General features: G+C 46.5%; 1 long non-coding RNA gene and 1 other non-coding gene across 3 annotated transcripts; one reads left to right on the top strand and one right to left on the bottom strand.

The window, feature by feature from the left end:
- The first annotated feature begins 16,143 nt into the window (after nt 1–16,143).
- On the top strand, nt 16,144–33,896 carry LOC116967612. 2 transcript variants are annotated; one of them, XR_004410274.1, is made up of 4 exons: nt 23,501–23,511; nt 23,742–23,746; nt 28,719–28,812; nt 33,722–33,896. It is a non-coding gene; the product is annotated as an uncharacterized LOC116967612 (long non-coding RNA). The 2 variants fall into 2 exon arrangements; XR_004410273.1 differs by lacking the exons at nt 23,501–23,511; nt 23,742–23,746 and adding an exon at nt 16,144–16,212.
- Nucleotides 33,897–53,046: 19,150 nt separating this feature from the next.
- LOC116967654 lies at nt 53,047–53,228 on the bottom strand. The gene has a single exon (XR_004410300.1). It is a non-coding gene; the product is annotated as a U2 spliceosomal RNA (small nuclear RNA).
- Between the last annotated feature and the right edge of the window lie 18,861 nt (nt 53,229–72,089).

Here is a 72,089-nt window from a genome sequence, read left to right as displayed (position 1 = left end):
ATGAATTCCACAGATTTACCACCTCCTGACCAAAGATTGTTCTTGTTCAGAACCAAACTGCATCCATATTGTTAAAAAAAAAAACCATTTACAATTTTTTTCCAAATGTACATAGTCATATCTATTAGCAAACTGTGATCCTTATGTTGGTACTGCTCATTTCTATTTCTTTGCAGATTCATTGCATGTTACTGGATGATCATTTACACTGGACATAATGTCACATCCTGACTCTTCACAGAAATACTTTCCGTTGTACCTTCATGAACCATCATGGGATTCACTTTAGGGAGATTTAACATCTCATGATCTTTTTTACCCAACGCTGGTCCACGTGGATTTACCTGACTTCTCATCAACTTCCATGTGATTCACACAAAGGGTGGGACATAGGTTTAAGGTGCCGGTGGAGGAAAGATTTAATAGGAACCTGAGGGGTAACTTTCCACACAAAGGGTGATGGGTGTAAGGAGGTAGTTTATCTAGGTACTATCGCAATGTGTTAAGAAACATACAGACAGGTACGTGGATAGCACAGATTTAGAGGGATATGGGCCAAGCGCAGGCATGTGGGACTAGGGTAGAGGCGACATAATGGTTTGGTATGGGCAAGTTGGGCTTAAGGGCCATGCTGTATGACTCTATAATCCTATACTCTTAGATGCATTTACCTCCACCATTTCCTGGATACCCCGCATCATCTCAATTCTAATCTATTAGGTCTCAACGAACTAATCCTGTAAACAGTATTTCTCTTTGGTGGCTCCTGTCACGAGACTTTACTGATTGTTCTGCTATTCAAACCATCCTTCTGTCTAGATTGGGCTAAACGTGACTCAACAGTCCCTTGACAGTTCTGTGCATCTGTATTTCTGCCTGAGTGTGTCTAACTGTGGAGTGTGGCACTGACATATAGTTTAAGTGAAATGATGTGTCATGTTTCATGGAGATTTTCGAATAAACGGTCCTGATCTGTTTCTTCAGTGCCTCCTCTACCATGCAAACAGACATTCTACATCCCCATGGTGGAGTTGGCTGGTCGAAAAACAGAAGAGTGGCTTCAGTCCATTACCCTTCAGCACTAGACACAAGATGCTGGAGTAACTCAGCGGATCAGGCAGCAATTCTGGAGATTAGGTGACGTTTCGGGTCGGAGACCTTCTTCAGACTGAGAGGTGGTGGTGGGATGATGTGGGGTGGGGGGTGGGGGGGGGGTGGGGGGGGGGGAAGATAAACGAGATGAGAAAAGCTCAGAAGAATTGGCCCTGATTCGCAGGAAGGGGTGGAACCCCTAATGGCCTCTGTTGGCTGGAGGAAGGTGTGATAATAAGAGGGATACAAGGATGCGACACTGGGACAGGTAGGACGACTGGAGGCTTTTCCTCCAAAGATGCTGCCTGACTTGCTGAGTTCTCTAGCATTTTGTGTTTATACTTCAGTATTAACCAGATTCTGCCGTTCCTTTCTACCACCCTCAGAAACTTTTCAAACTAAAATCCTCTAATCTGTGGACACTGTTCTGACGCAACTTATTTCAGAAGATTTTTTTCTCTATTATATTTTATGAAATATCACTTTGCTTCTCACAATTGCAAATGATTGAAAAATAAAATTGGATGCTGATAATTTGAATTAAAGTCAGAAAATGTTGGAAAGGTCAGCAGATAAGGTGAATGTCCAAGGTGTCCTCGTACACAAATCACTGAAGCCAACATTTAATCGGATCTTTCTTAAGGGCCTGTCGAACTTGGGCGACCTAATCCGCGAGTTCGCCCTCGACTCATACTCGCAGCATGGTCGACACAAGGTCATAGGAGGTCTTCGTAACTCTCCTTCATGCTCGAGCGTGGTCTCCGCGTACTCGAGGCCTCAGCTAGGTCGCGGCTTTTTTTCAAATGTTAAAAAATGCCCGTGAGTAAAAAAAGATCGCCGTGGAAAAAATCGATACTTTTTTACTCATAGGTTTAGCCATAGTAGGTCGGCATGTTAGTCGAAGGTAATCGATGGTAGTCGAATGTGGTCGAAGATAGTCATAGATAGTCTTCATCATAGTCGAAGGGAGGTCGAAGGAGGTTGTCTTCACTCTCCACTATTCCGTGTCCAATTGTCCCAAAATTAGTCGTAGCTAGTCGAAGCTGGTCTTCAACATAGTCGAAGGAGGTGGAAGGAGGTCTTCTACATAGTCGAAGGAGGTGGAAGGAGGTCTTCTACATAGTCGAAGGGAGGTCTTCAACATGTCATTTTTTCAAACTCTTCTAAACTCGTCAATTAGGTCGCCCAAGTGGGACAGGCCCCTTTACTGTTGTATCAGGACTGGGCCATTTTTGCCTGCAATTCCTCTGTTCCCTTTCCATTTATTTCTATATTCTGGCCTGCCGGGTACATTCAGTAGGGCAAGACTAAGCAAACATTGCACAAACATCAGCAGCAGAATGAGATTCAACCACCAGTCCTTCCTGTACCCATCCCTTTCAGCTTTCTGCAGAGGACTACTTTCCCGTGACTCCTCAGATCATTATCCCTCCTCATCCATCCCTCCCTTTTCCCCGGCAAAAGAAGGAGATGCAACACCTGTCCCTATACCCCCACTCCTTCATTTATATCAGGGGCCCCAGCAACCCTTCCAGGTGAGACAGAGGTTTACATGCACCTCCACCAGTCCTCTTCTATTACAATTAATGCTCTCTTAAAAGTACCTTAAAAGAACAATTCCTGTGCTTTGTCATATTACAAAGATTACCAATGCATGTAGACATTCCAGAAGAAGTCTGTGTTGAACCTTGTATAAACTACACACAGTGGTTTGAGATTGATCTTTCAGGACAGCGCAGTGGCACAACGGTAGAGTTGCTGACTTACAAGGCTAGAGACCCGGGCTATGGCGATCCTGACTATTGTGCTGTCTGTACAAAGTTTATACGTTCTCCCTGTGAATGCGTGGTTGCTTCGGATTCCTCCACATTCCAAAGATGTACAGGTTTGCTGATTAATTGGTTAAATTATCCCTAGTGTGTAGGATGTGAAACTGGGATAACTTAAAACTCATGTATATCTCTAAAACTAAAAACCTAAAAATAATTTTCTATGCTATTCCACTTTCAACAGCTCAAAAGCTGTGCCCATTTATTCACAACAAATGTTGCTGTAATTTATTTTTCCTCCTTTGCTCATGTCTGCATTTTGGATTTCCAAAGAATAATGGTTAGTTGTTCAGAGCCTGTCAGCCCATTTGTGGCCTCACCCAACATCCTTTATGATGTTATTAGTTTTTATGGTTACTATCCCATCCCTTGCTGCCTGTACAAAGTATGAACACTCAACCTCTAACACATTCCATCGTTTAGTGTGCTGGTCAATCTGTCTGAGACACAAGGAGTGTGTAGTTTACGCAAAGGTTTATCACAGACTTCTTCTGGGAATGTACATGCATTATTGCAAGTGACATTGTAGTTCTTTACACAACATGATCCTTAATTAAATTAAAGCAATAATTATTGTTTGTAACTTTACTACTTGTTTGCACCTCAACCCAAAGGTTTCCACTGGTGGGAGAGTCTAGGACCAGAGGACATAGCCTCAGAATTAAAGGGCGCTCTTTAGAAAGGAGGTGAGAAGGAACTTCTTTAGTCAGAGGGTAGTTAATCTATGGAACTCATTGCTACACAGGGCTGTGGAGGCCAATCAGTGGATGTTTTTAAGTCCATGATAGACAGATTCTTGATTAGAATGGGTGTTAAGGGTTATGAGGAGACGGCAGGATTAGGAGGCAGAGATCAGCCATGGTTGAATGGCGGAGTGGACTCAATGGGCGGATAGGCCCGGTTCTGCTCCTATAACTTGTGAACATGAAAAGCCAAGGGCTGATGTAGTTTCAACACCTGCTGGCAATTTGCTTATCTCCATCATTTTGTGTCTGACTTGTGTCCTTAATGATATTGACTGCCTTTCCTGTTGATCCCTTCGATGGTGGGCAGGCCATTGATATATGGAAGTAACTACCCATGGTAAATAATCAAGTTCTATACATAAGCAAACTGTGCTAATGATGTGAACCCACTGTGTGAGATTGGTGTCACAGTTATTTAAATTAGCCAGGTACTTCAATGTGTTACTCATGATGAGGATGGATGGGTGATTCAGATCGGAACATCCTCTGCAAGTGGACAGAATTTTCCCACAGCACTCACTGAATTAAGATTTCTCATTATTTAATTTTTAACACTATTTTCAACAACTCTGAACTTGAAGGGTACAGATGTCCTGAAACATGCACTTCGTGTAAACTACCTCAGTGTAAACCACTACCATATAACCATATATAACCATATAACAATTACAGCACGGAAACAGGCCATCTCGACCCCTCTAGTCCGTGCCGAACACATAATCTCCCCTAGTCCCATATACCTGCGCTCAGACCATAACCCTCCATTTCTTTCCCATCCCACTACCTTACACCCTTGCACTTACAGTGCATTGAGAAAGTATTCAGACCCCTTCACTTTTTCCACATTTTGTTACATTACAGCCTTATTCTAAAATTGGTTAGTCATTTGTTTTATCATCAATCTATGCACAATACCTCATAATATAAAGCAAAAACAGGTGTTTAGTAATTATTGCAAATAATTAAAAATAAATAACTGAAATATCACATTGACGCAAGTATTCAGACCCTTTCCTGTGACTCTCAAATTGAGCTTTGGTGCATCGTGTTTCCATAGATTATCCTTGAGATGTTTCTACAACTTGATAGGAGTCTACAAGTGGTAAATTAAATTGATTGTACATGGTTTGGAAAGGCACACACCTGTCTATATAAGGTCCTACCGTGGACGGTGCATGTCAGAGCAAAAAACAAGCCATGAAGACGAAGGAATTGTCTGTAGACCTCCGAGACAGGATTGTGTTGAGACACAGATCTGGGAAAACATTTTTTGGAGGCATTGCAGGTCCCGAAGAGCACAGTGGCCTCCGTCATTCTTAAATAGAACTTTGAAACCACCAGGAGTCTTCATAAAGCCTGGCCAAACTGAGCAATCAGGGGAGAAGGGCCTTAGGATAGAGACTTACTAACATATTCAGGGAGGTGACCAAGAACCCTATGGCCACTCTGACAGAGCTCCAGAGTTCCTCTGTGGAGATGGGAGAAACTTCCAAAAGGACAACTATATCTGCAGCACTCCACAATCAGGCCTTTATTGTAGAATGGCCAGACAGAAGCCACTCCTCAGTTAAAGGCACATGGCAGCCCGCTTGGAGTTTGCAAAAAGGCACCTAAACAGATTCCCTGGCCTGATGAAACCAAGATTGAACTCTTTGGCCTGAATGCCAAGTGTCACGTCTGGAGGAAACCAGGCACCGCTCATCACCTGGCAAATACCATATCCACGGTGAAGCATTGTGGTGGCAGCTTCATGCTGTAGGGATGTTTTTCAGTGGTAGGAACTGGGAGACCAGTCAGGATCGAGGTAAAGATGAACGGAGCAAAGTATAGAGAGATCCTTGATGAAAACCTGCTCCAGAGCGTTCAGGACCGTCGTACTGGGGCAGACGTTCACCTTCCAACAGGACAACGACTCTAAGCACACAGCCAAGACAACACAAGAGTGGCTTTGTGACAAGTCTGTGAATGTCCGTAAGTGGCCCGGCCAGAGCCCGGACTTGAACCCGATCGAACATCTCTGGAGGGATCTGAAAATAGCTGTGCATCGACACTCCCCATCCACCTGACAGAGCTTGAGAGGATCTGCAGAGAAGAATGGGATAAATTACCCAAATACAGGTGTGCCAAGCTTGTAGCATGATACCCAAGAAGACTGAGGTTGTAATCACTGCAAAGGTGCCTCAATAAAATACTGAGTAAAGGGTCTGAATACTTATGTAAATGTGATATTTCAGTTATTTATTTTTAATTATTTTGCAAACATTTCTAAACACCTGTGTTCACTTTTTATTGTGGGCTATTGTGTGTAGATTGCTGATTAAAAAAAAAGAATTTAATTCCATTTTAGAATAAGGCTGTACGTAACAAAATGTGGAAAAAGTGAAGGGGGTCTTAATACTTTCTGAATGCACTGTAAGTATGATTGAGTCTAATGTATCGTGAGATTGTTACTGAACTGTACGCAAAAATAATTTCACTGTACCTACGTATGTGACAATAAAATACCATTGAAAACCATCCCCAATTTCTTGGCATGTTCTCGCTAACCTCTTCCTAAATAAAAGAGTCTGAAGTTTTTTCCTACTCCAAAGCTGAGAGTAACCCCAGTGTGAGAGTGCAAGTGAGAGAAGAATATGAGATGGAGGAGATTGAGGCGAAGGAGTTTGTGAGTGGTCAACGTTGGCCATGTTGAGAACCAGGACTTAAGGGAGCGCTTGACTTTCCCTCATAGCTTGCCTGCTGTTAAATATTTACATGTTACTGTCCATGAGGACACTCACACTTCTGCTGTTGTTCCTTCACCCCTTCCTTCTTTTCACAGTAAAAGAGACTGTAACCTGAAATTGAAGAGACATAATCCCCTTCAGAAAATGGAAACTGAATAATATGTATGATTGTCATAAGTTCATATGTCATTGGAGCAGAATTGTCCCATTGAGTCTACTCTGCCATTCAATCATGGCTGATCTATCATTCCCTCTCAACCCCATTCAACTGCCTGCTCCCCATAACCCCTGACCCCCCTTACTAATTAAATCTCCATTAAAAAATAACCATAGACTTAACCTCCACAACCATCTGTGACAATGAATTCCCCAAATTCATTTAACTGCAATTTTGATGGTGAAAGAGATAATAATGTCTACAAAAGACAGAAAGTGCTGAAGTATACTCAGCAGGTCAAGCAACATCTCTGGAGAACATAAATAGGCGATCTTCCTATCCAGTCTGTAGAAGTGTCCCAACCCAAATTGTTGTCTATCTATGTTCTCTCTGGAGATACTGCCTGATCCACTGAGTTACTTCCAATATTTCATGTCTTTTTTTTGTCAACCAGTATCTGCAATTGCTTGTGCCACATACATCCTTATGATCTACAGTTCACAACCATCCTTAACTCAGGCTTGTCCCAAACATCCCTCAGGCCTGCAAACATTAGCATGCCAGAGATGTTTTACCTTTCTGCTGATCAATTTTGGCCTTGGAATTCAAAAATAATTAGTACTGCAGGAATGCCTCTTCTAATGCATTAACCATAGCAACCTTCCTAAGTCACTTCTAGTAGTTCATGCCAGATCATACAAACGGTTTGCCTACATATGCATTAAGCAAATGAAAGACATCTACTTTGAAATTGAGAACTCAATATTTCGATTCATTGATTGATTGAAAGATGCAGCATGGAAACAGGCCCTTTGCCCATCGAGTCCATGCCGACCATCAATCACCCAATCACACTAGTTCGGTGTTATCCCATTTCCACAACCTCTCCCTACACACCAGAGGTAATTTACAGAGGCCAGTTGACCAACAAACTCGCACATCTTTAGAATGTGGGAGGAAACCAGGGCACCCGGAGGAAACCCTTAGAGTCACAGCGAGAATGTGTAAATTCCACACAGATAGCAGCCGAGATCAGGATGGAAACCGGGTCTCTGGCGCTGTGACGCAGCAACTCAACCGGCTGTGTCACTGTGGGGCCAAATTATATTGTGCCGCCATCTTATTTTGGAATATGAACAGAGTTTCCCTGACTCACACGGCAGAGTTAATACTTGCATTTTTTGCCAACCAGGGACTCGGTCCTATTGCTCTTTGCAACATTTACCTTTAGATGATACAATGAATTGTCTGTAGCAACCTGCAAGGGTCACTTTTTGATGGATTCCACTGTTTTATGGCTCTTATCTCCTTTAAACGAATGTTGAAAATAAATATGGAAAAAAAAATCTCCAGCTGCCTGATAAATGGGGCTATTGAGCATAGCCAAGGAAGTTACACATAGTCTACGCACAGAAATAGGAGCAGAGTTTCCTCATCTGTTTTGTAAATGACTCTGTTCTCTCTTCAACACTGTTCTCTCGCTTTCTCATCCCACAGAGTAACTCACTTCTGTCTATTGATATTACTTCTCTTAATTCTTACTCTTCTTTTTCACACTGGCCACAGATCTTATGAAGAACATTAAAACACGGAGCATCCAAGCTGTGCATCACTGTGGTAACAAAGAACTGATTTATACAAAATCTGGACCAAATCTTTAAACCATATCTGTTTTTTAACAAGGATTGACAACAAAATGCTGGAGCAACTCAGGTGGCCAGGTAGCATCCAGAAAGAACATGGATACGCGCCTTTTCAGGCCTGAAGAAGAGTTCAGACCCGAACCATCATCTATCTATGTTCTCCAGGGATTCTGCCTGACCTATTGGGAATTTACTCCAGTATTTTGTGTCAATCTCTGCCCATCACTCTTATCATTATATAAACTTATGCATATCACTTATGATCAGCCATGATCATATTGAATGGCGGTGCAGGCTCGAAGGGCCGAATGGCCTACTGCTGCACCTATTTTCTATGTTTCTACTCTAATTGGAATTGTTGAGTTTTAATCATTTACTAAGTGATAAGTGGCAGACATCCCATATATATCGGTGCGCAATGCTGATATTTTGGACGTTCTATATCAGATGATGTTGCACCTGCCACTTCCTACTTTGAAGAGGTTCTCCTCCTCTCTCTGACAATTCTGCAACATCCTCTCTCACTGCTCCCCCCTCTGCGCCATATATCTGGACTCCTTCTACACTGATTCTCAGCCTGAAGAAGGGTCTCGAACCGAAACATCACCCATGTCTTCTCTCCAGAGATGCTGCCTGTCCTGCTGAGTTACTCCAGCATGTTGTGTCTATTGTCAGTGTAAACCAGCTTCTGCAGCTCCTTCCTACACTGTTCTTCATTGCTGGGTGCAATGCAGGGGCCCAGTCTTGCAGGGAGATCCTGACGAATTGTTGGGAAATTACAGACTTGGTTGCTTGCCTTATGTTCCAGCAGCAGAAACTAATGACTACATGGTATGCTGTTCTGCAAATGGTAAATGCTTAGCAACAGCAAATTGGGTTGTGTGAAAAGACTGACGGATTACAAATGGAAAACAATTATATTTTTGCACTCTGAAGCATTGAAGGCCAGTCTCGGCAGATTGACTGGATTATTTCATTGCTGGATATCATGTGGGGCCCAGCTCTGCTGGGAGAGCCCGGCAAAATGCTGCAAAAATGTTTCTCAGACCCTAATCCAGGTCAGTTGTTACACAGGATCTGACACTCCCTATGTTTCTGTGGTATTCTAGGCTTGTTGATTCAGTGGCAAAGGATAAATACTAGTGGGAGAGTCCAGGACAGAAACCATCGCCTCAGAATAAAAGGACCTACCTTTAGAAAGGAGATGAGGAGGAATTATTTTGCGAGATCTTGGTGAATCTGTGGAATTCATTGCCACAGAAGGCTGCAAAGGCCAAATCATTGGGTATTTTTAAGGTAGATTCTTGATTTGTAAGGGTATCGGGGGTTATAGGGAGAAGGCAGGAGAAAGAGGTTGAGAGGGAAAGTTAGATCAGCCATGATTGAATGGTGGAGTAGACTTGATGGGCCGAATGGCCTATTTCTACTCCTATAACATGAACTTTTGTAAGATATCTTTTTTAAACATTTCCTTTTGTTTAATATTTGTAATAATTCCTATGTATCCATATGTGTTTTAATTATCTCTTTGTTAAATTATTTTTTTAATTGTTTATTAGGATTATAATAGTTGCACAGCAGAGGCATTTAAACACAGTCAACATTTCCAATTGCTTTGATAGAAGGGAAGGTGCCTCTGTCATCAGTCATCGCTTGTCGGACACCTTCCCCAGAGCACGGCCTGTGGACTATGTTGCTCAAGGCCTGTTCACCACTCAGACCACACTTGCCAACTCCATGGAGAGCCAATAGAATCAGTACCCCACACCTGGTCCTAGTGAGTTGTGAGCATAAGGGGGAAGATCAAGTCCAGCAAGATTTAATAATATCCTTCCAATGATTAAATAACCAGAACTATGTAGGATACCCCTGCTGAGTCTGGCCTTCAATACTTCAGTCCAAATATATAATTGTTTTTTCCTGTTGCAATCTTCCAGTCTGTTTACACCACTCAATTTGCCTTTGCTCAGCATTTCCTACTTGCAAGACAGCATACCATGTTCAGAACCAGATTCCCAGCCCCCAAAAATGCACTTATTTCTCTATAATGCGATTTCAAAAAAGTTTAATCATTGTTTTTTGCTGCTGAGAAATCTCATAAAACAAGTAAAACTTGCCCCAGTCTGCAACAAAAACATTTTAAAGAAATGAGTCAATCAAACACTCCTATCTTCTAATAATTTGGTTATTTACTTTTACTGCCAAGTATCAATTGTAAAATATGCGCATTTGATTTCAAGGTCTGATCAGCAACATTTTTCTGAAAGGATCATAAAATTATTCTGTCATTCCTTTTAATTTGTGCACTGGAACCAAACTGTTTTCCAATTAAGAATAGGTGACGTTTCAGGTTGAGATCCTTCATCAGACTTCTCCTGCAGATGGGTCTCAAACCAAAACGTGGCCTTTTCATTTTCTCCAGATATGTCGCCCAACCCGCTGAGCCACTCCAGCTTTTTGAATCTATCATCGGTTTAAACTAGTTCCTTCCTACACTGTTTTCCAATTAGTTGGATCAATTCGACGATCTTCTAATCTAATAGCATTGACCAAAATTGAGCATAGTGGAACAGTGTGGAAACAAGTCCTTCAGCCCAACTAGCCCATATCAACCAACATGGCCCATCGACACTAATCCCACTTGCCTACGTTTGGCCCATATCACGTTTGGCCCTAAATCTGACCTATCCATGTATCTGTCTAAATGTTTCTAAAACATTGCAATAGTACCTGCCTCAACTACCTCCTCTGGCAGCTCATTCCATACACCCATCACCCTATGGTTTCCCTTCAGGATCCTATTCAATCTTTCCTCCCTCACCTTAAACCTATGTCTGGTTCTCGATCTAACCTTCCAGAGCACCCTACCATGCAGAACCTTGTCGAATGCCTTGCTGAAATCCTTATATACAATGGAGCCATATGTACAATACAAGCATCTCCCTCAGGATACTCTCTAGTAACTTTCTGCCAACAGATGTTAAGTGCATAAACTGTTTATTTTCAACCTTTTTTTAAAGATCAACATCTTTTTTATAAAGCAATATAGAATTTAAAAGTAAACAATGATTAAACAGTATGCCGGTCTATTGAAATAGCAGATTACAGCACTGTGATGATTACGGTGGCATAGTGGCACACGGTGGATTATGGTGGCATAGAGTCGCTGCCTTACAGTGCCAAAGATCGATCACGACCATGGGTTCTCGTCCGTACGGAATTTGTACGTTCTCCCCATGACCTGCGTGGGTTTTCTCTGAGATCTTTGGTTTCCTCCCACAATCCAAACACGTACAGGTTTGTAGGCTAATTGGCTTGGCAAATGTAAAATTGTCCCTAGTGTGTGGACTGGAGAGTTAATGTGCGGGGATCGCTGGTTAGTGCGGACACGGTGGGCCGAAGGGCCTGTTTCTGCACTGTAGCTAAATAAATGTAACCCACAGAGCAGGAGTAACTATCCATGGGTAAGTAAGTTCAAATGTCACCACGGGAGTTGCAGAATTTAAATTCAATGGAAAAAAAATAGAATTTAAGGAAGAAGAATTAGGTTTTTATCGATGAGCACAAATTATTAGATTGTTGTGAAAACTCATCTAGTTCAATAATGTTCTTCAACAGAGTAATATTTGTCAAGTCATAGTCATGGAGAGACACCGTGTGGAATCAGGCCCTTAAGCCCAACTTGCCCACACCGGCCAAAATGTCCCAGCTACACTAGTCCCGCCTGCCCACGTTTGGTCCATATCCCTCCAAACCTGTCCTATCAATGTACCTGTCTAACTGTTTCTTAAATGTTGGGATAGTCCCTGCCTCAACTACCTCCTCTGGCAGATTGTTCTTGCCAATGTGATAGACTTTTAACTGTCCTCTGACGTGGTCTGGCAAACTACTCACTTGTAACATAAGCACCACATTAATGGACCGTAGAGGTTGAAGAACATGCCTCACCAGCACCACCACATTCCCAAAGGTAATTAATGTTAAACAATAGGCTGTGAGATGTCAGCGGCCCTTGCATCCCACAAAATGAAGATATTGCGCATTTTTCAAACAAATATCAATACTTCTGTTGATTTTGTCCATCAATATTTCTGGAGTCGTCTTTACCAACTGTTTCAGGGATGTTTTCAGTCACTACTCACCTGTACATGGGAGCTCCTTTTAAGCACGTTTTTAACAGTGAAACTGTTCTCCTTGCTTTCAAAGCCATACTAAAAATAGATTGAAATTCCTCAGTGTCTCTTGTTCAGCTGCCCTAACTTTAGCAGAAACCCCCTCGTTCACACATAAATGATAAATGAGGCAAAATTTACCTTCAGTTGCATGCTGTGGTAGAGGAGAATTGACCCAAAAGACCCTACATTTTCTGGTACTGTGTTTGTTTGTGCCTGCACAGTCTAAATTAATACAGCAAGAAAAAATGAGTTTATTGTCATAAGGTCAAAAGGAATAGGAGTAGAATTAGGCCATTCGGCCCTTCAAGACCACACCGCCATTCAATCATGGCTGATCTATCTCTCCCTCCTAACCCCGTTCTCTTGCCTTCTCCTCATAACCTCTGACACCTGTACCTGTCAAGAATTTATCAATCTCTGCCTTAAAAATATCCACTGACGGCCTCCACAGCCTCCTGTGGCCAATAATTCCACAGATTCACCACCCTCTGACTAAATACATTTCTCCTCATCTCCTTCCTAAAACAACATCCTTTAATTCTGAGGCTATGACATCTGGTCCTAGATCTCCCTCTAGTGGAAACATCATCTCCACATCCACTCCATCCAAGCCTTTCACTATTCTTTATGTTTCAATTAGGTCCCCCCTCATTCTTCTAAACCCCAGCGAGTACAGGCCCTGTACTGACAAATGATCATCCTAGGTTCAACAGAGTAATTACTCATTCCTAAGATCATTCTTATAAACCTCCCCTGGACCCTCTCCAGCCAGCACATCCTTCCACAGATATTGTGCCCAAAATTGTTCACAATTTTATCTTTTTTATTGTTTTGTCAGGCTGCATTTGGAGTACTGTGAGCAAATTTGTCATATGCACAAATATGGTGAGGTACAGGTAAAATGAAAATTGTGCTTGTAGAACTATCACAGGCAGGTAGTCTCAGACAAGCACAGAAACATAAATATACATGTTATGCATATGTAGAATGAGGATCTGAAGAAGGGTCTCATCCCGAAGCATCACCTATTTCTTTTCACCAGAGATTTTGCCTGACCCTCTGAGTTACTCCAGCATTTTGTATCTAACTGCAATTCCTTCCTACACAATAAGTTATTCATTTATTATGTAGAAAATTCAGTAAGACAGGAAACAGATAAAGGACTGATGACGAAGGTAAGCTACTTTTCCTACAAAAAGCTGGAGTAACTCAGCGGGTCAGGCAGCACCTCTGGTGAAAAGGAATAGTGACATTTTGGGTTGAGACGCTTCTTACTCTCAGTCTGAAGAAAGGTCTCGACCCAAAACATCACCCATTCCTTTTCTCCAGAGATGCTGCCTGACCTGTTAAGGTACCCCAGCATTTTGTGTCTAACCTGATGTATTTGTTCCTGTTATCCAGACAGTCCTCGGCAGAGTGGAGAGCCAGTGAGATAGTGTCTACGGATGGCCTTGTTGTTGAAGCAGTTCCAGGTCATTTCTGAGGCTACATAACATTAACAGTGGATACCAGCGTTGCCAGGGAGAAGCCATTGAGGCCGCCACCAACTCTACAACATCGTGTTCAAAAGGGAACTGCAGATGCTGGAATATCGAAGGTACACAAAATTGCTGGGGGAACTCAGCGGGTGCAGCAGCATCTATGGAGCGAAGGAAATAGGCGACGTTTCGGGCCGAAACCCTTCTTCAGACTGATAGGGGGTGGGGAAAGAAAGAAGGACAAAGGGAGGAGGAGGAGGAGCCCGAGGGCGGGCGGATGGGAGGAGACTGCTAGAGGGTGAAGGAAGGGGAGGGGAGGGGGGGAGGGGACAGCACGGGCTAGCCAAATTGGGAGAATTCAATGTTGATGCCAAGGGGACGCAAGGACCCCAGACGGAATATGAGGTGCTGTTCCTCCAATTTCCGCTGGTGCTCACTCTGGCAATGGAGGAGACCCAGGACAGAGAGGTCGGATTGGGAATGGGAGGGGGAGTTGAAGTGCTGAGCCACCGGGAGATCAGGTAGGTTATTGCGGACTGAGCGGAGGTGTTCGGCGAAACGGTCGCCCAACCTACGCTTGGTCTCACCGATGTAAATCAGCTGACATCTAGAGCAGCGGATGCAGTAGATGAGGTTGGAGGAGATACAGGTGAACCTTTGTCGCACCTGGAACGACTGCTTGGGACCTTGAATGGAGTCGAGGGGGGAGGTGAAGGGACAGGTGTTGCATTTCTTGCGGTTGCAACGGAAAGTGCCCGGGGAGGGGGTGGTGCGGGAGGGAAGTGAAGAATTGACGAGGGAGTTGCGGAGGGAGCGGTCTTTGCGGAAGGCAGACATGGGGGGAGATGGGAAGATGTGGCGACATGGGGGGAGATGGGAAGATGTGGCGCAACAAGGGCAGAGTCCCTCTGGTCCTCACCTTTCACCCCACCAGCCGGCAAATACAACACATAATCCTCCGCCATTTCCGCCACCTCCAACGTGACCCCACCACTCGCCACATCTTCCCATCTCCCCCCATGTCTGCCTTCCGCAAAGACCGCTCCCTCCGCAACTCCCTCGTCAATTCTTCACTTCCCTCCCGCACCACCCCCTCCCCGGGCACTTTCCGTTGCAACTGCAAGAAATGCAACACCTGTCCCTTCACCTCCCCCCTCGACTCCATTCAAGGTCCCAAGCAGTCGTTCCAGGTGCGACAAAGGTTCACCTGTATCTCCTCCAACCTCATCTACTGCATCCGCTGCTCTAGATGTCAGCTGATTTACATCGGTGAGACCAAGCGTAGGTTGGGCGACCGTTTCGCCGAACACCTCCGCTCAGTCCGCAATAACCTACCTGATCTCCCGGTGGCTCAGCACTTCAACTCCCCCTCCCATTCCCAATCCGACCTCTCTGTCCTGGGTCTCCTCCATTGCCAGAGTGAGCACCAGCGGAAATTGGAGGAACAGCACCTCATATTCCGTCTGGGGTCCTTGCGTCCCCTTGGCATCAACATTGAATTCTCCCAATTTGGCTAGCCCGTGCTGTCCCCTCCCCCCCTCCCCTCCCCTTCCTTCACCCTCTAGCTGTCTCCTCCCATCCGCCCGCCCTCGGGCTCCTCCTCCTCCTCCCTTTGTCCTTCTTTCTTTCCCCACCCCCTATCAGTCTGAAGAAGGGTTTCGGCCCGAAACGTCGCCTATTTCCTTCGCTCCATAGATGCTGCTGCACCCGCTGAGTTCCCCCAGCAATTTTGTGTACCAACTCTACAACATCAGTACTTTGGTTGATGTTGTCAAACACAGGAAAACCTCAGACTGCAGAAACGAGATTTGAAGATGTCCGTGATCATGGCTGTCCGTTGGGTTTGACCAACTCCCCTTTTTTCCAGAGTAAAAAACATCCGAGGAAAAATAAATTTGTGCGAGATTCGGGAAAAATCTGGTTCCGGCCGCGGGATGATTGGCGGCCACCCGCGCCTGCGCAGTGGAGGGAAGCTGGTGACCAATGACGTCGTCTCCCCGCGCCTGCGCAGTGGGGGGAACCTGGTGACCAATGACGTCGTCTCCCCGCGCCTGCGCAGTGGAGGGAAGCTGGTGACCAATTACGTCGTCTCCCCGCGCCTGCGCAGTGGAGGGAAGCTGGTGACCAATGACGTCGTCTCCCCGCGCCTGCGCAGTGGGGGGAAGCTGGTGACCAATGACGTCGTCTCCCCGCGCCTGCGCAGTGGGGGGAAGCTGGTGACCAATGACGTCGTCTCCCCGCGCCTGCGCAGTGGGGGGGAAGCTGGTGACCAATGACGTTGTCTCCCCGCGCCTACGCAGTGGGGGGGCGGGATCAGATCGCCGCCATTGTCAACGCATCGCCTCGATGATCCGGGCCTAGTCTGGGTGAGTGAGTGAGTGAGTGAGGCCGTGAAACCCATCCTCGCCGCCGGAGCGGCCCCATCGGTCAGCCTGGCGCCCAGTGAGCGGGTCCCGTCCCGTCCCGTCCGCTCGTCTGTCTGTCTGTCTGTCTGTCTGTCTGTCCGGGGAGACCGTTCTCCCGTCGCCGGGCGGGAAACAGGAACAACGGACCCTGGACCCAGTCCCGTCCCGGCAGCGGCCGTGACCACACAACACAACACAACACAACGGCCGTGACCACACAACACAACACAACACAACGGCCGTGACCCCACAACACAACACAACACAGCGGCCGTGACCCCACAACACAACACAACACAACACAGCGGCCGTGACCCCACAACACAACACAACACAACGGCCGTGACCCCACAACACAACACAACACAACACAGCGGCCGTGACCCCACAACACAACACAACACAACACAACGGCCGTGACCCCACAACACAACACAACACAACGGCCGTGACCCCACAACACAACGGCCGTGACCCCACAACACAACACAACACAGCGGCCGTGACCCCACAACACAACACAACACAACGGCCGTGACCCCACAACACAACACAACACAGCGGCCGTGACCCCACAACACAACCGAGGAGCACTGACCTTCCTTCCTCCTCACCACCTCCCCTGTCCCTTCCCCCCTCTCCCTCTCTCTCCTCCCCCCCCCCCATTATCATCCCCCGCACTCACCCCTCATAATTTTACCTACTCAACCAACACGCACTAATTCCCTGCCCCAATTCAGCCATTCCACACCGATTGCCTTCTCAACCCCCCCATCCAGGGCCGGCCTTAGGATGTGCGGGGCCCAATTGGGAACAATTTTGGTGAACCCCAGGTTCCCAGCCAAGGTGTGTCAGCCCAGTTATTTAGTATATATTATGAAATTGTACACTAGGTGCTATGGATTCTACACTGTGTGAACCTCTCCTGCTCCCTCCCGTTTGCCTGTCAGTAGCTCCACTGGCTGCCAACCTTTACCGCAGCTGCTAATTACCATTAAACTGCATTATGTGATTGGACACAATGGCCTTGGAGACAGCGGCTGATTGGACGGGAGGAGATCTATTTGTTGATTGGACGGGAATTTTAAGGCAAGCTGGTTGGTGATTGGATGCAACCCCCTTAGAGACAGCGTCTGATTGGCCGCCAAATAAAATTGTCAAATCTGTAACAAAAATCGCTGGTCGGTGCGAACTCAGTGGATCTGGTTGTATCTCCAAACTAAACTGGTTGTATCAACCAGACTATCTGGTTGTATCTCCAAACTAAACTGGTTGTATCAACCAGACTATCTGGTTGTATCTCCAAACTAAACTGGTTGTATCAACCAGACTATCTGGTTGTATCTCCAAACTAAACAGTATAACATGCAGGTACATTCATTTAAAATTAAATTCAGTGATGATTTCACATGATTTCTCACTGCGTAAAGCTCAATATCTGACCAATTTCTGTTTAACACGTTTGGTCTGCCGTGAGCATTTTTCTCTCCCAAAACAGTTCATATCTAGCAAACCGATCAACGAACCAGACAGCAGTTGGATGCAGTCATAGAAACATAGAAACAAGGTGCAGGAGTAGGCCATTCGGCCCTTCGAGCTTGCACAGCCATTCAATATGATCATGGCTGATCATCCAACTCAGTATCCTGTACCTGCCTTCTCTCCATACCCCCTGATCCCTTTAGCTACAAGGGCCACATCTAACTCCCTCTTAAATATAGCCAACGAACTGACCTCAACTACATTCTGTGGCAGAGAATTCCAGAGATTCACCACTCTATGTGTAAAAAATGTTTTTCTCATCTCAGTCCTAAAAGATTTCCCCTTTATCCTTAAACTGTGACCCCTTCTTCTGGACTTCCCCAACATCGGGAACAATCTTCCTGCATCTAGCCTGTCCAACTCCTTAAGAATTTTGTGCGTTTCTATAAGATCCCCCCTCAATCTTCTAAATTTTAGCGAGTCAAGCCGAGTCTATCCAGTCTTTCTTCATATGAATGTCCTGACATCCCAGGAATCAGTCTGGTGAACCTTCTCTGTACTCCCTCTATGGCAAGAATGTCCTTCCTCAGATTAGGAACCCAAAACGGTACGCAATACTCCAGGTGTGATCTCACCAAGACCCTGTACAACTGCAGTAGAACCTCCCTGCTCCTATACTCAAATCCTTTTGCTATGAATGCTAACATACCATTCGCTTTCTTCACGGCCTGCTGCACCTGCGTGCCTACTTTCAATGACTGATGTACCATGACACCCAGGTCTCGTTGCATCTCCCCTTTTCCTAATCGGCCACCATTCAGATAATAGTCTACTTTCCTGTTTTTGCCACCAAAGTGGGTAACCTCACATTTATCCACATTATACTGCATCTGACATGCATTTGCCCATTCACCCAGCCTATACAAGTCACCTTGTAGCCTCCTAGTTTAGAGGGGTTTAAACGGTTTAGAGATGTTTAGAGTGCTTCAGGTGGGTTTAGAAGTGTTTAGAAGTGTTCAGAAGTGTTGTGGAGGGAAATAGATGGGGGTTAGAGGTGTTCAGAGGGTCCCAGAGGGGTTTAGAGATGTTATAAGCCCCCCGTGAGAAATTGTATTTTTCTGAAATTGAAGATAGACATAAAGCTGGAGTAACTCAGCAGGCCAGGCAGCGCAGCGACTCTGGAGAGAAGACCATTCTTCAGACTGAATTGAACTCTCGTCGGTGAGAGTACGTGATTGTCTGAAGAAGGGTCTCGACCAGAAACGCAACCCTCTCCCCAGAGCCCATGCCTGTCCTGCTGAGCCACCTTCAACTTCAGAGCCAAACCAAAAACACAGAGTGCTGGAGGAACTCAGCGGGCCAGGCGGCTGCCTCACCCGCTGGGTTTCTCCAGCATTTTTGTCTACCGCTAAACGTCAATGATTCCGGGAATGCTGAGGCGACAGTGTGATAGAGAGGGAGTGGGAGAGCTAGAGAGAGACGAGATGGGGAGCGGGAGAAAGAGCGCGAGAGGGAGAGAGAGAGAGCAAAACACAGAGAGACACAACGTGGGTCAGTAGGTGAATGACTAACCTGTACACCAGGAAGAAGCCCCTTCTCGCGGTCCGGGGCCCTCACTCATGATGGTGAATTTAAAGAAATTCTCAACGTGTCATCGATCTACATTCCTCAGCAAATGTAATTGTGTTTTAAACAAGTATTTATGACGCCGCGTGAATTTTATACAAAGGAACCTGGCGTCATTAATACTCATTCAAAACACAATAACATTTACTGAGGAATGTGGATGGATGCAGATTGATATAACAACTTGTTAACAACTTCATGTTAAGAAGTGCTAACAGTACTAGTTAACAAATCGTTTGTGTCTGATGGCCATGCAGCGGTTGTTATACACGTTCGTTTAAAAAAAAAATCCGGATGGCGAATTAAAAAAAATCTTTATTTAACAAAGAGAATTCGTATTTCCGTACGAAAAACGGAACATTAGTGCGGGCCCCCATTAGGCGCGGGGCCCAATTGGGGGCAATCGTCAAATCGGCTTAAGGCCGGCCCTGCCCCCATCTATCCATCCCGCACTGATTCACCCACCCCCCTGACCCTACTGCGTTGGAAATGTCTTCAGAGCGAACATTGACAATGTTTGATAATGGAATGCAGTCAAATGTGTTTTAAGTTCAAATTCAAATGAGTATATTGTCATGTATCCCTGTATAGGACAATGAAATTCTTGTTTTGCTTCAGCACACAGAACATGGTAGGCATTTACTACAAAACAGATGTGTGTACATATACCATAATATAAATATATACACACATGAATAAATAAACTGATAAAGTGCCAATAACAGATAATGGGTTATTAATAGTCAGAGATTTGTCCGAGCCAGGTTTAATAGCCTGATGGCTGTGGGGAAGTAGCTATTCCTGAATCTGGTTGTTGCAGTTTTCAGGCTCCTGTACCTTCTACCTGAAGGTAGCAGGGAGATGGTGTGGGTCTATGATGATATTGCCAGCCTTTTTGAGGCAGCGACTGCGATATATCCCCTCGATGGAAGGAAGGTCAGAGCCGATGATGGACTGGGCAGTGTTTACTACTATTTGTAGTCTTTTCCTCTCCAGGGCGCTCAAGTTGCCGAACCAAGCCATGATGCAACCGGTCAGCATGCTCTCTACTGTGCACCTGTAGAAGTTAGAGAGAGTCCTCCTTGACAAACCGACTCTCCGTAATCTTCTCAGGAGGTAGAGGCGCTGATGAGCTTTCTTGATAATTGCATTAGTGTTCTCCGACCAGGAAAGATCTTCAGAGATGTGCACGCTCAGGAATTTGAAGCTCTTGACCCTTTCAACCAGCTGAATGATATGAATGGGGCTGTGGGTTCCCCTCCTACTCCTTTCAAAGTCCACAATCAGTTCCTTGGTTTTGCTGGTGTTGAGGGCCAGGTTATTGCACTGGCACCATATAGACAGTTGCTCGATCTCTCTTCTATACTCTGACTTATCCCCATCAGTGATACGTCCCACAACAGTGGTGTCGTCAGCGAACTTGATGATGGAGTTCGCACTGTGACTGGCTACGCAGTCATGAGTATAGAGTGAGTACAGCAGGGGGCTGAGCACGTAGCCTTGAGGTGCTCCCACGCTGATTGTTGTCAAGGCTGACACATTTCCACCAATACGAACAGACTGTGGTCTGTGAATGAGGAAGTCGAGGATCCAATTGCAGAGGGATTCGCAGAGACCCAGTTCTGCGAGTTTGGTAACCAGCTTGGAGGGAATGTTTGTGTTAAATGCCGAGCTGTAATCGATGAATAACAGAGTCTGAAGAAGGGTTTCGGCCCGAAACGTCGCCTATTTCCTTCGCTCCATAGATGCTGCTGCACCCGCTGAGTTCCTCCAGCAATTTTGTGTACCATCGATGAATAACAGCCTGACATATGAGTTTTTGTTGTCCAAGTGGTCCAGATCGGAGTGGAGGGCCAGCAAGTTCGCATCCACCGTTGATCTGTTGTGGCGGTAAGCGGACTGCAGTGGGTCCAGGTTTTTGTCGAGGAAGGAGTTGATTTGCGCCATGATCAATCTCTCAAAGTACTTCATCACTACCGCCATTAGTGCCACTGGTCGATAGTCATTGAGGCACATCACCTTCCTCTTCTTGGTTATTATTTGTTTTAATCCATAATGATGAATTAATTAAATTGTGAACAAATTAAACATTAAAACTGCAGTGTTCAATTGTCACGTTATTTGTCACGTTATTACAGAAATCATTTTAACGGCAAATCATTACTCTTAATATGGAGTATCAGTACTGTAGTTATTTATTGAGCAACATTCGCAGCGATACGTTGGATTTATCCAGGTTTTACTTCTACAGTTGGTCATATACATCACAAATTTAGTCAGGAGATATTTCAGTTGTAATTTTAACGTTAATTCTGAAGTGGGAATGATGGAAACAGCGTTTATCAATATATTTTTTAATCTGGAGCGTATAAACTGGGTATCTTCATTGCTGTTCACAACAAATTCATCTAATCTGAATGTCTGGTCATGTGGCATTTTGACACCTTTAAACATATTGCCAAAAGAACATTTGCTGCATTTGATGTCCTTTGGCCAACTCTTGTCAGTTAGTGTAATGTTTAACCTGTCAGATGGGTATAGTCAGTTTTAACAGCTATTATCATAAAAATGTCCTTGCAACCTATATATTTTGTTGTGGATAAATTATGTGGGAAGTGAGAGTGTACCAATAGCAATAACGACCCATGCTATGGCCATGTCATGATAATTTTTGGTCCTTCACAGAAAACATACTTGCATCAATCTGTAGTGTGCATGGTTAAGCATATATGTTACCATGGTTCAGGATTTATTGACACATGTTGATCATACGCTGAATAATGCAACCACATTTTTGTTTTGAAGTGGAAAGAAATAATAGAAATTGGATTCATTGCAACGTGTAAAACGAGTTGAGATACTGTATTATAATTGTGCTGCATGTTATTGTGGTATATATCATGTCTTGATTGGTGAATATGTTTAGTTTGTGACTTTATTTGAAGCAGAAATAATATGTGAATGCTTCAATGAGCATAATTCCGACTGGTAACTACGCACTTCTTCCGAGCACATTAATGCACGCGTCATGCAAGCCGTCTTAAATGACCACCTAAACTGTCATTTGACAACCTAAAAAGCTGCCTAGGTTGCCCGGCTGGCAAAAGGGGAAAAAAGTTAAGTGAGGGCCTTGCGGACTGGAGAAGAGGGAGAAGAGTGGAGCGGGGGGAAGGGAAGAAGGGGGGAGGAGAAGGGTGGGAGGGTGGGGGGGAGTGGAGAAGGAGGGATTGGGGCAGGAGGTGGGAAGTGGAGGGGAGAGGGGAGTTCAGTTACACTCACTGAATCCGTCCCTGTGAAAAGTTAGAGATGGTGATTGGATCTGGTAGCAGCCCAATACATCAGTAAATAAAACTGGACACATCTTTTCACTTGCACAATTGATTTTATTGTATTAATTTTAATATATTAATGTTTAAAATCCATGCATTGAAGGAAGAATATTTTACAGCCCATCTGTGGTCCCTAACCCTAACCGGTCGTCACCCGCAGGACAGCCAGATGTCACCCCTGGATTTTGAACATTCCAAAATCCAGAGGTGACAGGGAGTTACCGCGCGTCACTACCTGCGTCAGCACGCATCATGCCGCGTCACGACCCGACCACGACACAACAACCTCTTTTCAGGCTGTCGCCGAAAATGTCACCCAAGTGGAACAAGCCTCTCACGCTGTGAAACTTGAGGGCAACACTTTTGAAGGTGGCGTCGGCGGCAAATTTCTCCCTGGCCATGTTCTCAATCACCTCATGCTCGAGTCCGCAGTGCTCGAAGAAACTGTCCACGCCCGAGCAGGCTCGCGAGAAGCGGCAGCTGAGGTCGGAGTGCGAGCGCCATAATCCGCCTTCACCAACCTGCCGCTTGAGCGGCTCCTTGGGGCAACCTGATGCTGCTTCTCGTGGGGCTGCTGGCGTCCTTACTTGTACACCCTGGGGCGCTGCTGGAGTGGCGACTGGTGCATCCTGGGGCGCTGCTGGAGTGGTTACTTGTGCACCCTTGGGTGCTGCTGGTGTAGTTACTTGTGCACCCTGGGTTGTTGCTGGCGAGGCTGCTGTTTCTCCCTGGAGTGCTGCTGGTGTGGTTACTTGTGCAACCTGGGGTGCTGCAGCCTCTGTACTCTCTGCTAATTCTCCCCTCTTCCGACATTGCTGCTCCCGTTGCCAGCCCCTGCTGCTTGTCACCCCGGCCGCTAGAGCAGGGCAGCAGCCGCTGGTCCAGGCTGCCACTGCCCTTGGAACTGCAGGCGTTGCCGCCGCTCCACGCACAAGCTCACATTTCTGCAGGTACATGACCAGCGAGTCGGGCCTGAGCTGCCTCTTGGAGCTGGAGCGAAGCACAATGTCAGGCGGAAGCCACAGCTGCCCGCTCTGCTGGGGGCTGCCGGAGGCCAGGTAAGTCTTGATGCTAATCCCCTCACCCAAAGAAGAGGTAGAAGTCGGGTTACCAACATCGGTGTACTAGGTGCGGAATGACACAGGCCTTGGACAGCGTTAACGGACTGAGGACTGCCATCTATATTACTAAAAGTCTGTTCTTGACCGGTTTTGACATCTGTGCTGTGATTTCCGAGAGAACGCCGCCACCTACGGCCATCATTTTTGGCCACCTTGCTCAGAGCCCCCCTCCGCCGTATGTGTGCCGAGGAATTTTCCCGTCGATGACAAATGACAGAGATATTAATGATTTTACAGAATTCCCCATTCTCTTTGCTGCCCCTGCTGGCGGCAGGGGGGAGGGACTATAAAACCAGGAAGTGGTGTGCCTAAATCAGTGTCTGCAATCTGGAGGAAGGCAGAGGGTCACGTTTCCCTGAGCTGTGAATAACACTGAACACATGTCTACTCAAATGTAAGTGTCCTTAGTGGTTCTAAAACGCTTGCAGAATGTGTCTATTGGTTCTAAAATGTTTGCAAAAAGTATGTATTGGTTCTAAAATGTTTGCAAAAAGTTTCTAAATGTTTCTAAAATGTTTTTTAGATTCCTCCTTCCCCTTTCCTCTCCCCCCCTCTCCTCTCCCCCCCCTCTCCTCTCCCCCCCTCTCCTCTCCCCCCCTCTCCTCTCCCCCCTCTCCTCTCCCCCCCTCTCCTCTCCCCCCCTCTCCTCTCCCCCCCTCTCCTCTCCCCCCTCTCCTCTCCCCCCCTCCCCTCTCCCCTCCTCTCCTCTCCTCTCCCACCTCACCTCTCCCCTTCTCCTCCCCCCCTTCTCCTCCCCCCCTCTCCTCTCCCCCTCTCCCCTCCTCCCCCTCTCCTCCCCTCTCCCCCTCCTCTCCCCTCTCCCCCCTCCTCTCCCCCCCTCTCTCCCTCTCGCTCCCCTCTTTTTCTCTCCCCCTCCCCCACCATTCCTGCCCTAAACCCCCTCCCCTCCCCTCCACACACCCCTACCCCCTTCCCTCCACCCTCCCTCCCTCTCCCTGCTCCCCACCTCTCCCCCTCCCCTCTCAGCACACCCTCTCTCTCGCCCTCTTTCCCCTCTCTCCCCCCTCTCTCCCCTTTCTCCCTCTCCCCTCTATCCCCCCTCTCTCTCTCTCTCTCTCCTCTCTCTCCCCTCTCTCTCCTCTCTCTATCCCCTCTCTCTCTATCCCTCCTCTCTCTCTCTCCCCCCTCCTCTCCCCCCTCTCCTCTCCCCCCACCTCTTCCCCCCTTCCCCCTCTCTCTCCCCTCTTTTTCTCTCCCCTTCCCCTCCATCCCCTCCCCCACCATTCCTGCCCTAAACCCCCTCCCCTCCACGCACCCCTACCCTCTTCCCTCCACCCACCCCCTCCCTCCCCCTCCCTGCTCCCCACCTCACCCCCCTATCAGCACCCCCTCTCTCTCCCCCTCACTCTCACCCTCTCTCTCTCCTCCCCTCCTCCCCCCCCCTCACCCACCCTCCCTCTTCTCCTCCTCTCCACCCCCTCTCCCTCTTGCCCTTCTCTCTGTGTCTCTGTCTCTCTCTCTGTCTCTGCCCCTTCTCTCTCTGCCCTCACTCTCTACCCCCGCCCCCACCCCCTCTCTAGATGTGACTGCAAGTTGGGGGCTATGCGTCAGTAGATAGGATGGTTATGGGGTAAAAGGAGCAAATTAATAATATTAATATAATATAAAGGGGGTAATTAGCGTGAGTGCGGGGGGGGGGATAGTTAATGTGTGTGACGCTGCATGCCGCCTCCCCCCCCCCCTTCCCCCCCTCCACAACCGCACGTTGGGGAAACAGACCCAACGGGTCTGCACTTGGTCTAGTTAAAGATAAAGTCACACTTGGAGACCAAACGGGGCACTGCAAAAAGAGGTAGAAGTAGGTCCACCTACATCAGTGTACTGTGGAATGAAACATGCTTTGTCAGCATTAACAAACTGAGGACTACCATGCTGGATAAACTGGTCTGAGGTGCTATATTTGTGGAACCAGGGATGGCATATAGGCTAAGGCAGTGGTTCCCAACTGTTTTAGCTCATGGCCCCCTTGGGCTCTTTAATTTTTCTGTGCCCTCCCCCCCCCCCCCCCCCCCCCCCCCCCCCTGAAAATTGCCCATTTGGCTCCAGGTTGGGAATCACTGGGCTAAGGCCAACGAATGCCTTTGCATTAGTAGAAGTGGTAAATGGCAATATAAATTCAGGAGCACGTGAATGATTTTGCAACATCATGCCAGCATGCTGCGTGCTGAGTGAGAGATGGCTCAACAATAGTAACACTGGATGATTCTTTAAAATTCTACTTACCATGCTACTCCCCTTTATGTGACGTTTACCAGGAGCACCTGAATGATTATGCAGCATCATGCCAGCATGTTTGATTGTTTGGTCAACTGTATGATAAATTGTATGTTATGTTATTATATATTTTTATGTTATGGAATCAAAATCAAGAATTGTAAATTCACATTTCAAAAATGGTTTCACAATTCAGTAGTACTTATTTTCAATATTCCATACTAATAATTGAGAATACATGCGGTTGCATGCAAAATACTGATTTTCAAAAATCCAGTTTCTGTGTAGTACGTTCAACAAAATACTAATTTTCAGCCATCAAAATACAGAAATGCTGCTCAGTGTAACTTGGTAGCTCTGCAATTATTCACAATCACGTTATGTTTGAGAATTCAAAATGTGATTTGTGATCATGTTTATGAGACATCATGGAACTAGAATTTGTTATAATAGTATGAGTGTAAAATAGCTTAGTTTGAAAGCGGTCATAGTAATGTAAATGTACCATTTAGTTTAACTTCAATTTTCATGACCAAAATTATTTCTGAAATATTAGTCATAAATTTGGTGCAAAAATGCTCCAATATATGGCTCAGAATGCACCAGAGCGCATCTAAAACCACAGAGCCTAGAACCCAGACACGAGGGGCTTCCTGCTTGTGATGTGCGCTGCGTGCACATTATTTCACATAACATTTTTGTAATCCTGTTGTGCCACCCCTCTTTTTGAAAAGCTTCGTACGGGCCTGTTGATTACTCTAGCCAGTTCTTTAGTACGTCCAGTTACACCATCTGCGCTGGACACATTACTTGGAGTCACAATTTTGATTTAGCTCTGACATCAGCTTCAGAGTCTGAGATCACAGGGGCTGTGTAAATGTGTCATTATTTCCCCATTCAAGGAATGGGTGAATGGCATTGAACTTATTGGGAAATTATGTGCCATTGCCACATGCCATCCAGTTTCCCCTTGTAGGTTATAGTGTACAAGTCCTGCCACAGTTGTCAACCATGAGGAACCTGAGTGGTAACATTTTCACACAAAGGGCAGTGGGTGCTTCGAACAAGCTGCCAGAGGAGGTAGTTGAGGCAAGGACTACCGCAACGTTTAAGAAACATTTAGACATATACATTGCCAGGATTGGTTTAGATGGATATGGGCCAAACATGGGCAGGTAGGACTTGTGTAGATGGGGCATGTCAGTTGGTGTGGGCAAGTCGGGCTGAAGGACCTGTTTCCACGCTGCAGGACTATGCATCAGTGACTCATCCATGATTCCAACTGAACTCGAAATTGTCTCTTCGTGCTCTTGGTGGGTTTCAGGAAGTCATAGCTGGACTTCTTGTATGATATTGGATGACCAATTCTAAACACTGCAAATCTAGCCCATTAGCAGAATACGAGTCTCCTAGCACATCCAGGGCTTCCGGCCTGGGAAGACTTGGAATTTTTTCTAAGTACATATTCATCCGTGGATTCCTTAATGAAGTTGGTGATGACCATGGCATAATCGGTCAGGGCCGCTGATGAATCCTTGAACATGGCCTAGTCCACCGAATCAAAGTAATCCTATAATGATCCCCCCCCCCCCCCCACCCCGACCTGCGCTTTACAGATCTTTGCACCAGTGCCACAATCTTCCGTTTCTGATTATAGGCAGGAAGAAGCAACACAAACAGGTGGTGGGATTTTACAAAGTGTGGGTGAGGAATGGAGTGATTTGCCAGCCTGATGGTGGTTTTGCAATAATAATAATAATAATAATAATAAATTTAATTTTTATAGCGCTTTTCTAAGACTCAAAGTCGCTTTACAATAGTAACAGACACTAGCAGACGGAGAAGCGGGGAACAAAGAGCGCCAGCGTCCTCTCCGTGCAGCACATAAAGAAAGAATACAGACATAACAGTAATAAAGAAATTTAAACATAAAAACATCCCCCCACAATGGTTACCCATTATGGGGGAAGGCACAATGTCCAGTCCCCAACCCCAGTTCACCCATAGTCGGGCCTACTGAGGCCTCCACAGTTGCCTCCACGGAGGCCCGATGTTCTAGGCCGTTCTCGCCGGGTGATGGTGCTCCAGCGTCGGGAGAATCCTCACAGCGGCATGGGAACCCTACAACGGCCGCTTCCGTACTGGAGGCCTCGGTTTCCGAAGAAGGGTCTCGGCCCGAAACGTCACCTATTCCTTTTCTCCAGAGATGCTGCCTGACCCGCTGGTACTTCAGCTTTTTGTGTCTATCTTTGCCCATGTTGATTGTAGGATAAGATTGACTGGGACAGAGGGGGCTGCTATCCATCCACAACCCAGGCAATCTCTCTGTGTTGAAAGGTGATTCTCCCTGCTCAATGGAAGTGTCATTGACAATCTCCCATTTCTTTAGTCTGGACACAAAAGGAGGCCATTTGTCCCGTCATGGCTGCTGGAGTACTGTTGTCCCCTTGATATCCCTGCGACCTATTTTTTCTCGGGTGCCCTGTAGCTCCCCGGGTTCTCCTGCCACCACCTTGCGGTGGACTTTCTGTGGTGGTCCCTGCAGGGGAGAAGGTCTCCCAGCCTCACGTTGTTCCACAGTATCAGCGGGTTCCGTGTTGGAGAGTCTCCGCTTCCACTGATGGGAAGCATCGGGGCCCAACGTTGTCCCATGTTGTGTTCCTATCTCTTTCAGAAAAAGCTCTGCCCCTGGTGTACTGGTGGTTGGCAACAGCCTGGTACCAGTTAACAACGGCCATCTCCTTGATCGATGTCTTTACTCTGTCCAGGTACGTGCTCCGGGGATCCACAGACTCCCTTCCTCCACCTGGTCAACTGAAGCAAAGTCACCCATCCCCACTGCCTCCTCCATCTTCTCCCCACCTTGACTTTCAGAAGGCTTTCCACAAGGTCCCACATAAGAGATTAGTATACAAACTTAAAGCATATGGTGTTGTGGGTTCAGTATTGATGTGGATAGAACTGGCTGGCAGACAGGAAGCAAAGAGTAGGAGTAAACAGGTCCTTTTCAGAATGGCAGGCAGTGACTAGTGGGGAAACGCAAGGCTCAGTACTGGGACCCCAGCTATTTACAATATATATTAATGATTTGGACGAGGGAATTGAATGCAACATCTCCAAGTTTGCGGATGACACGAAGCTGGGGGGCAGTGTTAGCTGTGAGGAGGTTGCTAGGAGGCTACAAGGTGACTTGGATAGGCTGGGTGAGTGAGCAAATGCATGGCAGATGCAGTATAATGTGGATAAATGTGAGGTTATCCGCTTTGGTGGCGAACAGGAAAGTAGACTAATATCTGAATGGTGGCCGATTAGGAAAAGGGGAGATACAACGAGACCTGGGTGTCGTGGTACACCAGTCATTGAAAGTAGGCATGCAGGTGCAGCAGGCAGTAAAGAAGGCGAATGGTATGTTAGCATTCATAGCAAAAGGATTTGAGTACAGGAGCAGGGAGGTTCTACAGCAGTTGTACAGGGTCCTGGTGAGACCACACCTGCAGTATTGCTTACAGTTTTGGTCTCCTAATCTGAGGAAAGACATTCTTGCCATAGAGGGGGTACAGAGAAGGTTCACCAGACTGATTCCTGGGATGTCAGGACTTTCATATGAAGAAAGACTGGATAGAGTCGACTTGTACTCGTGAGAATTTAGAAAATTGAGGGGGGATCTTATAGAAACTTACAGCATTCTTAAGGGGTTGGACAGGCTAGATGCAGGAAGATTGTTCCTGATGTTGGGAAAGTCCAGAACAAGGGATCACAGTTTAAGGATAAGGGGGAATTCCTTTTGGACCGAGATAAGGAAAACATTTTTCACACAGAGAGTGGTGAATCTCTGGAATTCTCTGCCACAGAAGGAAGTTGAGGCCAGTGCATTGGCTATATTTAAGAGGGAGTTAGATGTGGCCCTTGTGGCTAAAGGGATCAGGGGGTATGGAGAGAAGGCAGGTACAGGATACTGAGTTGGATAATCAGCCATGATCATATTGAATGGTGGTGCAGGCTCGAAGGGCTGAATGGCCTACTACTGCACCTATTTTCTATGTTTCTATGATATGGGGAGAAGGCAGGAACGGGGTACTGATTGGGGATGATCAGCCATGATCACAATGAATGGCGGTGCTGGCTCGAAGGGCAGAATGGTCCGCTCCTGCACCTATTGTCTGTTGTCAATTCCCCGGAGGTGAATCGTGATTAGTTGTAACTATTTATACGAGGGGGATAATATTGTTACAGTAAACAAATGTGAAATATTGTATGGGACGTGCAGAGAATAAGGGGAGGCATTGAGGGTCGGTCATTTTAGTCAATGGGTAACTCACCAGGCTTGGATAAAATGTATCCCAGGATGTTGAAGGGAGCCAGGGAAGAAATTATAGATGCTCCAACCGTGATATTTTGATTCTTCCTCACTGCAGGAGTAAGACTGGAGGATTAGATTACTAACATACGGTTGTTTAAAAAGGGAGCATGGGAGAGCCCAAGTAGTTACAGGCCAGTTAGCTTAACTGTGGAGGACAAATTATTGGAATAGATTCAAAATGGTACAACATTAATTTTGGAATTGAATGATTTTTAGAACTGAGAGTAAGCATGCAGGTACAGCAGGCAGTGAAGAAAGCGAATTGCATGTAGGCCTTCATAACAAGAGGAGTTGAGTACAGGAGCATAGAGTTCCTTCTGCGGTTGTACGGGGCCCTAGGGAGACCACACCTGGAGTATTGTGTGCAGTTTTGGTCTCCAAATTTGAGGAAGGACATTCTTGCTAGTGAATGCCAATTCTCTGGATGCTTTCAAGAGAGAGCTCTTAAAGATAGCGGAGTCAATGGATATGGTGAGAAGGCAGGATTGTGGATGATCAGACATGATCATATTGAATGGCGGTGCTGGGTCGAATGGCCTACTCCTGCACCTATTGTCTATTGTCTAAAAGTTGAGTTAAGGAGAGGTCGTCAGGATGGAGTTCTTGCAGGAAGGCTCTGTCTGACTGATGGTTAAATGTGTGAGTTGGTGACAAAGAATTGATAAGGGCAGCATGTTCCATGGAGATTATGGTTTTCAGTGAGGTTTTTGACAAGGTCCCATATGGCAGGCTGGTCAAAAAGTAAAAGGTGAATGGTACATTGGAACCAAAATTAGATTTATGGTAAAAAGCAACGGGTAATGTGTGGGAACAAACTGCAGGTGCTGGTTTACACTGAAGATAAACACAAAATGCTGGAGTAACCCAGTAGGTCAGATAGAATCTCTGGAGAAAAGAAATAGGTGACGTTTTGGGTCAAGACCCTTCTTCAGACTGAGAGTCGGGGGAAAGGGAAATGAGAGATATAGACAGTGATGTAGAGTGATATTGAACAAATGAATGAAAGATATGCAAAAAATGTAACTATGATAAAAGAAACAGGCTGTTGTTAGCCGTTTGTTGGGTGAGAAAGTCTACAGACAATGAGACTCATCAAGACGACTTTGAAGCTGGTATAACTTGGGTGGGGGAGGGATGGAGAGCGAGGGGATGCAAGGTTTACTTGAAGTTATAGAAATCAATATGGTTGAGTTCTTCATTAGGATGGAGAGTGACATTGTTAATTTAGAAACAATGGTTCTAAACTTAAAGAAAGGTAACTTTGAGGGTATGAGACGAGAATTGGCCAAGATTGACTGGCAATTAATTCTAAAAGGGTTGACGGTGGATATGCAATGGAAGACATTTAAAGACTGCATGGATGAACTACAAAAATTGTTCATCCCAGTTTGGCAAAATAATAAATCAGGGAAGGTAGTACATCCGTGGATAACAAGGGAAATCAGGGATAGTATCAAAGCGAAGGATGATGCGTACAAATTAGCCAGAAAAAGCAGCATACCGGAGGACTGGGAGAAATTCAGAGACCAGCAGAGGAGGACAAAGGGCTTAATTAGGAAAGGAAAAATAAATTATGAAAGAAAACTGGCAGGGAACATAAAAACTGACTGCAAAAGTTTTTATAGATATGTGAAAAGAAAGAGATTAGTTAAAACAAATGTAGGTCCCTTGCAGTCAGAAACAGGTGAGTTGATCATGGGGAACAAGGATATGGCGGACCAATTGAATAACTACTTTGGTTCCGTCTTCATTAAGGAAGACATAAATAATCTGCCGGAAATAGCAGGGGACCGCGGGTCAAAGGAGTTGGAGGAATTGAGTGAAATCCAGGTTAGCCGGGAAGTGGTGTTGGGTAAATTGAATGGATTAAAGGCCGATAAATCCCCAGGGCCAGATAGGCTGCATCCCAGAGTACTTAAGGAAGTAGCTCCAGAAATAGTGGATGCATTAGTAATAATCTTTCAAAACTCTTTAGATTCTGGAGTAGTTCCTGAGGATTGGCGGGTAGCAAACGTAACCCCACTTTTTAAGAAGGGAGGGAGAGAGAAAACGGGGAATTACAGACCAGTTAGTCTAACATCGGTAGTGGGGAAACTGGCTGGCAAACAGGAAGCAAAGAGTAGGAGTAAACGGGTCCTTTTCACAATGGCAGGCAGTGACTAGTGGGGTACCGCAAGGCTCAGTGCTGGGACCCCAGCTATTTACAATATATATTAATGATCTGGATGAGGGAATTGAAGGCAATATCTCCAAGTTTGCGGATGACACTAAGCCGGGGGGCAGTGTTAGCTGTGAGGAGGATGCTAGGAGACTGCAAGGTGACTAGGAAAAGGGGAGATGCAGCGAGACCTGGGTGTCATGGTACACCAGTCATTGAAAGTAGGCATGCAGGTGCAGCAGGCAGTGAAGAAAGCGAATGGTATGTTAGCTTTCATAGCAAAAGGATTTGAGTAAAGGAGCAGGGAGGTTCTACTGCAGTTGTACAGGGTCTTGGTGAGACCACACCTGGAGTATTGCGTACAGTTTTGGTCTCCAAATCTGAGGAAGGACATTATTGCCATAGAGGGAGTGCAGAGAAGGTTCACCAGACTGATTCCTGGGATGTCGGGACTGTCTTATGAAGAAAGACTGGATAGACTTGGTTTATACTCTCTAGAATTTAGGAGATTGAGAGGGGATCTTATAGAAACTTATAAAATTCTTAAGGGGTTGGACAGGCTAGATGCAGGAAGATTGCTCCCGATGTTGGGGAAGTCCAGGACAAGGGGTCACAGCTTAAGGATAAGGGGGAAATCCTTTAAAACCGAGATGAGAAGAACTTTTTTCACACAGAGTGTGGTGAATCTCTGGAACTCTCTGCCATAGAGGGTAGTCGAGGCCAGTTCATTAGCTATATTTAAGAGGGAGTTAGATGTGGCCCTTGTGGCTAAGGGGATCAGAGGGTATGGAGAGAAGGCAGGTACGGGATACTGAGTTGGATGATCAGCCATGATCATATTGAATGGCGGTGCAGGCTCGAAGGGCCGAATGGCCTACTCCTGCACCTAATTTCTATGTTTCTATGTTTCTATACTGTTGGATTTTAAACTGTCCAAGCAAAATATGAGATGTTATTCCTCCAATTTGCATTTGGCCTCACTCTGACTATAGAGGAGGCCCAGGACAGAAAGGTTAAGTGTGGGAATGGGAAGGATAATTAAAGTGTTTGGCAACTGGGAGATCAGGTAGGTCTAGGCAGACTGAGCACAGTGAGTGGACTGAGGCGACTGCATACCTTGAATGTTGCTTGCTTCAGTGCAACCTTTCTGCCTCTGCAGGTGTTGGCCTCTTGATGTCATCCAGAGATATCTGGTCTCGAGCCGAGAAGCCAGACGTGCTGGAAAGCACTCAGGTGAGCCCCTGACCGTCCCATCCTCGTGCACACTCACTCTTCTTCCTGGTGCCCTCCGCCTCCGTAGGTCACGGCTGCCCGTGAGAAGTCCGGGTGTCGGGTTATGGGGAGAAGGCAGGAGAATGGGGTTAGGAGGGAGAGATAGATCAGCCATGATTGAATGCCGGAGTAGATGGGCCGAATGGCCTAATTCTGCTCCTATCATTTATGACCTTATTACCATGGAGCTGCCCTGGCTGCAGGATCCCTCGCAGTCCATTCACCTCTTTCCCACATTCTGGTACAGCCACCAGCGACCCAGTAACTTGCACAATCACAGGAGGTCATCGGCACAATCATGTCCATCCCTGGGACTCCAGGATAGTCTTGGTGTTGTAGTCATGCAACATGTTGTTAGTTGGCCTTGCCAAGCAAGTTGGAAAACTGGGCTTCCCGCAAGACAGTGGGGGTGTCACTGTGAAGCGTTTGTTAATTGTCTCTAGTAACATCGTATTAACACAATGTGTCACCAGTTGTGTTTTGACCTTCAAGTATTACTGGAGGTATTCACAGAGAATTTCTTAAAGCTGTCTGATGAGGGTCCAGCTATCATTTGAACTAATTGGATGTATTGGTGGATGGGAAATGTTTAAACGGGTCAAACGGGTTTCATGGCTGGCTTGCAGGTAAGTCCTTCATTCAGGTCACTCGCGTTATTTAGTATTTCTTCCCCTCCAAGGTCGGTTCTTCTGTTTGCCTATCTTTGTTTCAGTTTTATTTATTTATCACATTGCAGCTTTTGAAAGATTCAAGTGGGTATCAGGTTTTCTAAGGGCTGAATCGGCCGATTCACGGGCCCTTTCATCGCCCGGCATGGCTTAAAATCAATCTGCTGCATCGAGGCGATCGAGGCTCCCGATGTTGAAGCCCCCGCCGGCCGATTTTAAACTGCGCCGACCGATGAAAGGCCCCGCGAACGGGCCGATTCAAGCCCCACGATTCGGGACGGACGAAGCTGCTGTTGCTGGAGTTCGGAGTCGGTCACCAACCAGGTCGGTTCCCGATGTTACCATCCACAGGGCCCACGGCCAAAGCCTCGTGTGTGTATGTGCGTGTGTGTCCGTGCGTGTGAGTGTGCGCGCAAGTGCGTGTCCACCAAGGAATTGTGCCTCCCCCATGTTTTGATAGCGATTTCCGCCCCTGCGCACAACTGCACAGACTTGCTAGACATTAAATGCTGGAGTAACTCAGCAGGTCAGGCAGATTCACTGGCGAAAGGAATAAGTGACATTCCTCGAAGTTCTCAACCTGAAACGTCACCTAGTCTTTCTCTCTGGAGATGCTACTTGACCCGCTGGGTTACTCCAGTTTTTGTGTCTATCTTCGGTTTAAACCAGCATCTGCAGTTCCCTCCTATGCATTCTGACAGCTTGCTAGCTGGTTTCTCGACACGGGCCGTGCTGTGCAGCTTTCAGCTTCCCGCCCATGTGTGTGGTTTGCACACCCTTCGTTAGCTGCCCGCTTCTGTGTGGCCAGCTCACCTCCCTCGTGAGAAAAATCCATGAGCCAACTCATACTTATTTAGATCCAAAGCAATCTTTGTCATTTGACGGTTACCGTATATGGTATGGATGTCTGCTCCGGTCAGTAAATGTGGAATCAAGGGCGGTACGGTGGCATAGTGGTAGAGTTACTGCCTTATAGCGCTTGCAGCACCAGAGACATGGGTTCAATCCTGATTACGGGTGCTGTCTGTACGAAGTTTGTACGTTCTCTCCATGACCGTGAGGGTTTTCTCCGAGATCTTTGGTTTCCTCCCACACTCCAAAGACGTACAGGTTTGTTGGTTAATTGGCTTGGTATAAATTGTCCCTAGTGTGTGTGGGACAGTGTGAGTGCATGGGGATCGCTGGTCGGTGCAGACCCGATGGGCCAAAGGGCCTGTTCCTTGCTGTATCTCTAAATGAATATAAAGGGCCTGTCCCACTTACGTGTCTTTGTCACGCAAATTACGCGACCTCGTCGTCACGTTGAGGCGCACGGGGATCGTATGGCCGCGCGGGAAAGGTCGCACTGAGAAGCGCGGAGGGGTATGGAGTTGTGCGCGATATCGTGCGGTGCTCCAAAATTTTGTAGCGAACGAAATCTTCACGCGCCAACGACCTGTCGCGTAACTGACGGCCAAAGTGGGACAGTCCCAAGACCCTGGCGCGATGCAACGTCTCACCTCCAACAGCAGCAGAAGCAGGCAAACAATCGCCGAACTCGGCCTGGGGCTCATGGCCGTTGCGGTCCGGATCCGCCCCCACTTCTACTCCCAGACTGTGGCCAAGAAAATTGAAGATAGACACAAAATGCAGGAGAAACTCGGAGGGACCGGCAGCATCTCTGGAGAGAAGCAATGGGTGACGTTTCGAGTCAAGACCCTTCATTCAGACTGAAGAAGAGTCTCGACACGAAACATCATCCATTCCTTCTCTCTAGAGATGCTGCCGGTCCCGCTGAGTTACTCCTGCATTTTGTGTCCATCTTCAAATGACGTCATGCGCTCCAGACGTCTGTGCGGGCGCATGAAATCGCGCACGACCTTCGCGGGAATGTCGCGCCTCAATGCGACCCCGAGGTCACGTAATTAGCGTGCCAAGGACACGCAAGTGGGGCAGAGGCTTGAACTACACACAATCCCCAGGCAGAAAGAGCAGTGAGACTTGCAGCTTTGTGGCTGTGGTTGGGAGGTGTTGGCCAGAGCTGCCACCCAGGGACAAGGCAGCGTTTAATTCCACACCCGAGAGGTGTCGCCCACACACACACACGCGCTCACGCCCGAGGTGGGATTTGACCTTCCTGTAGCCCGTAAGTGTTGTTGCTGGAACGACTTGAACCAGAGCTGTCACTGGAGAAATGTTGATCAAAGCTTTCCCATGGCTAGTGGGGGAATGGGTGAGCAGAGATGAAAGGCTGAGGAGTGCTGGAAATGTGGGTGAGAGGAGAGAGCAGCAGGGGGATTAGCCTTTCAGCCCACAATGTCAATGTGGAACATAATGCAAAGATGACTAATCTTGCTTGCCTGCACACAATCCATACCCCGCCATTCCCTGCATCTCCATACGACTATCAAATGCCTCTATCGTATCTGCCTCCACTGCGTCTCCTGGCAGAGCGTGTTCCAAGCATCCACCTGGTATAAAAAAGCTATCACTTTTTATACTTTATCTCTCTCATCGTAAAGCTATGCCCTCTGGTCCTTGACATTTCCACCCTGGGGAGAAAGTAGTTGAGGGGGAAATAGAGGAGAGATGTGAGATAAGTGTAGGAGAAGGGGTGGGCTGCTGGGTGGGTTGGGGGCAGAGTGAATGGGGTGGAGAGTTGGGGGTTGAGATGGGGTTGTAGGATGGAGAGTTTGCCTGTGTGGGCTGCAGTTGGCCTGCATTAGGTTGGAGGTGTCTCCCCTCCATGCTGTGGAACGTGGCCTTGACAATAAATGTGCGGTGCACGGTCTCATTGAAGGGCGGCGATGGCGATATTCTGGGTCAGGTTGATATGGACTTTAGTTCAGAGATACAGCGCGGGAACAGGGCCTTTGGCCTACCAGGTCCACAACGACCAGTGATCCCCGCACACTAACACCATCCCACACACACTAGGGACAATTTTACATTAATACTAAGCCAATTAATCTACAAGCCTGTACCTCATTGGAGTGTGGGAGGAAACCGAAGATCTCAGAGAAAACCCATGCAGGTCACGGGGAGAACGTACAAACTTCGTACAGGCATCACCTGTAGTCAGGATCAAACTCGTGTCTCCGGCGCTGTAAGGCAGCAACCCTACCCCTGCGCCTCCATACTGCCCAAGCTGACCGTCTTGCTCTGTTCCTAGGCTGGCCTGCAGGTGCGAATGCACAGAATGGAGAAGGAGCTGGATCAGTTGACCGATGCCTTCCGGGCTTGGCTGGACTGGGACAGTGAGCCGTCTGAAACCATACGCCTCCAGGGCTCTCGCTTAACTTTTTTTCCCTGTTGCCAGCCGGGCAACCTTGACAACTTTTTAGGTTGCCAAATGACAGTTTAGGTGGTCATTTAAGACTGTTTGCATGAAGCGTGTGATAATGTACTTGGACGAAGTGCGTAGTTACCAGTTGGAATTATGCTCTATGAAGCATTCACATGTTATGTTCAAGAAGGAACTGCAGATGCTGGAAAATCGAAGGTAGACAAAAGTGCTGGAGAAACTCAGCAGGTGCAGCAGCATCTATGGAGCGAAGGAAATAGCCAATGTTTCAGGCCGAAACCCATCAGTCTGAAGGATGCTGCCACATCTGCTGAGTTTCTCCAGCACTTTTGTCTACATTCAAATTTTATTTCTGCTTCAAATAAAGACGCAAACTAAACATATTCACCAATCAAGACATTATATATACCGCAATGGCATGCAGCAAAATTATAATACAATATCTCAATTCTTTTTACATATTGCAATTGATGCAAGCATGTTTTCTGTAATGGACCGAAAATCACCATTACATGGCCATAGCATGGGTCAATATTGCTATTGGCACAGAAACACTCTGGCTTTCCACATAATTTATCCATAACAAAATATACGGGTTGCAAGGCAATTTCTAAAGGCATTTTATGATAATAGCTGTTAAAACCTACTATACCCATCTGACATGTTAAACATTACACAAATGGCAAGAGCTGGCCAAAGGACATAACTGCAGCAAATGTCCTTTTGGTAATATATTTAAAGATGTCAAAAACAAATAATAACATTGGGAATTAAAACACATTTCATTGCATTCCGTTATCAAACATAGTCAATGTTCGCTCTGAAGACCATGAAGCACAATAGGGTCAGGGGGTGTGTGAATCAGTGCGGGATGGATATATGGCGGGGGGAGGGGGTTGAGAAGGCAATCGGTGCGGAATGGATGGATTGAGGCAGGTGAATTATTACGTGTTGGTTGGAGTATGTAAAATTGTGAGGGGAGATGTCAGTGGTGTTGAATGGGGGGATCAGTACGGGAAGGATGGGGGTGGGATCAGTACAGGATGAATGGGGTAGACAAAAATGCTGGAGAAATTCAGCGGGTGAGGCAGCATCTAAGGAGCTAAGGAAATATGTAACGTTTCGGGTCGAGACCCTTCTTCAAACTGTTCCCCCCATTCTTGAATGGGGGGGATCTACACAGGATGGATTGGGGGGCGGGGTCAGCACAGGATGAATGGGTGTATCAGTACAGGATGAATTGGGGGGGGGGGGGCAGGACTGTGGATCGGAGGGTCTGTGCAGGATAAATGGGAAATCACTACAGGATGCATGAGGGGATCAGTACAGGATGAATGGAGGATCAGTAAAAGATGAATGGGGAGATCAATACAGGATGGATGGGGGGTTTGGTGCAGGGTAAATGGAGGGTGGGTCAGTACGGGATGAATGGGTGGATCAGTGCAGTATGAATGGGGGGAGAAGTGCAGGATGGATGGGAAGGGAGGTCAGTACAAATGAATAGGGGGACCAGTGTAGGATGGATGGGGGGTGGCAGGAGATTGAATGCGAGGTGGGTAGGGTGATGAATAGATTGGGGGGGGGGGGGGTAAATGGGGAAGGGAGCACATGGGATGTCAGTGAGGACTGAATAGAGGAGGAGGGAATGGGGATCAGTGCGGGATGGAGAGGAAGGGTCCCAGGATAAGAGGGGTGGAGGGGGGTGTACAAGAGCGAGAGAGAGAGAGAGAGAGGGAGGGGTGGAAGGTGCAGAGGAGGTGGGGAGGAAGGAAGGTCAGCGCTCCTCGGACAACATCGCCCCGCTGCCTTGGCCGTCCATGTCCAACGCCAAAGTGCCGCAGCCTCCACGCCACCGCCTCCCCCCCTCCGCCAGCCGACAGGAAGGTGCGGGGCCGAGCGGTGCAGCTCAAAGATCCTCTAGCTATAGGATCTGTCGTGCAACTGCTTCAGACGGCGGAAGGAGGCCTCCGCCTCCCTCTCCCTCCTCCCGGCCTCGGTGTGCGGAAGGGGTTGTGAAAGCGCCGTTGGCGGATTTGCAGGCAGTCGCCGTTATCAGGGCGATAGCGGCCGCTGTTTGCAAATCCGCCAACAGAGCATTCACAACCCCTCTCACACGCCGAGGCCGGGAGGAGGGAGAGAGGGGGGTTCCTTCCGCCGGGCGGGGAGCGGGAGGAGGAGGCGATGGAGCCGCTGTTGCCGCTGTTCGAAGCCCGTCATTCGCTTCCACCCTTAGTCACCACGCACCTAGTATCTTTGCCCCACAATCAAAGATACTAGACGTATACAGCTGCCGCCGCCGCCGACACGAAGCGTCACGTTGCTATTCTCCAGAGATGCTGCCTGACCCGCGGAGTTACTCCAGTTTTTTGTGTCTATCGGTATAAACCGGTGTTCGATTGCCAAGCCGGGCAAAATGAGTCGGCATTTAGGTTGCCCGGCTGCACTTTGAGTGGTCAATGGCACCCGGGCAACCTCTAATTTCGAGCCCTGGCCTCCCTCTTTTGCCGACACCAGCCCACGGCATCAAGCTGCTGGGCAAGGTAACCCTTCAGAGACTGGAGGAGCTTTGGGATATGCTGCCCTTCGAGTCGCTGGAAAGGGTGCAGGTGAGTGTCAAATGTTGGCAGCTTGGCCTCTTCCCCCACCTTTGCCTGGCAGTGATGTGTAGAGTCTGTCCATAGGGGGGTGAGCAGAACTGTGATTGATGCAGGAGGAAATACAGCTGTTAGTTAACCTGTTGCTTAATCTGCCTGGTAGTCATTGAGAGAGATGGCATGGAAACAGAATCTTTGACCCACTGAGTCCACGCTGACCATCGATCCCCTATTTGCACTAATTAATCCATTTGTTATTTGACAACTGAATAAGTTTAACACAACTAGAGAGCAGTCCTGAACTACTATCTACCTCATTGGTGACCCTCGGACGATCTTTAATCGGACTTTACTATCTTTACCTTGCACTAAACGTCATTCTCTTATCATATAACCATATAACAATTACAGCACGGAAACAGGCCAACTCAGCCCTTCTAGTCCGTGCCGAACACTTATTATCCCCTAGTCCCATCTACCTGCATTCAGACCATAACCCTCCATTCCTTTCCCGTCCATATATGTATCCAATTTATTTTATGCCTCCACCACTTCCACTGGAAGCTCATTCCACACTCCCGAACGAACAACCCCTCAGTCTCTCCACCTCTGCTGTACAAGATGCACTGAGCAAGGTGAAGGAGCACAAAGCTGCCGGCCCCGATGGCATCCTCGGGCGTGTGCTCAGGGCATGTGCTGGACAACTATCCCTGGTCTTCACTGACATTTTCAACCTGTCACTGGCCCAGGGTGTCGTCCCTACTTGCCTCAAGACCTCAACCATTGTGCCAGTGCCCAAACAGTCAGCTTCAGGGAGTCTCAACGACTTCCGCCCAGTGGCACTCACCCCCGTCATCGCGAAGTGCTTTAAGCGGCTGATCTTGGCTCACCTTAAAGCCAGCCTCCCCCCCCACACTGGACCCCCATCAGTTTGCCTACCGGCCCAACAGGTCTACAGAGGACGCCATATCTGCGGCCCTACACTCCGCGCTGACCGACCTGGACAGCAATAATACCTTCATCAGGTTGCTGTTCATTGATTTCAGCTCGCCTTTAACACTGTCATCCCCGCCAGCTTGATCACCAAACTCAGCGGACTTGGCATCACCACCTCCCTCTGCAATTGGACACTGGATTTCCTCACCAACAGACCAGTCTGTTAGGATCATCAACCTCACCTCCTCCACTATAACACTGAACTCTCCTCTACTGCTTCTTCACCCATGACTGCGTCCCTAAGTATGGCTCCAACGCCATCATAAAATTTGTCGATGACACCACGGTGGTGGGACTGATCAGTGACAACAACGAATCAGACTAGAGGGAGGAGGTCCAGCACCTGGCAGCCTGGTGTACCAACAATAACCTCGTCCTCAACTCTAAGATGAAGGAAATCATCGTTGACTACAGGAAGACCAGAGGTGGCAGACATACCCCCATCCAAATAAACAGGACTGAGGTGGAGCGGGTCTCCAACTACAAATTCCTCAGCGTACACATCTCAGAGGATCTGTCCTGGTCCCTAAATACCACCAAATTGATCAAAAAGGCACAGCAGCGCCTTTACTTCCTGAGGAGGCTCGAGTAAGCTCGCCTGTCCCCCCAGATCCTGTCCAATTTCTACTGCTGTATCATCGAAAGCATCCTGACCACCTGCTTCATGGTATGGTACAGCAGCTGCACCACAGCCGACAGGAAGGCACTGCAACGGGTGGTGAAAACCGCACAGTACATCATCGGTGCCCACGCTCCCTGCCATGGATGCCCTCCACCGCAAACAGTGTCTGAGACGGGCCGGGAAAATCATCAAGGACCCCTCTCACCCTAACCATGGACTATTTGCCCTCCTCCCATCAGGGAGGCGGTACAGGAGCCTCAGGTCTCACACAAGCAGGATGAGGAACAGCTTTTTCAATAACACCGTTACACTGCTGAACTCACAGTCCCGTCGCTAGCTATCTTTAGACTCTCCCATTTGTATACATTTATTTGCCTATGTACCAGTTTAATTCATCCACAGTCCACACATTGTTAACCAGTATTTTTATTTCTACTATCTTGCATTATGACCAGACACTAAACTGTATTTTGTTGTACCTGTACTCGTATTTGTGCAATGACAATAAATTTGAATTGAATTGAATTGAATTGAATACCACTCTCTGAGTAAAGAAGTTCCCCCTCATGTTACCCCTAAACTTCTGTCCCTTAATTCTCAAATCATGTCCTCTTGTTTGAATCTTCCCTACTCACAATGGGAAAAGCTTATCAACGTCAACTCTGTCTATCCCTCTCATCATTTTAAAGACCTCTATCAAGTCCCCCCTTAACCTTCTGCGCTCCAAACAATAAAGGCCTAACTTGTTCAACCTTTCTCTGTAACTTAGGTGCTGAATGCCAGGCAACATTCTAGTAAATCTCCTCTGTACTCTCTCGATTTTGTTGACATCCTTTCTATAATTAGGCAACCAAAACTGTACACCATACTCCAGAATTGGCCTCACCAATGCCTTGTACAATTTTAACATTACATCCCAACTTCTATACTCGATGCTCTGATTTATAAAGGCCAGCACACCAAAAGCTTTCTTTACCACCCTATCTACATGAGATTCCACCTTCAGGGAACTGTGGTCAGTTATTCCTAGATCCCTCTGTTCAACTGCATTCCTCAATTCGCTACCATTTACCATGTACGTCCTATTTTGATTTGTCCTGCCAAGATGTAGCACCTCACACTTATCAGCATTAAACTCCATCTGCCATCTTTCAGCCCACTCTTCCAAATGGCCTAAATCTCTCTGTAGACTTTGAAAATCTACTTAATTATCCACAACACCACCTATCTTAGTATCATCTGCATACTTACTAATCCAATTTACCACACCATCATCCAGATCAATGATGTACATGACAAACAACAGTGGACCCAACACAGATCCCTGTGGCACCCCACTAGTCACCGGCCTCCAACCTGACAAACATCCATCCACCATTACTCTGGCATCTCCCATTCTGTCACTGTTGAATCAATTTTGCTACTCCACCATTAATACCCAACAATTGAACCTTCTTAACCAACCTTCCATGAGGAACCTTGTCAAAGACCTTACTGAAGTCCATATAGACAACATCCACTGTTTTACCCTCATCAATTTCCTGAGAAACCTCTTCAAAGAAGTCAACAAGATTAGCCAAACAAGACCTTCCAGGCACAAATCCATGTTGACTGTTCCTAATCAGACCCTGTTTATCCAGATGCTTATATATGGCTTGCAAACGTTTTCATGCCCCTTAAACGTTTCCACATTTTGTCACGTTACAACCACAAACTAATAAATGTATTTTATTGGGATTTTATGAGAGACCAACACAAAGTGGTGCATAATTGTGAAGTGGAAGGAAAATGATACATGGTTTTCAAATTTTTTTACAAATAAAAAACTGAAAAGTGTGGCGTGCAAAAGTATTCAGCCCCCCGAGTCAATACTTTGTAGAACCACCTTTCACTGCAATTACAGCTGCAAGTCTTTTGGGGTATGTCTCTACCAGATTTGCACATCTAGAGACTGAGATTTTTGCCCATTCTTCTTTGCAAAATAGCTCAAGCTCGGTCAGATTGGATGGAGAGCGTCTGTGAACAGCAATTTTCAAGTCTTGCCAGAGTTTCTCAATTGGATTTAGGTCTGGACTTTGACTGGACCATTCTAACACATGAATATGCTTTGATATAAACCATTCCATTGTAGCTCTGGCTGTATGTTTAGGGTTGTTGTCCTGCTGGAAGGTGAACCTCCGCCCTAGTCTCAAGTCTTTTGCAGACTCTAACAGGTTTTCTTCCAAGATTGCCCTGTATTTGGCTCCATCCATCTTCCCATCAACTCTGACCAGCTTCCCTGTCCCTGCTGAAGAAAAGCATCCCCACAGCATGATGCTGCTACCACCATGTTCCACAGTGGGGATGGTGTGTTCAGGGTGAAGTGCAGTGTCAGTTTTCCGCCACACATAGCATTTTGCATTTAGGCCAAAAACTTCGATTTTGGTCTCATCTGACCAGAGCACTTTCCTCCACATGTTTGCTGTGTCCTCCACATGGCTTGTGGCAAACTGCAAACGGGACTTCTTATGGCTTTTTTTCAACAATGGCTTTCTTCTTCCCACTCTTCCACAAAGGTCCGATTTGTGAAGTGCACGACTAATAGTTGTCCCGTGGCCAGATTCTCCCACCTGAGCTGTAGATCTCTGCAGCTCCTCCAGAGTTACCATGGGCCTCTTGGCTGCTTCTCTGATCAATGCTCTCCTTGCCCGGCCTGTCAGTTTAGGTGGACGTGTCTTGGGAGGTTTGCAGTTGTGCCATACTCTTTCCATTTTCGGATGATGGATTGAACAGTGCTCCGTGAGATGTTCAAAGCTTGGGATATTTTTTTATAACCTAACCCTGCTTTAAACTTCTCCACAACTTTATCCCTGACCTGTCTGGTGTGTTCCTTGGGCTTCATGATGTTGTTTGTTCACTAATGTTCTCTAACAAATCTCTGAGGCCTTCACAGGACAGCTGTATTTATACTGAGATTAGATTACACACAAGTGGGCTCTATTAACCAATTAGGTGACTTCTGAAGGCAATGGGTTGCACTGGATTTTATTTAGGGGTATCATAGCTGAATACGTTTGCACGCCACACTTTTCAGTTTTTTATTTGTAAAAAGATTTGAAAACCATGTATCATTTTCCTTCCACTTCACAATTATGCGCCACTTTGTGTTGGTCTATCACATAAAATCCCAATAAAATACATTTACGTTCGTGGTTGTAACGTGACAAATGTAGAAAAGTTCAAGGGGTATGAAAACTTTTACAAGCCACTGTATATTATCTCTAAGTATCCTTTCCATTAATTTGCCCACCACTAACGTCAAACTAACAGGTCTATAATTGCTAGGTTTACTTAGAACCCTTTTTAAACAATGGAACAACATGCGCAGTACGCCAATCCTCCGACACTATTCCCGTTTCTAATGACAATTGAAATATTTCTGTCATAGCCCCTGCTATTTCTATACTAACTACCCTCAATGTCCTAGGGAATATCCTGTCCGGACCTGGAGTCTTATCCACTTTTATATTTTTCAAAAGAGTCAGTACTTCCTCTTTTTTGAATCTCATAGTTTCCATAGCTACTCTACTTGTTTCCCTTACCTCACATAATTCAATATCCTTCTCCTTGGTGAATACCGAAGAAAAGAAATGGTTCAATATCTCCCCCATCTCTTTTGGCTCTGCAGATAGCTGTCCACTCTGACTCTCTAATGGACCAATGTTATTCCTTGTTATCCTTTTGTTATTAATATAGCTGTAAATACCCTTTGAATTTACTTTCACCTTACTTGCCAAAGCAACCTCATATCTTCTTTTAGCTTTTCTAATTTCTTTCTTAAGATTCTTTTTACATTCTTTATACTCAAGCACCTCCTCCTCACCTCCATGCTGCCTATAATTATTGTAGATCTCTCTCTTTTTCCGAACTGTGTCCAATTTCCCTTGAAAACCATGGCTCTTTCCAATTTTTACTATTTCCTTTCAACCGAACAGGGACATAAAGATTCTGTACTCTTAATATATCTATACACTGTAAATGCCCCGATTGTAATAATGTATTGTCTTTGTGCTGGTACACAAAATTGCTGGGGAAAGTCAGCGGGTGCAGCAGCATCTATGGAGCGAAGGAAATAGGCGACGTTTCGGGCCGAAACCCTTCTTCAGACTGATGGGGGGTGGGAGAAAGAAGGAAAGGGGAGGAGGGGGAGGAGCCCGAGGGCGGGCGGATGGGAGGGTGGGAGGAGACAGCTAGAGGGTTAAGGAAGGGGAGGAGACAGCAAGGGCTAGCAAAATTGTTAGCAAGGGCGAGCAAAATCTTTGTGCTGACTGGATAACACGCCACAGAAGCTTTTCACTGCGCACGTGACAATAAACTAAACTGAACTTTATTCTTTCCATATTGTCTTCAATCCCCTCCCCCCCCAGATTCTCCACTTGCCGACATGGAAGAGGCAATTTACCGCGGCCAATTAACCTACCAATCTGCACACATTTGGTATTCACTGTCTACAAAGGCTCTGGCTCTGTGTTGGACAGAGGTGGGGTGGGCACGTGCCCCTGGTGAGTGTAATGCTGCGTGTGTTTGCTTCCAGGCTGACATCGCCGCCATCCAGCAGATGCATGAGGAGCGGATGGAGCCGGCGCTGCGGGCAGTTGGTTGAAATACCAAGGTGGGTGCGGGGAGAGAGAGCTGGTGCTAGTGTGGGAGTAGGGGTAGAGAGGGCACAGGGAGTCATGGTTCATAAGTGATAGGAGCTGAATGAGGCCATCAAGTCTATTCCTCCATTCAATCATGGCTGATCTATCTTACCCTCTTAACTCCATTCCCCTGCCTTCCCCCCCCATAACCCCTGACACCCATACTAATCAATAATCTATCTATCTCTTCCTTAAAAAGATCCACAGCCAACTGTGGCAGTGAATTCCACAGATTCACCACCCTCTGATTAAAGAAATTCCTCCTCATCTCCTTCCCAAAGGAACGTCCTTTTATTCTGAGGCTAAGGCCTCTGGTCCAAGCATGGTTCCTTCGCACTATGCCTGATATAGCTGCTTTTAGTCTTTTTTGGTTTTGTTTTAGAGATACAGCGTGGAAAGTCTACGCTGACCAGTGATCCACACACCCTACCACTATCCTGCACACACTAGGGACAATTTACAATTTTACTAAGCTATTTAGCCTACAAACCTGGACGTCTTTGGAGTGTGGGTGGAAGCTGGAGCACTTGGAGAAAGACCACGCAGGTCACGGGGAGAACGTACAAACTCCGTACAGATAGCACCCGTAGTCGGGATTGAACCTGGGCCTCTGGTGCTGTGAGGCAGCAACTATACCGCTGCACCACCGTGCTGCCCCACAGCTGCTCCACCTCTCAGTCAGACCGTTTATCTCGGCACCATTTAACGCCATATAACCATATAACATATAACACTACCATTTACCTACGCCATATTATCAATTCTGTAATATCAAGGCCAGTCACCTCGGTGTTGAACTGGTCTCAAGGACTGGTCTCCGTAGCCACTTGGGCAGAGAATTCCCTGCATTTCCCATCCTCTGGATGTTAAGCTGCTACAGTTCAGTGAAGTTTGCTTTACATTGAATGATGGATTCTGCGGGCAATTGATGGGAATTTGTGAGGAACTAGTTGCAAGGAAAATTTGTGAGAGCTGGCATTGATTTGATGTGTTGAAATGGCCTATGTTATAAGGAAATATGAAGTATGGAAAAGTGACTTTCTGCATCACATATTTGTAACTTTGACGTGTATGTTGTGAAATAAGTAGCTGCGAGTAGAATTAAAAAGCCTCCAAACTTAAAAATAAACTTGTTTTTAATTTCTATTCCTAGATGTTGTTGCAGAAGATGAAGGAAATGGAATCAGCTGTGGAAAGGTACAGAGCTGAGCTGTGGCAGTTTCCAGACTGCATCAACTGCTCACAACGATAGAGATAAATAACTCATTTAAGGGCCTGTCCCACTTGGCGATCTTTTTCGGCGACTGCCGGCATCATATCAGTGTCGCCAAAACATTTTGAACATTTCAAAATCCAGCGACGACAAAAAAATGTTGCAACACTTGTAAAAACACCGCGATTCATACATCATCACGCCGCGTCACGCCACAAATGTTTCGGTGTTGATATTGTCGGCCACAGTATCTGCTGATGCATCAAGATGCCCCTGGGGTGTGGCACGGCACCAGGTTTGCCTGTGGCTGAGCTGTGAGCAGTATAACACTGATGCTGTGTTTCCAGCCAGGATTGGAGAAGGAGCAGACCCGGGGGGGGGGGGGGTTGCTGCGTGAAACAGGTCAACGTTGTTTTCAGTTTCGAGGTACAGCGTGGAAAAACGCTCTTCGGCCCACCGAGTCCGTGGAGACCAACCATCACCCTTACACCGACCGGTAGTCAGGATTGAACCCAGGTCTCTGGTGCTGTAAGGCCGTAGCTCTACTCTGCACCACCGTGCTGCCTCTGCTCCTACACTCTGGTGGCTTGCTTTGTCCTGTCTGGGGCAGGTTTTGTCTGGGCCACAGCCAGACATAAAAACAGTATTTTTCCACGAGTAGTAACTCTACTAAACAGCCAAACGTCTGTAGCCTCTTTTTACTCTGGTAGTTTATTTCCACATATTTAAATTATAATGTTTTATTTTTAATGGACAATGGCGCTGAGACAGCAGCAACGTGTGGTCCGAGTGGCCTCTCTCTCTGTGTACCTGCCAGAAGCCACAGCAGACCATCCACCTTCCAGATAGAGAAACGCATCCCTGGCAGTGACCCGGTCCTAGTTCCCTCTGCTCATTGGGTGCTGACTCCACGCTGTAGCGAATCACCTCTGAGTCAAGGTTGGAGGAGAGAGCGAGACGCATTAGTGCGAGGCTTCGGCCGTGGGCTTGAATCAGCCCGTTCACGGGGTCTTTCATCGGCCGGCGGAGGCTTCATCATCGGGAGCCTTGATCGCCTCGATGCAGCAGTTTGATTTCATGCTGCAACGGACGCTGAAAGACCCCGTGAACGGGCAGATTCTGCCCTTAGAAAGCGGCTGATAAAGTCCGGATGACAAAACATTGGGGGGAGGTTTGTCCCCCACCTCTCAAAGCATGGGGGGGGGGGGGGGGGAGAACAATCCTGTACCCCAAGATTTCCGCCCCTGCACCAAGGGATCAGGGACTGTCAGTAAGTTCTCTCACATGTGTCTTTTGCTGAAAATTAAATATGTTTGGGAGGAGTTTGTGCATTGTGTAAGAAGAAAATGTTGATGCTGCAGATGCTTTACACCGAAGATGAACACAAAATGCAGGAGTAACTCAGTGGGACAGGCAGCATCTTTGGAGAGAAGGAATGAGAGGTGTTTCGGTTTGAGACCCTTCTTCAGACATATTATGGCAAATATTGTATTGACTGGAACAAATGACAAGTTACAAATAGAAAATTGCAAATCTGCAGGTGATGGAGGACTGAAACACAATGCTAGAAATACTCGGGTCAGGCAGCAGGTGCGCAGAGATACTTTTTTAAATTGACCATTCATACAATCTGGTCGATGATAAACATATTTTCAGATGCAAACATAGGAAAACCGAGGAGAGCTGGATCGGTGGCTGATCTACTTGAAGCATCTACATCAAACTTGCTGAACCAATCCAGATTACAGATTGTAGAAACAAGAACCAGCAGATGCTGGTTTACCGAGGAAAGACACAAAATGCTGGAGTAACTCAGCAGGTCAGGCAGGTCCAGGAATGTTGCCGACCCACTGAGTTACTCCAGCATTTTATCTTTCCAGAATAGAAGTTTATTTTTCATGGCCACTTTATTCAAAATTTGTCAGTTGCCACATAGCAAGCCTGTGTAAGTAAGCTTGTTCTCTCCCCATCCACGATGCTACATGGAGTAAAGCTGTTGCTCCCAGTATTTCCTGCTGTCATTTGAGATCCATGTTCCTCTCATACCTCAAAAACATCTCCCTTGTCCATGATAAAAGGCTTGTTATCTATGCTGTATGTAATTGAATAGAATGTCCTGACATCCATGATCAGCAGGATGTTTTAGGGCTGGTTTGTAGCTAATCCATCTTCTCTCCTGCCTACAGTACTTTCATACTGAAGCACAGGTTCCCTGATCTGTTGTCATGTTTTTTTGCTTTGTAGAATAAAGATGCTGTCGTTTACAAATTCATTGAACTGCGGGTGAATAGCAACTGGGGCCATCCAGAATATACTTGAGGTTATTGCTTATGTGGGTGCCAAGAAATTTGAATGAGTCAGTGGTGGATATTGGTTCGCCGGAGATGAGTAGGGGGGTCTTGGGTTGTGCCTTACGTCTGAGATCAATGGTAAGTTCATGTGTTTTTGATGTGTTGAGTAGGAGGTTATTATCTGTACACCAAGTGACTGCTTTGTGTGTTTGAGTGCGGTATTCTGTTTCGTTGTTGTTAGAGATGAGACCTATGATGGTTGTGTCGTCTGCGTATTTATATATTTTGACTGAACTATACTGGGATGTGCGTTGATTTGTGTAGAGTGAGAATAACCAGGGTGACAAGACGCAGCCCTGAGGGGCTCCTGTACTGAGGTGCAGAGGGTGAGATGTGGTGTTATGTATCTTCACCCTCTGTTGTCTGTTCCAAAGGAAGCTATAGATCCAATGACAGACAAAGTTGATTTTCCGCAACAATGTCAATTTCTGTCATAAATGTTTATAGTGTTTTAAATTATTTATAATTATTTTATATTAAATGTATTTAGAATGAAACATCCTTAATTTTCATTTACGGCGGTGGTTGTGGGGGGAGGGAGGTGTATTGGTGGGGGTGTGAGGACGGGGGATAGGGGGCAGGTGGGGGGTTGAGGGGGGAGGGAGTTTTGTGTGGGCTGGGGGGTTGTGGGTGGATGGGGCTTGTGTGGTTGGGGAGGATGTGGGGGTCTGCGGTTGGGGAGGGGGTGTGGGGGGAGAGGAGGGTGGTATGGGAGGTTGTGGGTGTGGGGGAGGGGGCTGTCGGGGAGGGGGTTGTAGTGGGCTTACTGGTTCCCGGCCCCGTCTCCGACCGCACTCCTGGCTCCAGGACCCGGCTCCAGACTCATGTTCTCCAGAGATGCTGCCTGACCCACTGAGTTACTCCAGCACTCTGTGAAACATCACCTATCCATGTTCTCCAGATGCTGCCTGACCCACTGAGTTACTCCAGCACTCTGTGAAACATCACCTATCCATGTTCTCCACAGATGCTGCCTGACCCACTGAGTTACTCCAGCATTTTCTGTCTATTTTCCCTTCACCCATCTGCCCAAGCCCACTCTCCCCCCTCCTTTCCTATGTTCCTTTCCACCCATAAACCTCTCTCTGCCTTTACATTTCACTCCTCTGTCAAATCTGCTCTACTTATCTACATGCATTTTTCTTCTTCACGTTTTAGTCATGAAAAGATGCAGTGTGGAAACAGACCCTTCAGCCCAACTTGCCCACACCGACCAACATGTCCCACTCACACACGCTTGGCCCATATCCATCTAAATCTGTCCTATCCATGTACGTGTCCAAATGTCTCTTAAAGTCCCAGTCCCAGCCTTAACTACCTCCTCTGGCAGCTCGTTCCATACACCCACTACCCTTTGTGTGAAAAAACTACCTCAGATTCCTGTTAAATTCTGAAATATTGGTCATAAATTTGGTGCAAAAATGCTCCAAAATAATGCTCAGAATGCATCATTGAGCATCTAAAACCCCAGAGCTTAAGTGGGCCCTGGATCCCGGCATCGAGGGGCTTCACGCTTCGCGCTCGTGATGTGCGCAGAAAGCACATTATTTCACATTAAAATGTTTGTAATCCTGTCATGCCACCCCCCTTTTTGAAAAGCTTCATGTGGGCCTGCTACCCCCAATAACATATGCTCGAATTTTGCACAGTAATCTCTTGTGTGGGACTTTGTCAAAGGCTTTTTGAAAGTCCAGATACACATCCACTGGCTCATCGCCTCATCTCTGTCAACACAAAGTAAATTTTGCAACAGAACCACATCTCCAGTGGGCACAGGAACACGGGTTTCGTAGCCCAATCATGGATTGCTTTCTTCCCCTCTCCTTTCTTTAGCTTTCCAATTAATTCCTGAAGACTTCATGCAGTCTCGTGAGAGGCTTCTCAGAGCCTCTTGCAAAAATCACCTCCAGCACAAAACTCTGCTTATGCTCACCTGGCCTTGCCTTTCCCCTCCACCAGCCAGCCAGCTGCTTGCTGCTGCCTCTCCTCCTCAGCCTTAAACCTGGCTCGTGACAAACCCACAAAGGTGGCTGGCCTTGTCATGACCTCTGGCGCTGCCCACCCAGGCACACTGGCGACAGTGCAAGCCCGCCCACCCTCCAGAGCCAGTCATCCCACCGCCACAGACAGACAAAGTGTTTTAGAAGGAACTGCAGATGCTGGAAAATCAAAGGTACACAAAAATGCTGGAGAAACTCAGCGGGTGGGATGCAGCAGCATCTATGGAACTTCTTCAAAGTAGGCATACCTTGAGATTTCGCAGTGGAGTAGACAAAGTGTTTTAGAAAGAACTGCAGAAAGACACCTTGCCAATACACAGCCGTGCGCAGTGTGCCGGCTTCCATCCCGTCCCCACTCCCAGAACGTGCGGCCAGGGCTTCTGTCGGGGAGACGGGTCCGCCACATTGACCAAGCCATGGCTCGCCCTGCAGCCGCTCACTGGTGTGAAGGAGCTAAATTCACCCCTGCCCCCATCACAGAGTCAGTGAATCTTACCATAGCGGTGCTCGCTGTGACCACTTGATTGGCAGAGCCGGCAATTGTGACTTTGAACATTTTGCTGAAGATTTTTTTCTCCTTCCTGGAAGTTTCAGTTGCATTTGGGTTGAAATGCGAGCAGCGTCCTCCTCTTTTCCCTTGAAATAAAGGAAGGCATTTAACTTGAGTGGTCCCGTCAACACACACACACACACACACACACACACACACACACACAGAATGAGAGAGGGCATCACTTATGCAGCTTTTATGCAAAGGTGAAGAGGAAGTTTTGTCTTTTCTTTTGAACTTTGAAAATCTCCCAAAAGGGAAGTGCACCGTTCCCAGAGGCTGTAATACTGGGTTGATGCGTGGAGTGGACGGAGCAAGCCCCTATTCCATCTCCCTGTTCCAAAAATCAATTTAATATATGGTCCCTAGATAAGGGACGTATCAGATATTAAACTGTTTAATTTCAAAATAGACTTTATTCAATAATAATAATAATATCTTTTATTGTCATTGCACGTCAGTGCAACGAGGTTTAGTATGCAGCTCCAACCGATGAAAAATAAAAATAAAATAAATAAATAAGCTGTGTGTCGTGACCATCCGAGAGAGACTGTCCAGGGGGGTGGGTGGGGGGCACTCAGCAGGGCCGGTTCAGAGCCGCTGTAGCTCTTGGAATAAAGCTGTTTCTGAGTCTGGAGGTTCGGGCGTAGAAGGCCTTGTAACGTCTGCCGGAGGGAAGTAGTTCGAACAGTCCGTTACAGGGGTGTGATGAGCCTTTATGGATGCTGACGGCCTTCCTGAGGCACCGTGTGTGGTAGATGCCCTCCAAGGCTGGTAGCCTTTACATTTGTCAAATTCCGCCGCGGTCTCTGGTAAGGAAGCGGCCGTTCCAGGGTTCCCAAGCCGCTGAGAGGACTCTCCTGACGCCGGAGCAACATCACCCGGCGAGAACGGCCTGGAACATCGGGCCTCCGTAGAGGCATCTGTGGAGGCCTCAATAGGCCCGACTATGGGTGAACTGGGGATGGGGGCTGGACATTGTGCCTTCCCTCATAATGGAAACCATTGTGGGGGGATGTTTTTATGTTAAAGATCTTTATTATTGTTATGTTTTGTATTACCCTTTCTGGCTTAATCCCTCCCTTCACCACCTCCAGTTTAAATTCCAGTTGGAATATTTTGGAGGACCAAGCAACCAAGAATCAAGAACCAAGAGGTTTTAAATCAGAGTTTTCCCTCTCCTAGATGGACTGCCTTCCCAGGCTGACGAGCCCCATCTGCCCGAGACGCGTGGGGACGGGAGCGTCTACCTTCCCGTGCAGGTCTATAGCACCTGCCCACTGCCCGGAATTGTGATAATTTCCGTACTCAACATTTGAAAGAGCTACGCAACAAGGTGCTGGAATGGAAGAGGTGATTACACCACAAGATAGTATTTCAAATGTATCTACGCAAAGATCAGGACATAAATCTGGTTCTATAACCAGTTCAGGGCCTCTGCTCGAATGGAAGTTGAAGTTGATCTAGCTGCACTCTCAATAGAATCGAATACCTTGGAGAAGAAACATGAGATTGAGCGACAAGAAGAACAGTTGCGTGAAGAGATGAGGCGGCAAGAAGAAGAGACGAGGTGTCGAAAAGAACACCTGGAACTAGCCACAAAAAAAAAAAAATGGCGGCGGCGCGAGCACATTGCGACGCCCCGTGTCTCCCAAGAATGGGAAATATAACAACAATTCCCCTACCTGTTTCAAGGATGCTCACTCGGAGCAGTCTTGTATCCATTTTGTACAGCCGACAGGAACTTCTGGACTTCGGTTCCTGCGGCTGCAACAACTTACTGGGCGATCTCCGTCTTCCTCCTGAGCTCGTCAGAGCAACTGAGCACCCGAGCCACGGTGCTGGAGAAAGTCAGTGGACCCGCGGGGCTGGAGAAAGCCAGTGGACCCGCGGGGCTGGAGACCGCCAGTGGACCCGCGGGGCTGGAGAAAGCCAGTGGACCCGCGGGGCTGGAGAAAGCCAGTGGACCCGCGGGGCTGGAGACCGCCAGTGGACCCGCGGGGCTGGAGACCGCCACCGGAGCCACGGAAACGCGGAGCAACGGAGCGGCAGAACACCAGCGCACACCAAGCCAGCTCGGCCGACCGGAAGCACCAACAGACGACGATGCATAAGAAAGCACCGCTGGGGACGCAGAGGTGGGTTAAAGGCCAGGTTAGAGCTAGCCCCACACAGGCTAGGTTAGAGCTAGCCCGACACAGGCCAGGTTAGAGCTAGCACCACACAGGCTAGGTTAGAGCTAGAACCACACAGGCCAGGTTAGAGCCACCCCCACACAGGCCAGGTTAGAGCTAGCCCCACACAGGCCAGGTTAGAGCTAGCCCCACACAGGCCAGGTTAGAGCTAGCCCCACACAGGCTAGGTTAGAGCTAGCCCCACACAGGCCAGGTTAGAGCTAGCCCCACACAGGCCAGGTTAGAGCTAGCCCCACACAGGCTAGCGATTCCTAGCCATTTCCTCGCCAACGTGCGCTCACTGGCAAATAAAATGGACGGACTCCGGCTAAGGATCACCTCCCACAACTGGATCAAAGACTGCAACATCCGGATCTTCACGGAAAATTGGCTCAACATCGACGTTCCTGATAGCGCCATCCAGCTAACGGGGCGTCATTTACTCCGAGCGGACAGGACATCAGACTCCGGTAAGACCAGAGGTGGGGGTCTGTGCATTTATGTAAATAAAGCATGGTGCACGGACTCCACCATCATCGAGTCACTGCTCAGCTAACCTTGAGTTCCTCTTGGTTAGATGCAGACCGTTCTATCTGCCCAGAGAGTTCACCTGCACTGTTGTGACTGCAGCCTATATCCCTCCTGATGCTAATGCCAAGCTTGCAATGAAAGAGCTGCATACTGCCATTAGCAAACAACAGACGCACAACCCCGAGGCAACCTTCATATTTGCGGGTGACTTCAATCACTCCAACCTGAAGACTGTACTCCCCAAATTCCACCAACATGTATCCTTCCCCACTAGAGTAGACAAGACACTGGACAAAGTCTACACTAACATGGCTGAAGCTTACAAAGCCGTCCCCCTCCCCCACCTTGGTCAGTCTGATCACCTCTCATTGTTCCTGCTCCCTAAGTACTCCCCACTCATCAGACGGGTTAAACCAACTGTGAGGACAGTTAAATTCTGGTCAGAGGAAGCGGACTCCACACTTCAGCAGTGTTTTGGAAACATTGACTGGAAGGCGTTTACAGCCCAGGCCACCCTTGACTCCCACACGGACATTGATTCCTACACATCCTCTGTTCTGGACTTTATAAACTCCACCATCAATAGTATCACCTCCCACAAACGGGTGACCATATTCCCGAATCAGAAGCCATGGATGAACAGGGCTAACCTGAAGAGGGGCATCAAGGCCAAGCACTGCCATAAGCTCAGGATTGAGGAGCACTTCAACAACAACTCCGACCCCCGACACATGTGGCAAGGCATCCAGGCCATCACGGACTATAGACCCACCAACACCACCCCCACATCCAGCGACGCCTCCTTCCTTGAGGAGCTTAACCACTTCAATGGTCGCTTCGACAGGGACAATCTAGAGACAGCCATCAAGGCTGTGCTCCCTGCTGATCACCAACCCCTCACACTCACCCCCTACGACGTGTACGTGGCACTGAGTAGGACTAATGCACGTAAGGCTGCTGGCCCTGACGGCATCCCCGGGCGCGTCCTCAGGGCTAGTGCTGCGCAGCTGACAGACGTCTGGACTGACATCTTCAACCTGTCACCTGCCCAAGCAGTTGTCCCCACGTGTCTTAAAACCACCTCCATCGTGCCAGTGCCAAAACACTCCACTGTGCCAAGCCTCAACGACTTCCGCCCAGTTGCACTTACTCCCATCATCACTAAGTGCTTCGAGAGGCTGGTCCTGGCACACCTCAAAGGCTGCCTACCCCCCACACTGGACCCCTATCAGTTTGCCTACCGCAAGAATAGTGCGGAGGAGGCCATCTCAACGGCACTTCACTCCGCCCTCTCCCACCTCGACAACAGAGACACTTACGTAAGAATGCTCTTCATCGATTACAGCTCAGCATTCAACACCATTATACCATCTAAACTGATCACCAAACTCGGTAACCTGGGCATCAACCCCTCCCTCTGCAACTGGATACTAGACTTTCTAACCTGTTAGGTTAGACAAGCACACCTCTTCAACCCTCACCCTGAACACCGGCGTTCCACAGGGCTGTGCTGAGCCCCCTCCTCTACTCCCTCTTCACCTACGACTGCATACCTGTACATGGTACTAACACCATCATCAAGTATGCAGATGATACAACAGTGATTGGCCTCATCAGCAACAACGATGAGTTGGCCTATAGGGAGGAGGTCCAGCGCCTAGCAGCATGGTGCGCTGACAACAACCTGGCCCTTAACGCCAAGAAGTTCATTGTGGACTACAGAAGGTCTAGGGGTGGCACGCACACCCCCATCCACATTAACGGGACGGAGGTGGAACGTGTTTCCAGCTTCAGGTTCCTGGGGGTCAACATCTCCGATGACCTCTCTTGGACCCACAATACCTCAACTCTGATCGAGAAGGCTCACCAGCATCTCTTCTTCCTGAGGAGACTGAAGAAGGTCCATCTGTCTCCACAGATCCTGGTGAACTTCTACCGCTGCACCATCAAGAGCATCCTTACCAACTGTATCACAGTATGGTATGGCAACTGCTCTGTCTCCGACCGGAAAGCACTGCAGAGGGTGGTGAAAATTGCCCAAAGCATCACCGGTTCCTCGCTCTCCTCCATTCAGTCTGTCCAAAGCAAGCGTTGTCTGCGGAGGGCGCTCAGCATCGCCAAGGACTGCTCTCACTCCAACCATGGACTGTTTACCCTCCTACCATCCGGGAGGCGCTACAGGTCTCTCCGTTGCCGGACCAGCAGGTCCAGGAACAGCTTCTTCCCTGTGGCTGTCACTCTACTCAACAATGTACCTCGGTGACTAATCACACACCCCCCCCGGACACCTCCCACAGGAAAACACTATGTCTGTATACATGTAAATAGCTTTATTTATTGAAATCATATTCTATGTCGCTCTTCCAGGGAGATGCTAATTGCATTTCGTTGTCTCTGTACTGTACACTGACAATGACAATGAAAGTTGAATCTGAATCTGAAAGTTGGCAGTTGCCAAATCGATGAAGGAGATAATGAAAAGTGAGGGTTTGTAGATTAACCCTTATTGCCATTTTGCAGAATGATCTGCGTTGGAATGGTCAGACTCATCATGCAACGGTGAAAGCAACAGGTGTCCTAAACTTTCTGAGGCGCAACTTTCATCATTGTTCAACTTCTGTCAAGGAGAAGTTAGACTTCACCCTCGTTAGACCTCATTTGGACTACGCAGTTGCAGCATGGGACCCATACACAAATACAAACATTTCTTCCATCGAACGTGTCCAAAGACAGGCAGCTCGATTTGTTACTAACACCTATGAGAGAGAAGCGAGTGTCACCAAACTTTTGAATTCTCTGCGGTGGAACCCTCTACAAGACAGACATGAAGTTCACTGTTTGACCTGTATTTACAAAATGTTAAATGATCAGCTCGACATAGATTACAAGACCTACACCAAACCCAAACCAATTAGGAGCAGACGAGGGCATTCGATCCAATTTGTGATTCCAGCTACAAAGACAGATGTGTACAGCAATTCGTTCTTCCCCCACACAATTAAAGCATGGAATAATCTCCACCCTACTATAGTTACCCAACCAGATGCAACTAAATTTAAAGTAGCTCATTCTTCCCAATAACCCTTTCTGGCTTAAGTCCTCCCTCCACCACCTCCAGTTTAAATTCCATTCGGAATATTTTGGAGGACCGAGAAACCAAGAACCATGAACCATTTATAATCTTCCTACTATAATCAACACATACGTACATGCCATCCGTTACATGGTATTACGGTACTACACAGCTTCAAACCCAAGATGGCGCCTGCCTGTGGCGACTTTTGCGGAGCACCAGAACATAAAAGGTTCACCTACAACTTCTACCAACTTACCTGCATCAGGGAAACGGCAGTAATCGGTGCCGTTTCAGACAAGCTGCTTGGGCAGCTGAAAGCGCTGGCAATTTCATGATCTAGTATACACGTAGTACACATTGCCGTCGTCTGGAATGACCACCGCTGGGGACAGAAGAGAGAAAAAACAATCAGTACATTTCCAAACGTAGACTGGGCGACCGTTTTACTGAACATGAGGCCTACGAGGCCCACATGATCGCCCGTCTGACAAACATTTCAATGGTCCTTTGTTGTCACGTGTATCGAGGTACAGTGACATTTGGTTTATTTTATAGTCACACCAAAAAAGCAACAAGATACAAAGCTACTTAAAAATTAAACATAAACAGCCACACAGCGGCTTGTGAGAATCCCCAGGCCACACAGCATAAACGGAGATCCACAGCCATCAGTTTAATGTTCGGGCCACACACATACACACATACACACACGCTCCTTCACCATGATGTGACCAGTTGTACGGACCGCTACCACTCTCTCTCTGCAGTCCCTGTCCACACGAACAGTCAGAAAGCTGCCCAGACTCCGGGATGTTCACATGGCGCCATGACCCCGTAAACACCGAGATCACTGCACACACCGCACTCCCTCCGAGTCCTCACCAGTGCAGGCAGCACCACCATCTTGTTGGTTTCAGCAACCTCACATTCCCCACTGTGATAGAAGGCATATAACTTATACCTTCATCCCAGCTTTGAACACCCCTTCAGAATTAAAGGATGTTCTGTTAGGAAGGAGCTGAGGAGACATTTCTTTAGTCAGAGGGTGGTGAATCTGTGGAATTCTTTGCCACTGAAGGCTGTTGAGGCCAAGTCAATGAACAAGGCAGAGATAGATTCTTGATTAGTTCAGGTGTCAGGGGTTATGGGGAGAAGGCAGGGGAAAGGGGTTAGGAGGGAGAGGTAGATCAACCATGATTGAATGGCGGGGTATGATTTGATGGGCCGAATGGTCTTATCCTACTCCTATTCCTGACCCACACTGAGCTTTCTGTCCTGGGTCTCCTACACTGCCAGAATGAGGCCAAACACAAGATGGAGGAACAGCACCTCATATTTCACTTGGGCAACTTGTACATAGCTTCATGTTAGTTACAGTTTAGTTTATTGCCACATGTACCGAGACACAGCATCAAGCTTTTTGTTGCATGCTAACGAGACAGCAGAAATACAATACATGATGATCCATTTACAGTGTATAGATACATGATAAGGGAATAATGTTCGTGCAAGTTAAAGCAAGCAAAGTCCATCAAGGATAGTCCGAGGGTCACCAATGAGGTAGATAGTTCAGGACTGCTCTATGAAGATTGAATTGTCTAATTTTAACTAACTTCATCTTGCACCCACTCCACCTCCACCCTTGCCCCCCTTCCTCCTCCCTAGTCATTTTACCACAGTATTCATATTGTTCATCTTGAGATCACACCTTCAACTAGCCAACAATGGACCTACCAGGCACCACCCCATCCGAGCTCATTTGTGGCCGACCCTGATGGCTCCTGATTTTCTCACCTCCAGCTCTTCACCTCTTCCTTCCCCCCACCCCACCTACATTCAGTCTGAAGAAGGGTCCCGGCCAGAAATGTTACCCATCCATTTTCTCCAGAGATGTTGCCTGACCCGCTGGATTACTCCAGAACTTTGTGTCTATCTTTGATATTAAACCAGCATCTGCAGTTCTTTGTTTTTACGTTTATTTACATTGCAGTCTTGCTTTGTGAATAGAAAGCGACATTTCCAGTGAATAAGTTTGTAAATTATAGGAGCAGAATTAGGCCATTCGGCCCATCAGGTTTACTCTGCCCTTCAATAATCGCTAATCTATTTTACCATCTCAACCCCATTCTCCTGCCTTCTCCTCATAACCTCTGACACCTGCACTAATCAAGAATCTGGCAATCTCAGTTTTAAAAATATCCATTGACTCGGCCTTTTCAGTCATCTGTGGCAATGAATTCCACAGATTCACCACCCTCTGGCTAAAGAAAATCCTCCTCATTTCCTTTCTAAAGGTATGTACTGTAGAAGTTATAGATTTCTAAATGATTCAGAGTGGGGCTTAGTTGCAATACAGTCTCAAATCTTGCAGCATACTACAAAAGGGTTTACATCATTTGGATTTACACTCAATAATATTATAATAAACATAGAAAATAGGTGCAGGAGTAGAGGCCATTCGGCCCTTCGAGCCTGCACCGCCATTCAATATGATCATGGCTGATCATCCAAACTCAGTATCCTGTACCTGCCTTCTCTCCATACGCCCTGATCCCTTTAGCCACAAGTGCCACATCTAACTCCCTCTTAAATATAGCCAATGAACTGACCTCAACTACCTTCTGTGGCAGAGAGTTCCAGAGACTCACCACTCTCTGCATGAAAACTGTTTTTCTCATCTCGGTCCTAAAAGATTTCCCCTTTATCCTCAAACTGTGACCCCTTGTTCTGGACTTCCCCAACATTGGGAACAATCTTCCTACATCTAGCCTGTCCAACCCCCTAAGAATTTTGTAAGTTTCTATTAGATCCCCCCTCAATCTTCTAAATTCTAGCGAGTACAAGCTGAGTCTATCCAGTCTCTCTTCATATGAAAGTCCTGACATCCCAGGAATCAGTCTGGTGAACCTTCTATGTACTCCCTCTAAGGCAAGAATGTCCTTCCTCAGATTTGGAGACCAAAACTGTACACAATACTCCAGGTGTGGTCTCACCAATACCCTATACAACTGCAGTAGAACCTTCCTGCTCCCTACTCAAATCCTTTTGCCATGAATGCTAACATACCATTGGCTTTTTTTCACTGCCTGCTGCACCTGCATGCCTACTTTCAATTGTTTAATTGGTCTCTGTAAATTTTCACTAATTGTTTAATTGGTCTCTGTAAATTGCCCCTAGCGAGTAGGGAGTGGATGACAGCACAGCCATTCAGACAGTAGACCAGACATTTTGATTGAAATACAACAAACACTATTCAGAATTCAAATGATGGGGCTTAGTCATATTTTTATGGGTACCAGCACACATTGGCATTAGAGGAAACAAAATGGCAGATAAGGTAGCGAAAGAGGTAACAAAAAGAAGTAAGATTGATTTAAGTATTAACATAGGTAAAACTGAAATCAAAGACATTATTAAGCAAAGACTGAAGGAAAGATGGCAAAAGCAATGGGAGGAAGAGCGGAAAGGACAGTGGTTCTACAGAGTCCAGAGGAAAGTGGGAGAAATGAGATGTGCAGGAAAAAACAGAAAAGAGGAGACAGTAATTTCAAGAATCAGATTTGGACACACTGGTCTGAACAGTACACTTTTTATAATAGGCAAGCATAATACAGGCAGATGTGAATACTGTGGGCAAGAAGAGACAATAGAGCATGTCATTATACATTGTGAGAGGTATGAGGAAGAAAGAAGACAAATGAGTGAACAATTCAGAAAAGAAAAGGAACAATTTGATTTAATAGATATTTTACAAAAAAATTCATACAAGTGCTATCAAATCCTATTGCTTTTTCTCAGGGTAACCAATTTGTTCAGAAAGATATAGGTTATTAGTATATGTAATAATGTTATTTGATCCACACTCCATACCAGTTGGTGGCGGCAATGCACTAAAAAGTTGTTTGCCAACCGCCAAAAAACACTACATAGAAGAAGAAGAAGAAGAAGAAGAAGAAGAAGAAGAAGGGAGTGGATGACAAAGTGGGATAACATGGAACTAGTGTGGACAGGTAGATCGATGGTTAGCGTGGACTTGGTGTGCTGAAAGGCCTGTTTCTGTGTACAGCACAGAGGCTCAGCAGGCAGAGCCACTGCCTCAGAGTGTCAGAGACCCGGGTTCCATCCTGACCACCTTTTCACCCCATGACTGCATGCGTTTCCTCCGGGTGCTCCAGATTCCTTCATATCCCATCTACAATTGTAGGTTAATGGGCCTCTGTAAAATTGGTCACTATTGTGTATGCTGTGGGAGATAAAGTGGGATCACATAGAACTAGTGTGACGGATGGTCGGAGTGGACTCAATGGGCCAGCAGTTTCTATGCTGTATCTCTAAAGAAAACTATCACAATGTTTAAAAACAGCTAGGTGGATAGAATTGGTTTAGAGGGCCATGGGCAATACGCAGGCAGGTGGGACTAGTGTAGATGTGGCATGTTGGTCGGCATGGGCGTGTAGGGCCAAAGTGCCTGCTTCCACGCATTGGAAGGTATGGACAGGCGACGTTTTGTGTTGGGGCCCTTCTTCAGACTCAACCCGAACTGGAAGTGGGTTCCATATCCAATATGAAAGGTTTCAACCTGAAATGTCACCTGCCCATTCCCTCCACAGATAATTTAGTTTCATTTTGTTCAGTATTTTAGTAGTCACACGCATGGAAAAACAGTCTCTTCGGCCCATCGAGTCCATGTGGACCTGCGATCACCTGTACACCAGCACTATCCTACACACCAGAGACAAATATTTTATGGAAGCCAATTAACCTACAAACCTTCATGTCTTTGGAGGGTGGGAGTAAACCGGAGCACCCGGAGAAAACTCCTGCGGTCATAGGAGAACGTACAAATTCCGTACAGACAGCACCTGGAGTCAGGATGGAAATGGGGTCTCTAATGCTGTAAGGCAGCAACTCTACCGCTGTTCCACCTTATAACCATATAACCAGATAACAATTACAGCAAGGAAACAGGCCATCTCGGCCCTTCTAGTCCGTGCCGAACACTTATTCTCCCCTAGTCCCATCTACCTGCACTCACACCATAACCCTCCATTCCTTTCCCGTCCATATAACTATCCAATTCATTTTTAAATGATAACATCGAACCTGCCTCCACCAATTCCACTGGAAGCTCATTCCACACAGCTACCACTCTCTGAGTAAAGAAGTTCCCCCTCATGTTACCCCTAAACTTCTGTCCCTTAATTCTCAAGTCATGCCCTCTTGTTTGAATCTTCCCTCACCTCAATGGGAAAAGCTATCCACGTCAACTCTGTCTATCCCTCTCATCATTTTAAAGACCTCTATCAAGTCCCCCCTTAACCTTCTGCGCTCCAAAGAATAAAGACCTAACTTCTTCAACCTTTCTCTGTAACTTAATATGCTGAACATAGTGCTTAATATAATAACCTTGATATGCTGAGCTCCTCCAACACATTGAGTTTAGGAGGAAGATTGTACATCTTCCAGCATCAAGGAACCTATGTTTTATTCCTCACCTTTGTCTTTGGAGACGATCAGGACAAGATGATAATCCTGCCAGTCGCCATCCAGATTGTGTTTAGCCATGGCTCGCTGTATGACGGCTGGGGATCTCTCTTCGTCGGTCACCTGGAGAGGAAGGGAAAAAGTATTTACTTCAGATGCTAGGTGTATTGAGTGGGGTGGCACTGAGGTTCTACTGAAAGGAATTTAACAACCTCTTACCAGAAAACAAACAAGTGTTATAAAAATGCTCCGCTTCAATCCGCATCGTCTTCTTTGATCTGTCATTTTCACACCTCACCCTTCCATATCTTCAGACTCCATCTCCCCTGCCTCTCAGTTTGAAGAAGGGTCTCGACACGAAACGTCACCCATTCCTTCTCTCCTCAGATGCTGCCTGACCCGCTGAGTTACTCCAGTATTTTGTGTGTATCTTAGAAAAATGCTACCCCATTATTTGACCAGTCGTTTGCAATCCTCAGGCCTGCGGTCAGTTAAGTTTAGAGATACAGAATGGAAACAGGCCCTTCAGACCATCGAGTTCACACCATACATTGAATACCCTTTCACACCAGTCCTCAACGACCTCCTCACCTCTGCTGACACTGGTTCCCTCAACATCCTCATCCTCCTCGACCTGAGTGCAGCCTTCGATACAGTGAACCATAAAATCCTGCTTACCAGACTTGGGGACCTTGGCATTGAAGGTTCTGCACTCAGCTGGCTCTGTTCCTACCTTTCCAACAGATCCCACTTCATCTCTCTCCATAAACCCACCTCTGCTACAGCCACAGTCACTCAAGGCGTTCCCCAAGGCTCCGTACTCGGCCCCCTCCTCTTCATCATCTACATCCTCCCCCTTGGTCACATACTCCGCCACTTCAACCTGGACTTCCACTGTTACGCCGATGACACCCAGATCTACCTCGGCACCAAATCCCCCCACAACGCCCTCTCCCCTCTCCCATATCAACTCCTGTTTGTCAGCTATAAAATCCTGGATGCAACATAACTTCCTCAAACTCAACAGCAATAAAACAGAATTCCTCCTCATAGCCTCCAAATCCACACTCAGCAAAATCAATAACCCCTCTCACCATCGACGTCACCACTGTCTCCCCATCTCCCCAGGCCCGCAAACGTGGCGTGATCTTTGATTCCACCCTCTCCCTTGAGCCTCACATCTGCCATGTCACTAAAACCTCCTTCTTTCATCTCCGCAACATCGCCAAAATCAGACCCTCTCTCACACCTCCCGCTGCTGAAAGACTGATCCATGCCTTCATCTCCCATCTGGACTACTGCAACTCGCTTCTCCTTGGCATCAGCTCCATCTACATCAATCGACTCCAACTGGTCCAGAACGCAGCCGCCCGACTCATCACCCACACCAAATCCTGGCACCACATCACTCCAGACCTCAAACAACTTCACTGGCTTCCCATCTCCCACCGGATCACTTACAAAATCCTGGTCCTCACCTACAAAGCCCTCCACCATCTGGTCCCCCCATATCTCACTGACCTCCTCTCCCCCTACCAACCCTCACGATCCCTCAGATCCACATCAGCCGGTCTCCTCTCCATCCACAAATCCAACCTCCGCAGTTTTGGGGACAGAGCCTTCTCCGGGGCAGCTCCCAGGCTCTGGAACTCCCTCGCCCAATTGATCCGCAATTCCGTGTCCCTCTCCATCTTCTGCCTCAAGACCCATCTCTTCGCCTCTGCCTATCCTTAGCCCCACGTCCCCCTCCCTTTTCATCTGTGCTTGAATTGCCTCATATTTTGTTTTGTATTGAATTCTGTCTTTAATTTGTGTACTAGTCATGTCTCTACTATTTATTTCATTCCGCCTACATGTTTTTCCTCTACTTGCTAAATTTTTGTAAGGTGTCCTTGAGACTCTTGAAAGGCGCCCATAAATAAAATGTATTATTATTATTATAATGTTATCCCACTTTCTGTTATCAGTCAACTGAACCATTCCACCAACAACCAGAGAGTGGCCTTGAGCTACTCGCTTCCTCATTGGAGATGCTCGGACTATCTTCAATCGGATTTTAGTGACTTTATCTTGCACTAAACGTTATTCACTTTATTCCCTTTATCATGTTTCTTTACCCTGTGGATGGCTCGATTGTAATCATGTATTGTCTTTCTGTTGACTGGTTAGCACACAACAAGTTTTTTACTGGGCACATGACAATAAATTAAACTAAGCTTCCAGCAAAGTAGAAGTAATTTACTCTGAAAAATCGGCAATAAAAGGTATTCAATTAGCGAACCAAGACGACATCCCTGGATCCTCTGCAGGGTTCTTGGTTTCAGTTTGTAACTAGATAATATACCAGTAATCTTTCAAAAGAGCCACAAGGCAGAAAATCAAGGAAATGTAGGGGGTCACGGTGGTGCAGCAGCAGAGTTGCTGCCGTACAGCACCAGAGACCTGGGTTCGACCCCGACTACGGATGCTGTCTACTGCCGTGTTCATAAGGAATAGGAGTAGAATTAGGCCATTCAGTTATGGCTGATCATCTCCCTCTCCTAACCTCATTCTCCTGCCCTCTCCCCATAACCTCTGACATCCATACTAATCAAGAATCTATCTATGCCTTAAAAATATCCACTGACTTGGCCTCTAAGTTAGCGATGTTACAAATCTTATCTTCAGCGGCGCTGCAGTTCTGCCACTGGTCGTGTGCACCACTTTGGTGGCTTTGAGGGGGAGGGATTAAAATGCCGTTTTCTCCTGCCCGTCGGAGGCGAACTTCCTCAGGCTGCCAGCTGCTGCAGAACAATCGACTGCACTTCCATTCTCGGAAGTTTAAAAAACAAAATTGCGGGACAATTTAATCGCTGGAGTAAAATAAAAAGATATTTCTAACGCCCTCAATGCCTACAACGGGATGGATCTCAAGTAGGGGACAAAACATAATGCAAGTCATATATTTTACATATAACTTGCTTCTTCTGATGACTTTAAACCAAAGTAATCGGCGAAAATGGGACTTTGGCTCCATACGAACCCGGCAGTGTTTTTCCTGCCGAACTGGGGTTCAAATTCACTCCAACCGCAACGTTCCAATCAATCGCGTTCCACAAACTAAAACCCACTCGCAAGATGATTTAAATGCCCATTAATTTACAGGAATTAAACATTGAATTCCTTCCATTTGGCCTATAAATTCATGACAATGAGATTTAAAAATCATGTTATATTGCGAATTCTTGTGTGAATATTATTTGGACACTTAGGCTATTTAAAAATGTCAATCTTTTAAGAAATGGATAGATGAAATTGAATTTTGTAATTAGCTACAATTAGGTAACTAACTAATTATATGCTTTAATTTCAGGTAATCCAAGTAAGATTGTTTCATATTTGTTTCAGAATGCTTCAATCTATAACAACTGAAAATTTCATTCGGTTCTCTTAATTTTTAAGAAAGTTGTGGGCTTTTGACTGTCACAGCTTTTGAGTTAAGTCAATGGAAAAGCAATAGGGAACAAGATGCTAATTTCCGAGTATGAAAATGGCCATAACTTTTTCAATACTGAAGATATGAAAGTGAATTAGGTGTCAAATTAAACTTCTTTTTGTGCTTTATCTGATGGGATAAATTGCAGACTTGATTTTTTAAATCGCAACATTTTGTAACATTGCTATCAACAGCCTTCTGTGGCAATAGAAGTTAAAGTGGACTGTATTACAAAGAAACTAATCGGGTGGAGTTGAAATCTATCTATTGTGTACTTGGTCTACAACAGATGCGGATAAGGTTGCTATCAATTGGGCGGTACAAAGCTGCCGCCTTACAGCGCCTGAGACCCGGTTCAATCCTGACTACGGGTACTGTCTGCACGGAGTTTGTACATTTTCCTGTGACCGTGTGGGTTTTCTCCCGGTGCCCTGGTTTCCTCCCACACTCCAAAGACGTGCATGTTTGCAGGTTGATTGGCTTCTGTAAATTGTACATTGTCCCTAGTGTGTAGTATAGTGCTAGTGTACGGGGTGATTTATGGTCGGCGTGGACTCGGTGGGACAAAGGACCTGTTTCCGGGATAAAACACCTTCTGCATTCACTCTTTCTATTCCCCTCATGATTTTATACACCTCGATATGATCACCTCAGCCTTTTGTACCACTACACCCACCTGTGTGAAAAAGCTGCCCCTCCGGTCCCTATTACAGGTCCCACACAGAGAGTGGTGAATCTGTGGAATTCTCTGCCACAGAAGGTAGTTGAGGCCAGTTCATTGGCTATATTTAAGAGGGAGTTAGATGTGGCCCTTGTGGCTAAAGGGATCAGGGGGTATGGAGAGAAGGCAGTTACAGGATACTGAGTTAGATGATCAGCAATGATCATATTGAATGGCGGTGCAGGCTCAAAGGGCCAAATGGCCTACTCCTATTTTCTATGTCTCTAAATCTTTCCCCTCTCACATTGAGGTGGGTGTATGGAACGAGCTGCCAGAGGAGGAAGTTGAAGCATTGACTATCGCAACGTTTAAGAAGCAATTGGACAGGTACATGGATATGACAAGTTTGGAGGGATATGGGCCAAATGCAGGCAGGTGGGACACGTGGCCGGTGTGGGCAAGATGGGCCAAAGGGCCACACTGCATCACTCTATATCCTCTGACTCTTGCCCCTTATGAGAGAAACCAGAATCTCATTAAATTTTGCGTCTGTTGTAGACTTTGAACTAAACAGCACGGAAACAAGCTCCTGTGTTTTCAACTTTTCACATTTCCAAATGTTTTATTCAGAAGTCACAAATATATTGCAGCAATGGTAGATGTGCTGCCATACAGCGCCGGAGACCCGGGTCCCATCCTGACTGTGGCTGCTGTCTGTGGGGAGTTTGTATGTTCTCCCCGTGACCGCATGGGATTTTCTTCAGGTGCTCATACGGTGGCGCCATGCTTTGTTAGTAGTCGCAAATTTATTAACTTTCTAGCTCCGCTGAAAAAATCGCGATTTTTCGCGTTAAAATCGGGTCTGGAGGTCGGGACCGTTTTTAAAAACTTACCGGAGTCTCATGTCGCGGTGCTGATGATGTCATCAGTAAGCGCCGTGAATTTAACGGAGGGAAAGTACGTCACCAGGTCAGAGCCCACAGAGGAAAGTCACAAAACAATTGCTGAAGATTCAGAAACATCAAGAAACTGCAAAACTGACCTCTGGAGTGGATTCTGGAATGGCTACACGATCTAAGACTGAGATGACCACAAAAGAGAAAACCGAAATGGAGGAGTTAAAGAACTCGGTAAGAGACTTGAAAAATGATTTGAAAGCTGGAAACTTAAATTTGATGGAAAACATACAATCCATTAATGCCAATAATGAAAAAATACTTGCGGGCATTGGTGCTCTGCAAAAAAGAGTTGATGATGTGCAAGAAGAATTAACGGGGAAAATTAATAAGGTGGCAGAAGAGACCACAAAGATGTTTGAGGCTGTGCATGAAACTGTTTCTGCAAATGTAACTGCAGTGAAAGATATGGAAGCTGTTGTGGAAGAGATGACCGGAGAGATGCAGACGATGAAGTTAGAAATAGACAGCCTCAAGAGCCAACTTACAAAAGTTTCTGATAAATATGTTGACCTAGAAGCTCGCTCAAGACGTCAAAATATACGAATACGTGGAGTAAAAGAGGGAGCTGAGAGGGACAATGCTTGTGAGTTCACTGCCAATCTAATCAAACACGTACTCAATCTACCTGAGGCACCTGTAATTGAAGTAGCACATCGACTACCCAGATTTAAACCAAGATCTCAAGGAGAACATGCCTACCCACGACAGATCATAGTTAAACTTCGGGATATCCCAACAGTGGAAGCGCTGATGAAAAAAATCAAATACGGAGAGAAGATGATGTACAGACATGATTCTATTAAACTCCTACGGGACTACCCTTACGAGATTGTGCAAAAGAGAAGAAAGTTCTCACAGACCAGAGAAGCTCTTTACGGTGTCAAGGGTGTCATATGTGGAGTGTATTATCCGGCCAGGATGCGTATTACTTTCATGGGAATGTCAAAAACATTCATTAACTCGGTAGAATCTCTTAAATACGCTCAAGAAATCGTGGCCAAGGCAGCAACAATTGAAGATTGATCACCAAGACGTCATGAACAAATTAATTTGCTTATTCCCCCAACAAGAATATCACAAGAAAAGTGAAATAAGTGAACAACACCAATCTTTTAAAATTATTACACGCAACAGATTTTCCACGCGACGTGTCTAGACATTATTATCTCCCCTTGAACATTGCGGAATCTAACTCAAGGACACTGTGCTCAAACGAGGAAAGACTGATAACATGGGAGTGACGATCTGCTGAGCTGAGAGCGAAAAACATCACATGGCTTATATAGTTTTACAAAATATTGAGAATTAATAATAATTAATAATTAACAATACTAATATAGAAATAGCAATTGAAACTGATAAAAATGTGTTGCCTGCTTTATAACGCAGACAACAGTAATCACATATGTTCCGCAGCTCGAGTGGGGAGGGGAGGAGACTCAGGCACCTGGCATAATTCCAGGAGCCTGACTCCGGTTAACCCTTTCAGCGAACAGCTCACTTTTAACAATACTAAAACCAATTACAAATAGTTAAGAGATAAAGAGTGAGGAATATATGTAACTGAATATATGATTAGATTTGATAAGTCGGAATGAAACATATATATATACTGCAACTGGGTGAAATAGAACTGATTTGGAAACGGTACCGACCCCCTAGGTTTTGGGTAATAAAGGCAGCGGGGCTAACCTCATAACATCTACGCCGGAAGCGATATCGATGTCGTACCCCACAGACGAGTGGGCCACTCACTACGGTGTTGGAAACTCAGACACCGTAAATTTATTTGATATACTTTTTTTTTTAATCACAATATGTCACATCTATGTGTTTTTTTTTCAAGGACAATCGCAGAGGGGAACTACCAAGGAAGTCTATAATATAAATGCCCCCAAAATAACCAGAGTCCTGAGGTATGAATGCACCATAATAAATAAGGTCATCAAAATTGGTAAAAATGTATGACGACAATCAAAAGAAAATGGGAGGAATCACACTATGTAGTTGGAATATAAGGGGTATTAATGAACCTATTATAAGGGGCAAGATACTAGCTCAGTTGAAATCATACAACACGGACATTTCGTTTCTACAGGAAACGCATCTTAAACATCAAGATCAGACGAGACTGAGGGCGAACTGGATAGGCCAAACATTTCACTCTTCATTCACTTCCAAATCTAGAGGTAATGCAATCATTATTCGTAAAGGAATTCCATTTAAATCAAAGAATACTATTTCAGATAAGGAAGGGAGATACCTTATAGTAGCAGGAGAGATCAATAATACGCCAATTACGCTGGTAAACATATATGCACCCAATTTTGATAACCCTCAATTTTTTAATAAAATTCTGAATATAATTGCAGAATTTAATTATCAAAATGTTATAATTGGAGGAGACTTTAACTGTGTTTTAGACCCTTATCTAGATAAATCGATGCAAAAACAAAAAGGTAATATGAAATCTAAAACCAGTGAACTTTTACATATTCAACGGTACATAAAACATACTCACGGAGAGACTATTTTCTTGTGGATACAAAATTAATTCCGCACACTATGAACCCTAAATACCACATTAATGCGATCTCAGACCACTCTCCGTTAACTTTTGTTTTAAAACTAGAAGGAATGTCTATGAATAAATCGTTCTGGAGGTTTAACTCGCAAATTTTAAAAGACCCACAAGGGAGTATATATCTAAAAAAACAGATGGATCTATTTTTTGAGATAAATGATACACCAGATATATCCCCCACGCTCTTATGGGAATCCTTCAAAGCATTTATTAGAGGAGTCATTATTTCATTTCAAGCTTATCAAAATAAAAAGAATAAGAATGAACAAAGACATTTAGAAGAACAAATAAAACAATTAGATACAGATAATGCTAAAGATCCAACTATGGATAAACATAATAAAATCCTACTATT

Source organism: Amblyraja radiata, chromosome 40 (genome assembly GCF_010909765.2).
Source record: "Amblyraja radiata isolate CabotCenter1 chromosome 40, sAmbRad1.1.pri, whole genome shotgun sequence".
Lineage (NCBI taxonomy): Eukaryota > Metazoa > Chordata > Chondrichthyes > Rajiformes > Rajidae > Amblyraja > Amblyraja radiata.
Note: the sequence above shows the minus strand (reverse complement) of the source record. Positions and strands in the feature narration are given on the sequence as shown.